Genomic DNA, 72,089 nt, shown 5'->3' with positions numbered 1-72,089 from the left:
CGGGGCGGTGAGTTCTCCTGTTGTGCAGCACAGGCTCTAGGGCACGTGGGCTTGGTTGCCCTGCGGTGTGTGGGATCTTAGTCCTCAGACTAGGGATCAAAGTCCCCTGAGTTGGCAGGTGGATTCTTAACCACTGGCCCAGGAGGGAAGTCCTGAGCAACGACAACTCTTATAACCTGTGGATAAGCATGTGAATTATGTAGTCACCATAGACAGTAGTATAGAGGTTCCTCAAAAAGTTAAAAATTGAACTAGCAAATGATCCATCAGTTTCACTACTGGGAATTTATCTGAAGAAAATGAAAAGAATAATTAGAAAAGATACGTGGACCCTATGTTTACTGTGCCGTTATTTACAATAGTCAAAATACGGAAGCTACCTGAGTGTCCATCAATCGATGAATAAAGGAGATATGATATATATACATCAGATCAGATCAGTCGCTCAGTCGTGTCCGACTCTTTGCGACCCCATGAATCGCAGCACGCCAGGCCTCCCTGTCCATCACCAACTCCCAGAGTTCACAGAGACTCACGTCCATCGAGTCAGTGCAAACACACACACACGGTGGAATTTTACTTTGCCATAAAAAGGAACGAAATCTTTCCATTTGACACAACATGGACAAACCTAGAGGGTATTATGCTAAGTGAAACAAGTCAGAGAAAGACAAATACTGCGTGATTTCACTTATATGTGGATTCCAAAAAACAAAACAAGTCAACAAACTTAACAAAAGAGAACAATAGACATAGAGATAAACAGGTGGTAGCCACAGGGCAGGTGGCGGGGGGAGGAGAGAAATAGGTGAGGAAGATTAAGAGGCTCATACTTTCAGTTGCAAGATAAATGAGTCATGGGTATGAAAATTATAGTGTGGGGAATATAATCAATAATTATATAACATCTGTGTATGGTGACAGATAGTAACTACACATTGTGATGATCATTTTGAAACATGCAGAAATTTTCAATCACTATTTTGTATAACATGAACTAACATAGCATTGTGTTGTAGGGTAACTATACTTCACAAACAATGAACAAACAATCTCATAGAAATAGAGATCAGATTGGTGTTTACCGGAGGTGGGAGGAAATGGCAACCCATTCCAGTGTTCTTGCCTGGAGAATCCCAGGGACGGAGGAGCCTGGTGGGCTGTCGTCTATGGGGTTGCACAGAGTCGGACACGACTGAAGCGACTTAACAGCAGCAGCAGCAGAGGTGGGAGATGGGGTCGGGGAAACTGGACCAATTATAAAATAAAAAAGTACACGGGATGTAATGTACAACGTAGTAAGTATAATTAACACTGGTGTAGGGGGTTCCCTGGTGACTCAGCAGTAAAGAACCCACATGCAGTGCAGGAGATGTGGGTTCGATCCCTTAGTCAGGAAGATCCCCTGGAGAAGGGAATGGCAACCCCCTCCAGTATTCTTGCCCATGAAATCCCATGGACAGAGGAGCCTGGCGGCTACAATCCATGAGGCTGCAAAAGAGTCAGACACAACTTAGCGACTGAACAACGTTTTACACGTCAGTTAAGAAAGTAAATCCTAAGTGTTTTCATCACAAGGCAAATATAGCTGCTTTCTACTTCTTTCATTTTAAACCTATATGAGATGATGAATGTTCACCAAACTCACTGTGGTAATCTTTTCATGGTACAGAGAGATTATTAAAGGCTGCAGACCTTTACCTTAAAACTGGGAGGAAAGATTCCATATGGATCAAGATCGGAAGAGATTATTCTTAATCTCAGTAAACCCATTTTCTCATAAATAAAATAGGGTGGTGTTTTTAGGTGCCCATTTCTCGGGGTTGATGTGAAGAATAAATGAGATGAGGCATGTAAACACTTGCCCCAGCGTTTTGTACATGGCAATGGTTAGTTACTAGCAGTGTGTATGAAGAAATGGAAATCGTTGTAAGATGGAGAGTCAAGAAGGGCAAAATACTTTTTTGTAAAGTGGTTTCGAGATCAACCAGTGATAAGAAAATAATTGTAAGAAAACATTTTTAACTTAAAAAAATACCACGTATCGGTTGATGGACCGAGTCCTACATATCTCCAGTAAGACTTGGCATATCAAGAAACTCATCAAGACTCTAAGGAGATGACAGAAAAAAATGCAACCCAGGCTAGGTTTCAAGTTGGGCCATGCTAAATGTCAAATAGACGTAACACAAATGATGCAATGAACATGCCCCAGGCAAGAGTCCCCCTAAGGTTATCGAGCGATGTGAGAGACGGGTGAAAGGGCTGCTCAGTGAGGGGAAGTCTGACATCACCTAAGTCCCAAATGAAAATGGAAGCCTTAAACTGGAGATGCACTTCTCCATTTCTCAGGTAGGTTCCAGGCTGCTGCGTGATGCTCAAATTTAGTTTGGTTTGTCGAGGGTTTGCCCTGTGCTTTTTGGTACTGGGAAAGCTACAGGATCTGAAGATGAGTGAGATGCATTCTGTTCCCAGAAGAGCTCTACAGTCTGCTGGGGCAAACACGTGAGACAGCAGTGGTGATCCAAGGGAGTCGGTCTCTGAGCAGCAAGAGCCTTAGTCCTCTGGGGACAAGATGGGAGAGGGCTACAGTCAGGGAAGACTTGCCCAGGTGGTTGAAGTAGCCTAAAATAGAAGACAGATTCATTTTAAGACAGAGGACTTCTCTTTTAAATTTAATTTTTCTTAAAAATAGTTGATTTACATTTTATATTAGTGTCAGGTGTATAGTGAAGTGATTCAGTTATACTAACACATATACATATGTCCATTTTTTTATATTCTTTTCCCAAATAGGTTATTACTGGAGTATTGAATAGAGTTCCCTTTGCTGTGTAGTAGATCCTTGTTGATTATCTATTTTATATATAGTACTGTGTGTATCGGAGAAGGCAATGGCACCCCACTCCAGTACTCTTGCCTGGAAAATCCCAGGGATGGAGGAGCCTGGTGGGCTGCAGTCCATGGGGTTGCTAAGAGTCAGACACAACTGAGCGACTTCGCTTCCACTTTTCACTTTCATGCATTGGAGAAGGAAATGGCAACCCACTCCAGTGTTCTTGCCTGGAGAATCCCATGGACGGAGAAGCCTGGTGGGCTGCAGTCCATGGGGTTGCACAGAGTCAGACACGACTGAAGCGACTTAGCAGCAGCAGCAGCAGCAGCAGTGTGTGTATATTGATCTCAAACTCCTAATTGATCCCCCCCGCCACCCCCACCCACAATTTTCCCCTTTGGTAACCATAAGTTTTGTTTTTGAAGTCTATGAGTCTGTTTCTCTATTTTGTAAAGAAATTCATTTTTATAATCCTTTTAGATTCCACATATAAGTGATATCATATGATATTTGTCTTTGCTTATTTCACTTAGTACAATAATCCCTAGGTCCATCATGTTGCTGCAAATGGCATTATTTCATTCTTTTTTATATTCCATTGTATATATGTATCACATATTCTTTATCCATTCCTCTATTGATAATATTGATATCCATGTCTTGTCCATCATAAATAAACACTGGGGTGCATGTTTCCTTTCAAATTATGGTTTTCTCTGGATGTATGCCCAGGAATGGGACTGCTGGATCATCTGATAGTTCTACTTTTAGTTTTTAAAGAAACCTCCATCCTTCTCCAAAGTGGCCATACAAATTTATGTTCCCACCAATAGTGTAGGTGTAGGAGAGTTGCCTTTTCTCCACACTCTCTCCAGCAGTCTTTTTGATAATGGCCCTTCTGACCAGTGCCAGGTGATTCCTCATTCAGAAAGTTTCTCATATTGGACACTCAGCCTACAGTCTGCCTGATTACCTACCCTACAGCATAGGCTCCATAAAGTGCAGCTAACTGTGCAACGGATGGCCCTAAGTCACAATTCCTTGTGAGAAATGCAGTTCTCCTCGCTATCGCTGAAAGTGATGCTCCCAAGACTTCTGCAACAGTGAACTGCTACATCTGCCAAGAAACCTGAAAAGAGAACAGAGCAAAAGGAAAACACCACATTTCTGAAATGAGAAAATGTGGCAGGAAACTCCCTGGCGGTCCAGGTGTTAGGACTTTGCCCTCTCACTGCTGAGGGCCCGGATTTGAGCCTCAGTCGGGAACCAAGATCCCACAGGTCATATGGCATGGCCTAAAGAGAGAGAGAGAACGTGACAAATTTCATGTGCAGACAAGGTCAAAAGTGAGTATCGCTGAGGGTTGAAATTCCAGAGAAATGGACTGTTTCCTGCCATAGCAGTGGACAGAGGATGTCGAATTCATCTCTGATTGCAGTGCGCCAGTGAGCACTGAGGGAACACAGGGATGAAAAGAATTCCTGATGCCTATCAGCCACCAGCCTGCAGTCACTCCCTACGGTGAGCCCTGAGGAAACTCAGGCTGTGAAAACACAGGATACCCGCTCCAGATAGCTGAGCTGCATATCATGGGAGTGCTTCTGTGAGCCCATACTTATGTGTCTCCCTAGAGATGGGATTCCAGACTACCTGACCTGCCTCTTGAGAAATTTGTATGCAGGTCAGGAAGCAACAGTTAGAACTGGACATGGAACAACAGACTGGTTCCAAATAGGAAAAGGAGTACGTCAAGGCTGTATATTGTCACCCTGCTTATTTAACTTCTATGCAGAGTACATCATGAGAAATGCTGGGCTGGATGAAGCACAAGCTGGAATCAAGATTGCCGGGAGAAATATCAATAACCTCAGATATGCAGATGACACCACCCATATGGCAGAAAGTGAAGAGGAACTAAAAAGCCTCTTGATGAAAGTGAAAGTGGAGAGTGAAAAAGTTGGCTTAAAGCTCAACATTCAGAAAACGAAGATCATGGCATCTGGTCCCATCACTTCATGGGAAAGAGAGGGGAAATAGTGGAAACAGTGTCAGACTTTATTTTTGGGGGCTCCAAAATCATTGCAGATGGTGACTGCAGCCATGAAATTAAAAGACGCTTACTCCTTGGAAGAAAAGCTATGACCAACCTAGATAGCATATTCAAAAGCAGAGACAATACTTTGGCAACAAAGGTCCGTCTAGTCAAGGCTATGGTTTTTCCAGTGGTCATGTATGGATGTGAGAGTTGGACTGTGAAGAAGGCTGAGTGCCGAAGAATTGATGCTTTTGAACTGTGGTGTTGGAGAAGACTCTTGAGAGTCCCTTGGACTGCAAGGAGATCCAACCAGTCCATTCTAAAGGAGATCAGCCCTGGGTGTTCTTTGGAAGGAATGATGCTAAAGCTGAAACTCTAGTACTTTGGCCACCTCATGGGAAGAGTTGACTCATTGGAAAAGACTCTGATGCTGGGAGGGATTGGGGGCAAGAGGAGAAGGGGACGACAGAGGATGAGATGGCTGGATGGCATCACCGACTCAATGGACGTGAGTTTGAGTGAACTCCGGGAGTTGGTGACGGACAGGGAGGCCTTGTGTGCTGCAATTCATGGGATCCTAAAGAGTTGGACACGACTGAGCGACTGAACTGAACTGAACTGATACATAGCTTGGGTTTTCTTTAATTAGCAATAATCTTTTGATGTTCAGACTACCCGCCCTTTGTTACAAACCTTCTACATAACCTGGCTTCTGCCCCCATCTCCACCTCACCTCCTTGGAGCGGTTCTCTCTCTCAGGGTTACCTGAGATGCTGCCTCCCATGCTTGAAGTCCTAAAAAATTGCTGCCCAATAAAACACAACTCTCAACTTTTAGGTCATGAATAATACCTTAGTCAACACCAGACAGAACCAGTGACATAGGTAGGCGCCTGCAACAGCAAACTCAGGAGCCGCACAAATCGGAGGAGGTCCACTGGGTTCGTTCCTCATTCCCGCCCGGGGATGGCCAGTCGGCCAGCACACTGGTCCACCTTGAAGACCTGCTCTGTACCGGGGCCACAGGAAGTTATCACCAGGAGCCTGAGGATCACAGAGTGCAGGGAGAGGTCAGGCAAGAGTGAGTAAGGGGGCTTCTAACCCAGCCTGGGGGAATCTGGGAAGGCTTCTGAGAGAAGGTCATGCTTACGCTGAGACCTGAAAGATGAGTAAGAGGGTGGGGAGGGGCAGGAGGCCTTTCAGTAAGAAGGACAGGAGAAGTTCAGTGCTGGGTGCTGAGCAGGGGGAGGCCTCTTCCCTGTTTCTGGCTTTAAGTTTTCTCTGAAGACTTTCTCTTAGGTCTTGCCCTACTTTAATCCTCTGCAAAGAGGAAGGCTGAGTTCCCTGATGGGTATGTTTTGTGTCCGTCTCAGCCTACTACCCTGATGCTATCTGTCTGCGAGGAGTGCCTAGGGGCACTCACCTGGGCCCCTGCTGCTTGTGGTGAGTCTCATCTCCCCATACTGGAGCCAGTTGTTGTGGCTGGACCAGCTCCTATGGTTCTGATCATGATTGCACCTCACAGCAACACTCAGGGATGTTTGAAAAGACAAGGTTTATTACTCACAAGACCTGGAGGGTACAGGCATGCCCGGGGCCACACTCTGAGGCCATGGTTAAAGAGAGCACAAACCTAGGTTCTGCCTTTACTGGGGGTCAAGCTGGGGTGCCTAGCGTTTCATGAGTTCACTCTTTATTGAAAGTGAAAAGTAAAAGTTCAAGTGTTAGTCACTCAGTTGTGCCCGTCTCTTTGTCCCCAAGGACTGTAGCCCGCCAGGCTCCTCTGTCCATGGAATTTTCCAGGCAAGAAGACTGGAGTGGGTTGCCATTTCCTTCTCCAGGGGATCTTCCTGACCCAAGAATCAAACCCAGGTCTCCTGCAAGAATTTTTTTACCACCTGAGCCATCAGGGAAGTCTCACTCTTAATTGGCGAATTTAAAAGATAGGAATGGGAAGGAGACACAGGAGCAGGAAGGGAAAAAGCAGGATCTCTCAAGCAGTCAGTTATCTAGGTCACCCAGAGCTTTCTAAACGGGGAAATCCACAGGTTGGGTGGTCTGGCTCTTTATGTAGTCGTGTAGCTCGCAATGTGCTTTCTCAATCAAACGTTTAATGTCAGGCACCTACGATAAAAAAAATAAGCTAATTGTCAGGCACTTACATTACACTATCATTCAAAGTTTAGTGCAGGAAATAGCACTGTAGATATTTTGGGCAGGGAAGGGTTTATCAGGTTTCACTGCCCACCGCTTGACTGGAAAGACTGGAAGGAGGGAAGAGCTGGCTCAAGGAGAGGGCATCCATGGGTGAGTCTAAGAACATGGAAGAACTGATCCACAAGTGTAGCTCCTACCACTGGAGCCACTGACTTCACAGAGGTCTCCATAGTTGAAGTCAGGGACTAGGAGCCGTCAGATAAGAAGTTGTCCCCCCAGGGGAATTCCCTGGTGGTTCAGTCGTTAAGAATCTGCCTTGCAATGCAGGGGACACGAATTCGATGCCTAGTCAGGGAGCTAGGATCCCACATGCTGAGTGAGGCACAAGTAAAACCACTCACGAGAAGCCCGTGCCCCACAACTACTGAGCCCACATGCTGCAATGAAAGATCCTGAATGATGTAATGAAGATACCACGTACTGCAGTTAAAGACCTGAAGCAGTTGAATAAATAACTTTTAAAAAGAAGAAGAAGAAGCTGCCACCCCAACAGATGCTTCATACACACAGGAAAAATGGATGCTGGAACATTACTGCTGAAAAATCTCATGATTCCATAATCCGGCTTGCCAGATAAATAAATAAATAAGGGCCACCATCTAATTTCCACCTTACTTACAACCAGAACCCTAGGTGCAAAGGCTTCTGTGAGTATAGGCTAGCTTTCTGACCTCTGCACTCAGTAAGGTGCCTATGAGGGTGGGCTGGAAGGTAAAAGCTGATTCACGGTGTTCATCGCAGTGGGGCACAGATGCTGGTCTACATTTCTTGACCAGGTAGAGCCTATTTAGCCTAGATCCTGGCTTAGGGGATTTGGTTTTCTTTTTTCCTCTCTACCAGTGATAGAGCCAGAGTAAGAAGACAAAGTCTAAGTGATTAAAAATCCCCCTACAGGCCCCACCAGGGAACTGTGAGTAGAAAAAGTATGCAAGACCCCTGTTAGTTAATGATCTTTCAAGAAAGCACATTTGCTTGGGCACAAAACCAGGGAGGCTTGCTTAGCAACAAAACCATGCAACAGAAGCAGAAGACGTGCCCCCAAACAATAAAACAGTGGTGGCAGGAGACCCATATCCTGCCCAGCGAGCTCAGCAAGTTCATAATCCCTAGGACATGCTCTCTGCACACATGAAAAACAAGATTTGTGGACCTAGGTTGGCCATGCAGGGACAAGAAAACGCTCAGGTCAACCTGGATGAGGAGCTGATGATGGAAGCATGAAGTCCACTCAAGAAAGAACAAGAAGTTCTTCTCCCGCTCCCCACTCTTCCACTGATTATAAAACCATAGCCCAGGAAGTTCTTGGGGAAGCACCCCTTGCCCACCTGCTTGTAAGCCTCACAAGTCTCCTATTGTAATAAACCACTTCTTATCTATCACTTTGTCTCTCACTGAACTCTTTTCTGCACTGAGACATAAAGGACCATGGTACTGGAGCTCTTCGGAGCCCCCGAAACAACACCAGATGGTTTTTCACTAGAATGAGCAAGAGGCGGGGTCTGCCCTACACACTGCATCGTTCCCTTGGATGGGCTGGTTCAAGGTCAATTAGCAAGTGCATTCTGATTCAAACACTAAGCTGTGTCCCCTAATCTATTTTGGTTTTCTTATCTGCTGACTTTATTGTGTTGTTTTCAGTTGTTTCAGAACTTGGGTGGGAACAGGATAAAATTTATAGGGCCCTCCCAAGGAACACATCTTCTAATACGGCTGCAGTGAAAAGTGATGGGATAAAGAGACACGAGGCTGAAGAGGCCCCTGATTCTATTAGGTCAGAGTCCCTTGGACTGCAAGGAGATCCAACCAGTCCATTCTAAAGGAGATCAGCCCTGGGTGCTCTTTGGAAGGAAGGATGCTAAAGCTGAAACTCCAGTACTTTGGCCACCTCATGCGAAGAGTTGACTCATTGGAAAAGACTCTGATGCTGGGAGGGATTGGGGACAGGAGAAGGGGACGACAGAGGATGAGATGGCGGGATGGCACCACCGACTCGATGGACGTGAGTGTGAGTGAACTCTGGGAGTTGGTGATGGACAGGGAGACCTGGCGTGCTGCAATTCATGGGATTGCAGAGTCGGACACGACTGAGCGACTGAACTGAACTAACTAAGGATTTTGGAGTTGAACTTAAGGCCACGGGGAAGCCCCTTCTACCTCAGGTGTGTGAGACTTGAGGAGATCCTGAAAGTCTGTACATCATCATGTTTTCTCCTCTGCCCCTTCTCTTGACAAGAAGAGTTCCGAGGTGAAAAAAGATAGAGGGAGGCAGTAGGAAAATGAGTGTTAAGCCACCTGGTAGACAGTCTCTCAATGGCTGCCAGGGATGTCTGCTTCCTGTATTCACATCCTTGTGTAATTTCCTTCACCTACACAAGGGCAGGACCTCCTGACTTTCTTCTTAAGAGCCGGTGATAAGATAGCATTCTGGGATCAGGCTATGAAGGAAGGTGACCTCCACCTTGCTCACCTTCTCTCCCTGACTCTTCTCTCTCACTTGCTCTGATGAAGCAAATAAGGAGTCCCTAGGTCTCTCTGGACTTTGCTTTTTGCCAAAGTGATTGGTCCAAAAAAACAAAACAAAACCCCAAACAAAAAGCAAAAAGTGGTTGGTTCATCCTACAGCAGGGGACCACAGCAAAATCTAGGCCCCTCTGCCATTAGTGAATAGGGCCCTAAGGAAGGTTCCCAATACAGATAGCCCATGACTTGCAACAGTTTGCCTTCCAATTTTCCGATGATGATGCAAAGCAAATTACATTCAGTAGAAACCATACATCAGATTTTGCTTTCTTTTTAAAAATTATTTACTTATTTATTGACTTGTTTTCAGTTGCGCTGGGTCTCTGTTGCTGTGCACGGGCTTTCTCTAGTTGGGGTGAGCAGGAGCTACCCTTTCTCGTGGGCTCCGTAATTGTGGCTCTAGGCCCGAGAGTGTGCAGGCTCCAATAGCTGTGGAGTGTAGGTCCAGCAGTTGCAAAATGTGGGCTTTACTTGCTCCGTGGCAGGTAAAATCTTCCTGGACCAGGGATCGAACCCATGTCGCCTGCAGTGGCAGGTGGATTCCTATCCACTGCACCAGGGAAGTTCCATCCTATGCTGAACTGTGCTCTTTCCCTGAGTAGCGATACCTGCTACAATGCTTTCTTGGGATGCTGGACAGTGGCAGCAGCCACAGCTCCCAGTCAGCCACATGATCATGAGACACTGACAACCATTCTGGTTTTCACTTTCAGTACAGTATTCAACAAATCACATGAGACAGTCTGTACTTTATTATACAATAGCTCTATTGTATTGTTAGATGATTTTGCCCAATTGCAGGCTAATGTAAGTGTTCTAGGATAGGCTGGGGCTATGCTAGATAAGATAGGTAAGTTAGGTATATTAAATGCAATTTCAACTTATTATTTTATAACATGTGATGGATTTGTCAGGATGTAACCCCATCAAATGGAGAAGGTGATGGCAGCCCACTCCAGTACTCTTGCCTGGAGAATCCCAGGGACAGGGGAGCGTGGTGGGCTGCCGTCCATGGGGTCGCACAGAGTTGGACACAACTGAAGCGACTTAGCAGCAGCAGCAGCAGCAACCCCATTAAAAGTTGACAAAGATCTGTTCTTATTGCTCAAGATCCCAGCATCTACCTCCCTTAGGCAGATAACAACTAAACAGACCATATGGACCCATGACATCCAATCTTCCAGAATAAAAACTCAGGGAACAATCTGAAAGTTAACCAAACAAACAGGATGGGGAATGAGATTATGCTATAACTACCCTCATTCAAAGGGTACCCTCATTCATATGCATAAACAAGCAAGCATGAAAAATACCCATCACCAATCTCAACTAAAATGGAGGAAATTAACACAAAAGACAAAAGACAGGTGAAATAGATGAGGAACAGTCCTTGGAAGGTTTGCACTAGGCAATTATAAATACTTTGCTCCCACTCAAGGAAATTAAAGCAAACACGGAGTTCATGAAACAAGAAATTAAGAAACAGATGAGAAGACAAGAGTTAATAAGGTGAAACAGCAGCTCACATAAGTAGGGAAAAATCAATTTCCATCCTACAAATGTTATAGAATCTCCAGTCTTGTGGGCCATTCTAATCAGAAACAGAGGAAATTTAATTCTGGAAAACAGTTTGGCTGAAGTAAGTTGGAACATTACAAAGACTACGGTTGACCCCTTTTTAACTTGGTACCCACACATTGCCTGAAACCACATTTACTCTCAAATAGAGACAAGAACAAAACCATGCTTCTGTTTAACATGACACACTATCCCTTTTACAACCAAAACCATTCTCACATCATCCCCAGGAGAGCATCAGGGTCAGGGTCCCTTTTTTGCCTTTGGAAATCAGATTGATTCTATTCTTTGCAGCCAAAGATGGAGAAGCTCTATACAGTCAGCAAAAACAAGACCAGGAGCTGACTGTGGCTCAGATCATGAACTCCTTATTGCCAAATTCAGACTTAAATTGAAGAAAGTAGGGGAAACCACTAGACCATTCAGGTATGACCTAAATCAAATCCCTTATGATTATACAGTGGAAGTGAGAAATAGATTTAAGGGACTAGATCTGATAGATAGAGTGCCTGATGAACTATGGACTGAGGTTCGTGCCATTGTACAGGAGACAGGGATCAAGACCATCCCCATGGAAAAGAAATGCAAAAAAGCAAAATGGCTGTCTGGGGAAGTCTTACAAATAGCTGTGAAAAGAAGAGAAACGAAAAGCAAAGGAGAAAAGAAAAGATACAAGCATCTGAATGCAGGGTTCCAAAGAATAGCAAGAAGAGATAAGAAAGCCTTCCTCAGTGATCAATGCAAAGAAATAGAGGAAAACAACAGAATGGGAATGACTAGAGATCTCTTCAAGAAAATTAGAGATATCAAGGGAACATTTCATGCAAAGATGGGCTCGATAAAGGACAGAAATGGTATGGACCTAACAGAAGCAGAAGATATTAAGAAGAGGTGGCAAGAATACACAGAAGAACTGTACAAAAAAGATCTTCATGACCAAGATAATCATGATGGTGTGATCACTCACCTAGAGCCAGATATCCTGGAATGTGAAGTCAAGTGGGCCTTAGGAAGCATCACTACGAACAAAGCTAGTGGAGGTGATGGAATTCCAGTTGAGCTATTTCAAATCCTGAAAGATGATGCTGTGAAAGTGCTGCACTCAATTCGCCAGCAAATTTGGAAAACTCAGCAGTGTCCACAGGACTGGAAAAGGTCCGTTTTCATTCCAATCTCAAAGAAAGGAAATGCCAAAGAATGCTCAAACTACTGCACAATTGCACTCATCTCACATGCTAGTAAAGTAATGCTCAAAATTCTCCAAGCCAGGCTTCAGCAATATGTGAACCGTGAACTTCCTGATGTTCAAGCTGGTTTTAGAAAAGGCAGAGGAACCAGAGATCAAATTGCCAACATCCGCTGGATCATGGAAAAAGCAAGAGAGTTCCAGAAAAACATCTATTTGTGCTTTACTGACTATGCCAAAGCCTTTGACTGTGTGGATCACAATAAACTGTGGAAAATTCTGAAAGAGATGGGAATACCAGACCACCTGACCTGCCGCTTAAGAAATTTGTATGCAGGTCAGGAAGCAACAGTTAGAACTAGACATGGAACAACAGACTGCTTCCAAATAGGAAAAGGAGTACGTCAAGGCTGTATATTATCACCCTGCTCATTTAACTTCTATGCAGAGTACATCATGAGAAACGCTGGGCTGGAAGAAGCACAAGCTGGAATCAAGATTGCCAGGAGAAATATCAATAACCTCAGATATGCAGATGACACCACCCTTATGGCAGAAAGTGAAGAGGAACTTAAAAGCCTCTTGATGAAAGTGAAAGAGGAGAGTGAAAAAGTTGGCTTAAAGCTCAACATTCAGAAAACTAAGATCATGGCATCTGGTCCCATCACTTCATGGGAAAGAGATGGGGAAACAGTGGAAACAGTGTCAGACTTTATTTTTTGGGGCTCCAAAATCATTGCAGATGGTGACTGCAGCCATGAAATTAAAAGATGCTTACTCCTTGGAAGAAAAGCTATGACCAACCTAGATAGCATATTCAAAAGCAGAGACATTACTTTGCCAACAAAGGTCCATCTAGTCAAGGCTATGGTTTTTCCAGGGGTCATGTATGGATGTGAGAGTTGGACTGTGAAGAAAGCTAAGCGCTGAAGAATTGATGCTTTTGAACTATGGTGTTGGAGAAGACTCTTGAGAGTCCCTTGGACTGCAAGGAGATCCAACCAGTCCATTCTGAAGGAGATCAGCCCTGGGATTTCTTTGGAAGGGATGATGCTAAAGCTGACACTCCAGTACTTTGGCCACCTCATGTGAAGAGTTGACTCATTGGAAAAGACACTGATGCTGGGAGGGATTGGGGGCAGGAGGAGAAGGGGACGCCAGAGGATGAGATGTCTGGATGGCATCACTGACTCGATGGACTTGAGTCTAAGTAAACTCCGGGAGTTGGTGATGGACAGGGAGGCCTGGCGTGCTGGGATTCATGGGGTCACAAAGAGTCGGACACGACTGAGCAACTGAACTGAACTGAATGTTCATTCTTTTCCTAGCTGATTTACACTCCTGTTTTGACTTCTTGTAACTTAAAATACTTACATATAAAGTGATTATGAGTCATGTGAGATTCAATGATAGAGAGAGGAGATAAAACCATTTTGGTTAATATTTATTAAAATATATTCACATCAAAATAAGGAAGAAATATTTATAACTATTAGAGGCCTCATTCCAGAGCTGGTCACAAGGCCACCTGCTAGTATTTACAACCACTATCATCTATATTCATTTCGTATTTCTTTTGCCCTCAGCAAGCACCTCAGTTGTTAGATTCTTGCCTGGTGGGATGACTCCAGCCTTTTGTGAAGTCTGGGACATTGACTGTCTAAACTGGGTTGTTGTAGTTTTCCATTTATCTTTTAGTTTTTTAATTGGTGTTTAGTTGACTTACAATGTTGTATTAATTTCTGCTGTACAGAAAAGTGATTCAGTTATATATATATTCTTAAAATTTTTTTTCCATCATTGTTTATCCATTTTGTTTAGGATACCAAATACAGTTCTCTGTGCTGTACAGTAGGATCTTATTGTTTATCCCTTTTCCATTGGTCTTAATCAGAGGATATGGGAGTACTAAGAGGCACCCCAAAGGGTCTCCTGCAGTATCCCTTCTCACCCCCACTGTGTAGCAGCAACCCATTTTCCCCTTACTAGTCCGGTCAATCACCCCAGCCAGTACTTTGCCTATTGATTCAGTGCCCAAAGATGCCAGATGGCAGCTTCAAGTTCCAATTTAATGCAGTCTTTGCTGTTTCTCAAAGTGACACAATGAAAGCATTTTTCCCTTTGTAATGAAGATCTCTAGACCAGCAGATGCTAAAGCTGCAGAGATGGGAAGCAAAAGTTTGTTGGATTGTTAACCCTGAGAAGACTGACGTTCGTATGTATCCCTTGATTCCTGAACTTCGGAATCCAGGGTATGGGAGAAACTAACGTTGATTTAGAGCATTCAAGCATTCACCACAAACCGGTGGACACTGCCCCAGTCCTGCCCGGTGTCACCACCTACCTGGCAATACAACTGAATCTTCAAAAAGCCAACAGTCAATCATCTGTCAAAGGGGTTGCTTCAAGATGATGGGGAATAAGGATGGACCAGTGAATTCCAAGAGCAAGAACCCACGGCGGTATTTCATTTGCTGTGAATTCCACGATGGCGGATGAGGCGTTCTGGAAGCCCACAGATGGCAGTTTTGGCAGAAGCTTTGTAGGCAGTGAAATCTACATCCAGAATAAGTGGCAGTTCCAGTAGGAGCTGCCTCTTCCATCATGAAAGTGGTTCAGGGTAATCAACCTGATGCCAGGTGGCTGGCTGAGTCCTTGTAACAATGGTGTTACGTTAGGGGCTCGGTGCCGCCTCTGCTGCTGGCAGATTGGGCGCTCAGCAGTAGGTGTAGCCAGGTCAGTCTTGATGGACACACGCTCCTGGTACTGAGCCCATACATAGCCCCCATCATAGCCAGGGCCACTTCGTTCACGAGCTCACAGGAGTTGCTGGGGTGGGGGGTGCTGTCTGATGTCTACCAAATGGGTCATCCCAACCACTCGATTATGAAGCCCTTCCTCTACCCTGTGATGAGCATGCCATGGAACTGAAATATCTTCCTGCTCTGCCATTCAGAGGGCTCTATCCTCAGACCTCTTCTTCAGACCTTTCCATTTTTTCATTGTGCTCCTTCCAGTTCCACTCTCCAACCAAACCATGATTTGGTGCAGACCCTTCCTTCCAGCCACTTCTCCCTGCAGGCAAAATGAACCAAGTTCCCCAAGTTCTGCCCACAAGGAGGACTCCCCTTCACCACCATCTGGGCTGTCCCGGAGAGGAGCTTCAGTGCAAAGCCGCTCACGTTCAGGTGATGCACGGCAATCACGCAGAACCATCTGAAAACCAACCTGAGACTCTTCTTCCTGAGTCCACTCACAGAAAATCCCCATGAAACCATGGGCACAGCTTGAGAGAGGATATAATATAGCAGCAACAGAGGCCTTAGGCAAGTCTGGGAATTGGTTATAGGATATCAGGGCAAGAGACTAACCTCCTCAGGTGGCGATAGAAGGGCTTCCAGGGGCAAAAAAGCTTTGCAGTCCCAGCTTCATTGGACTCTGCCACACATATGACATATTCTAATGCTCAAACTTGCATTCCTTTCCCCAACATACCCTAACTTCTAACAAAAAAGACCCTGTGTGAAAAAAAAAAAAAAGACCCTGTGTGGTTGGGAATTCAACTTGTCCACTTCAGTGTCTCAAGGGCTCATAAGACTCAGTAACTAGTTATACTCATAGTGAAATTTTTTCCCAGCAGAAGCGACAGGAGACTGCCATTCACTGGTGGAGTCTAGAGGGACCCAGTACAAGACTCTCAGTTCTTCCTGGTCCACACAGGAGTAGACACACAGGAGTTGCTCTCTCCCCAACAGCAAACCAACTCATGGGGGAAAGTGTGGAGCACCGCCCAAGAAGTCTGTTTTAGCATCAGGTCAGAAGGGGCTGGTCACCTTAGGCGTAACCCATTGTAACTCTTTCCCCACACTCAGCAGGATAAGACTCTGTGTTGGGTTTTCAAAATCTTAGCCCCACAACTATCAGAGTGGTATTTGTTTCAAGGCTATCATTGAAGCCTTTGTAGATCATAAGCCATGAATTACACTTAAAAGTCCCGAACTCAGCATTTTAAAAATGTTACAATTTTTTGACCTGACCAGTATACTTTTGGGGAATTTTTGTAATAAAATGATAAGGATGTGTGTAAAAATGTAACTATCAGGAAATATCACCAGAGCACCGTTTATAAAAGCAACAAACTAGAAACTGCTTATGGGAAACAACTGAGTATTTAGTAGGTAAATTATGGTACAGCTATAAAATTGGATGCTCAGCACACATTAAAATGTTACAGGAGAACAATTTATTGACACGAAAAGGTGTTCAGGACATACTGATGTGTGAACAAAATGGACCATGACATAACACAGCAATGATTGCGTTTTTGTAAAAAAATATGTATGTATATATAGCAAAAAAAGGGTTGTAGGGAGAACACTTAACTGGTAATAGTGCTTTTCCCTGGGAAAGGAGCATACAGATATTTATTTGGTTCTTTGTTTGCATCTCCAGTTTTCTCTGTAAGTCACACAATTTGCTTTTATAATAAGAAAACATTAAGCTATTTCAATTCTTCATTTTGATTAAAACAAATCCATTTTTTAAAAAAAGTCTTTCCAAGCAGAAATGATTTGCAAGTTGCTACAGAGGCAATGATTCTGTTCTCTGCCAAAGCTGACGGGAACTTGCACAATCAGCCCAAGTCGGCCGCTCCCCGGGAGTCAGACTCGAGGGGAGAAGGGTGGTTCCTACAGCACCAGACTGCTCCCAGGGGCTCCCGTGCCCTGAGGCCAAGCAGTTCACCTGCAGCCAGCCCAGGCCATCCTATTCTTGCTGAGTCACCAGCCTCATCATTTTCAGGGCCATGTCCGGTTGGTCGGAAGGAACCTGGAAGCAAGGAGGATCTGCGTTAGCGTTCCCGGCTCTCTGCCTGGGCCTGGGGTCAGGACTGGCTCCGAGACCCTGCTCCCGGGAAGGGGACCAGTTTTGTGATAACACCCTTGGAGGACAGCCGTGCCTGGGTGCCATCCTCAAGAGAGCACCCCTTCTGTGAAATGACCCCTGTGCTAGACACACGCTTTCCCGAGCTCCCATGATGCTGGGCTGCAGGGGTCCAGAGGACTCAACATTCAGGAAGGAAACGTGCCTCCTTTTCCGTAACTTCCAGAGCCACTGCTGCTAACATGCACTCCCTGCCTTGCATCCTGCACTGCGCTCAGCCTTACAGATGACTGAGCTCTAATATCACTCCCTCAAAACGTCAGGGAGGACTTCCCTGGTAGTCCAGTGGTTAAAAATCCTCCTGCCAAAGCAGGGAACATGGCTTCGATTCCTGGTCTGGGAAGATGCCACATGCTGCAGGGCAACTCAGCCCTTGTAGCCCAGGCTACTGAGCTGGTGCTCTGGAGCCCACGACCTGCAAGGACTGAAGCCTGTGTGCCTAGAGCCCCTGCTCTGCCATGAGAGAATCCACTGTTTTTCTCTTGTGAACCGCAACTAGAGAAAAACCTAGCGCAGTCAAAAAATCAGATAAATAAATAAAACAGTATAGCCGTTAAAAGAAAAATTTAAAAAAAAGCAAAAAATGTTAGGGAAAGACAATTCCTTCCTCTCTCCTATTCAGGACAAACTGTCCAGAGGAAAGCAACATTCAACTCATTTAACCTGAAGAGCAGAGGGTAGAGACCCCAGCATTAAATCTCTCAGCAGACGAACTACTCCAGTGAAGCAAACACACCGATCCCCAGGCACCTATGAGACCAGCGCGTGTGGCTCCCTCCACCCCCAGAGCCGTGAATCTGGGACAGACGCTGACTCTCACCATGTGTCCAGCTCTGAGAATCCAGTAGAAAGCCAGGTTCTTGTAGGACTTGACAAAGGCAGATGTTTCTGAAGATCTGGGGTCACTGTGCAGGGGCTTCCACTTCAGCTGCCTGAATTTGGGCAATTCTTTCCATTTCAGTTTTCGCATCCAGTTCTCCTGACCTGGCAAGAGGGACAAAGCATGGCCCAGCATGAAGAGCTGAGAAGAGCGGAAACCGGAATCTGGGTCCTATAACTTGGCACTGGATTTGAAAGCGGGGAGGCACACAAAATGCACTTGGGATCCTTCTAAAATGCAAATTCCAATGGAGTACATCGGGCGGGACCTGAGACTCTGCATTTGTAGCACTGGGTGCCCCAGCCACAGCCAGGCTGCCCAGGACAAACCTAACAGCTGTGCTTTTTGCCCATGACCCTCCCGTGGCTCCCCTGCTCCGAAGGAAGGAGCCTTGGGACGTCTGGGGGCAGGCAGGGCTGCCAGGAGGACAGAGAAGCCCCAGGTAGGCAGACGGTGGACCACGTGGGGAGTACATGGAAGAAATGCAGAACCGTTTCAAAATGTCCTCAGTGATCTCGGCTCACAAGTCGCAGAAATATTCAGTGCTGCTCACACTCGCCAGATCACATGCCTCAGTCTGAGCCTCTCCCTGGCCCTCCTGAAACCAGGAGGTGGGCACAGGGTGGCAGGCAGCGTGGCAGGGACCCCACAAAGACCACGTCCCCTGGGTCCTCAGCTGGATAGGGTCAGCAGCCTTCCCCTTGCAGTGTTACCTTCTCCTTGACACAAAAAGAGAGGCTTTCCCTTAGCTAACTGGTGTCTTTGTCCAATGGTCAAGGAAACATCTTCTTTCTAAATTCTGAGGTGGGGGTGCGAATTAACCTTTTCTTTAATCATACCTCTAAAGGTCAACTTTCAGAAAAACTCAACATTCAGAAAACTAAGATCATGGATGGTATCTGATCTCATCGCTTCATAGCAAATAAATGGGGCAACAAGGGAAACAGTGACAGACTATTTTCTTGGGCTCCAAAATCACTGCAGATGGTGACTGCAGGCATGAAATTAAAAAAGACACTTGTTCTTTGGGAGAAAAGCTATGACTAACCTAGACAGCATATTAAAAAGCAGAGACATTACTTTGCTGTCAAAGGTCCATCTGGTTGAAGTTATGGTTTTTCCAGTAGTCATGTATGGATGTGAGAGCTGGACGATAAAGAAAGCTGAGCGCCAAAGAATTGACACTTTTGAACTGTGGTGTTGAAGAAGACTCTTGAGAGTCCCTTAGACTGCAAGGAGATCCAACCAGTCCATCCTAAAGGAAATCAGTCCTGAATATTCATTGGAAGGACTGATGCTAAAGCTGAAACTCCTATACTTTGGCCAACTGATGAGAAGAACTGACTCATTGGAAAAGACCCTGATGCTGGGAAAGATTGAAGGCGGGAGAAGGGGACGACAGAGGATGAGATGGTTGGACGGCATCACTGACTCAATGGATATGAGTTTGAGCAAGCTCTGGGAGTTGGTGATGGACAAGGAGGCCTGGCGTGCTGCAGTTCATGGGGTCGTGAAGAGTCAGATACGACTGAGCGACTGAACTGACTGACTGAAGACCTCAAAAGAAGGACAGGCCGGACTTCTCTGAGGGGGTCACCACCTCGGGCAGCCCTGCCCTCTTCAAAGAGCCAAGGTCAGAGGTGGATGCAGGTAATGGAAAATGGCCCTCCTCCTGCCACATCAATGTCACTCCCCTCCCCCGAGCAAGGGGCCAGCTCCATCCACGACACCGCCTCCTCGCTCCCCTCGGACCGGTTCCTACCCATGGTATCCACGATGAGGTCAAGCTGTCCATTATACACAGTCACGTTGACCCCGGCTTCCAGCAGCTCGTCCACAATGCTGATGACCGGCTTCATGAAGTCCCCCTCCATGTTCAGGAAGACGATGGGGGCCTGGCCTGTACAAGCAGAAGGAGAAAGAGAGAGCGGCTTGGAACCTGCCTGAACAAGAGGCACTCTTCAGTCCAGAGCCTCCAGGACCCCAAGAGTGACCGCCACACACCATGTGAGGAAGACTGAACACACCACTGCTTCCCCAACAGAACCCGCCGGCCCAGAACCTGCTGGCCCGGAAATCCGTGCCCCAGGCTGGCCGTGCAGAAGGCGAGCACTAACAGCGCACACGCTCTGTTCACTCAGGTGCTCGTGACGAGAGCAGATGCTGTGTGTCATGAGGGTTGGAAACCGAGAGAAGGCCAGTGTCCAAGGAAACAGGACTGATCTCCTTTAGCATGGACTGGTTGGATCTCCTTACAGTCCAAGGGACTCTCAAGAGTCTTCTCCAACACCACGGCTTTGGGGTCAGCTGAGTTTTCCTCCTTTACTGAGTAACACCAAGGCTAAGGTTTCTGATTTTTGCTTTCCTCCAGGGCCAGGTTAAGTAGGGCTAACTGAAATCATCAACAAACCGGCCCTGAACATAGCTGGAGCTTGTCCCTGGTACAGCCGCATGGATGACCAGCCCCGGGCAACAGGGGAGGCGGTCTGCACAGCATTCTTGTCGGATCCCTGACCACGTTGAAAAACAAGGGCAACAGCCACCACTGAATTTTATCTGCCAGTCACTGTGCTAAGTACGTCCTGTGTCAGCAACATCCCAGGGCCTCCTTCCTTCATCAACTCTGTGCAAGGAACAAGAGGCTCAGAGAGGCTGAGAAACATGCCCTGGGCAACACAGTGAGTGGCGAGCTGGGATAGGAACACACAGCCGGCAGACTACAGACTGGGCTCAGGACACCGAGGGTGCCCAGAAAGGAGTCTCCTTTCCAGACCCTACACAGGCACACCCAGAGCCAGGGGGAGTTTGTCCTTAGCAGTTTTCATCTGCAAAAGTCCCTGTAACGAGAGAAGCTGGGACCAGACGACACAGCCATGAGGGTAAGAGGAGGGGGCTGAGCTGACAAGGTGTGTTCTCGTGAGCCTGGCCTGCACCTGGCCTCCCGGGGATACTCACATCTGCTCTTCCTCAGCGCCACAGCCCCCCACAGCTGTCTGCATCCCTCACGGCTCTGAAACTGCATTCTTTTATTTGAGCGAACCTTCCCTTCATTTCTAAAGAACTCCAGGGGGTGACGGGGACTTGAAGACACCAGGTCTAGGACGAGTGCTCTGCTGACCTCTCTGAGGGTTGGGAGGCTGGTCCAGTCCCAGTCTCTCTGCAGCTGTCAAGGTTCCACCCCATGGAACATAGCTTTGGGGCTCTTGGACATGAAAAAAACCCAACTCAGCTTGGAGGGTTCCCCCTCCAGGAGCATGGGAGTCCCGCTTGCTCATGGCTTCCCCGTAAGATTGAGCAGGAACTTACGCTAGATTATTTCTCCCTCATCCTGGTCCCTGAGGACCCCCATATTTCCCCCTATGACCTTCAGACCAGAAGGCAACAGATGACAAACCTCATCATCCACATCAGGATACCTGCAGAGGCCGACCTGCTCAAACCCTGCCGAAAAATGATTTTTTTTTTTTTCCAATACACTCATAACCAACCGTGGCCTTGGGCATGGCTTTTTAAAATCTCAAGTTTTTATTACGGAAAAGTTCACACTGACATAAAAGTAACGAGGAGATGGTGATGATGATTCTCATGGACCCACTCCTGGCTTCAACAGTGATCAACTTACAACCCACCGCTTCATTTCTTTCCCCGCCCACTTCCCTCACCAATCCTTTATTCTGAGCCAGTTTTGGCATGCCACTCACTGTCTCTGTATGTCTGCCCATCTATCAAATGTGAACGGTAATAATATTCTACCTGCAACTGAACACACTCAGCACCACCACTAACACCCATTCTACAAATTAAGGCTTTGAATCGTCACCTCTTTCACCCCCGGCTCTACAAACAACACTTCATGAAGTCACACAAGTTACCTCCCCAGATGCAGTCTTCAGGAATAATTCTGAGCTTCTTCCTGATGGGACCGTTCATGAGCTGACTTAAGGGATCCTGCTGGAGCTGTCTCACGTGGCGTTGGAAAAGATGAACTAAAACAAACTGGTACACGGTGAGTCAAAGGACTGGAAACAAGACCAAGAGGCCCTCCCTCTTTTCTAAGCTGCCAGGGATGCTGTGAGAGGGAGGCTTGCACCTGGAAGATGAAAAGTGGTCCCCTGATTCCCCCAGATGGGGGGAAAGTCAGGAACGTCTTCCAAGTGGAGAGGCTTTATTGGCTTTGACTGGTGCATTTTATGTCCTTTGGGGCCAGTAAGGTTCTCCAGCACGGCCTAAGGAAATCAGCTGAGTGGAACCTAGAGGCCTCTGGCAGCTTCTGTATAAAGGGAGGCTATCAGGCATTCAGCACCCGCAGTGAAAACAACTCAATCCAGCCTTTAGGAGGCTTAACATTGTAATTCAACGTGTAGAAGCTGGTTTCCAAATTTCAAAAACATCGTGTTAAGTGCAAGACTACCTCATGCATGATCCCATCTATGTGAAATGTCCTGAAAAGGCAAATCTAGAGAGACAGAAAGCAGGTTAGTGGTTGCCTGAGGCTGGAAGTGGGAAAAGAAATTGACTGCAGACAGACATGTGGGATCTCTCTGGGGTGATGGAAATGTTCTAAAACAGGACTGTGGTGATGAAATGTTCTAAATGCACTAAAACCCACTGAATTACACAACATGGGTGAATGTTATGATATGTAAACTATATGTCAATAAAACTTTTCAAAAAATTGGTAGACGCAGGGAAGCTGAGACATGGTCTTCCAATGTCAAGGTCCACTCACCAAGGTGTTTTTGGGTGAATTCTAGATTCGACACCACTCTGGACACAGACGAGCTCTTAGTTAAGATGTTATAAAAGTTCACCCCATCTGTGTTCTGAAATACACAAGAAATGAATTCTGTTATTTCTTTTCTTTGTTTATCCATTACCAGAGCTGCAAAACAGTAAGGTACCTGGCTCCCCATCTTGTCCAAGGACAGCTTTAATTTTGTACATTTGCTCAGACCAGAAAGAAATAAGCTCTGGAGGCCCAGAGACGAGCAGTGCCAACCCGGTCTCCTGGGGGTAGCTCATCCAAGGATGGCTCCAATGCCACAGGAGAAAACCAAGAGCCTGTGTGTTAATTTCCAGGAAGAATCTGCAGAGGGTCCTACACACTCAAGTCCTCAACCTGTGGATTCTTCCTCCTGGCTCACTGCGGCCAGAATACTGGCTGGCAAGGACCCAAACACTCACCTTGGCGGGACATATTCTTTCTTATAGAATCCATATTTTCAGCTGAGGGACAGGCAAGTCTTGCAGGCTGGGTGGCTTTCTGACCTTGTTGCTGCTCAGACTGGTCAGATATATTGTTTAGCTTGACATCATTTCCAGACTTGTGGGCAGTCTCCGGATAGACCCCAGCCCTGACAATACCAACCAAGGTCCCTTCACCCCCAGGGAAAAGCCAAGTAGGCTGGCCCAAACGCATCCCCTCTTACCTGTTCAATGACCATTTCTGCTTTCTCCCAGAGCCTGGTGGCCTCTTGGTAGAGTTCCTTGCTCAGGGCATCCAGGACTTCCTCTGCAACATTAGACACCTCTGCCAAACCCTGGTCATCTAGAAGAGACTGGAATGCAAACAAGAACACTCTGACTTGGCAAGAGACAGAACTCTGTTATCACTCAGAGTAGGGATGGGTAACAGAAAGAGTGGGCGGCAGAAGCAAGGGGGACGTTCATAGAAAAGCACAGCATAACAAGCGCTGTGTTTACTGATGAGGGAAATGCCAGAAAATAGCAACCAAGTCTAGGTGATGGCTATATGGGTGTTCACCATGATCGTTCAACCTTTCTGCCTATCTGGAAATGTCTATAATAAAAATCTGGGGAGATTTTAAAATGTGCATGTCTAGTACCTGGAGCAATGGGATAACTGTGTTGATGTTTCTTTAAATTTGTCCCCAAGGCCAGCTGTTGCTTAGGGTTTTCAACTTGATATGGATTATTAAATAGGTCCCTAAGGGGCAGTGTCAACCGCACAGACAAACCCAACTAGCTTGGTCCCTCCTGCAGACACAGCCAGAGGAAGTCAGCTGGGCTGTCAGGCTGAGAGTTTGGGCTCGTCTACTTACCACACTGTACAGGTACGGTCCCCAGGAGAGCACCGAATCTAAAGGACACCATGTAGGGACAGAGTGAGTTTTCTGTGATTGTCCTTCCCTCAAAACACCTAACCAGCTTTCCTCCCAAAGCAGAGAGAGACAGAAGCAAGAAACACAGTGGCTTTGGGTGTGAAGGCTCCTTAACCCACCAGGGCTCATGTCTTGGTGGCTGGGAGGTGGGGTGAGGGTGTGGAACCTTTCTGTTGAGTCAGGGCTAAAGGGCCACATTAATCTGGCCTGATATCAGCCCAGCCAGTGAGTCAGCGCCAGGGACGGCTCCACGGACAGGCCGTGCGTGTGCAGCGGCAGCGCTTATCTGCACGCTTCTCGACTGTGAGGGTATAAGGTATTTCCCCGCCCTCTGCTCCGCTCTGCTCTGCACCCTGCCCGCTCCTCCAATTTGAGGACATAAGTTTCCACCAAGGAGCTAATTAAGGACGAATATTGATTGCATCAAGTTTCTGGGGCTATACTGCCAATCAATTCATTTCAATTCCAAAAGTACACTGAGAATGTAAAGGCGTGAGAACTGGAGTAAAGCCAATAATGAGTTTTATGAGACAAATGTGAGTAAGACAACACCCAACTTCACAGAGAACAGTTGGGCTTGGTTTGGACAAGTTCACAGTTACCGTAACTAAGGCTAGTCCATTGATAGAAGTGCTAAGAAGGTAGCAAGCACAACTTTTTTTTTTTGCTTATGTGGTTTTCTTTTGTTTTCTGTAATTTTTCTTAAATTGAAGTACAGTTGACTTATATCAATGGAGAAGGAAATGGCAACCCACTCCAGTATTCTTGCCTGGAGAATTCCATGGACAGAGAAGCCCGGCGGTCTACAGTCCATGGGGTCACAAAGAGCTGGACACGACTGAGTGACTCACACACACTTTGACTTCCATCAAGGACCATAACTTATAGAGCACATTTGAATACATGGCACTCATGCTCAGTAACTCAGTCATGTCTGACTCTTTGTGACCCCATGGACTGCAGCCCACCAGGCTCCTTTGTGCATGGGATTTTCCAGGCAAGAATACTGGAGCAGGTTGCCACTTCCTACTCCAATCATTAGGGTAGGGTAACAAAATAGCTTCTCCAAAAGGAGAAAAGAGTAAATGAAAACACAGCCCTTATTTATTCAATGTCTCTCTTTTATATCCCTGATAGCCACCATACTGGAGATGTTGAGCAACAGGAACATTTTTAACTTACAAGAGGGCATTAAGATGACGCAATGGCTAATGCACCATTCCTTTGCTACAAAGCCTTCAACAATTCCCCCAAAGCCCAACCATCTCAAAGTCTGTTTCAAATAACCTCACTTCTGCAGGATGCTACCCTAGGTATTAACACAGAAATATGATTTGTTGGCTAAATACCTTTGGGGTTATGCAAAAGACAACACTTTTTTTTTTTAACTGCAGGACTTAACAGAGCCTTTAATGTGCCTGTGAACCTTGAGGAGGTGCGGCCAGTATTTGGCACTTGCAAAACTTATTTGGCCATGGAGCCCTTTGCATAGCATTTCACTGGGCTGGTATTCTTCAGGACACACCGAGAAATGCAGACACACCAGGTCCTTCAGAAACTAGCTGTCATTCTTCTCTCCAGCTAAACCATCAAGCCTGGGCCTCGGTTTCTTATAAAGAATCAACTGCAGTCCTCCAAGGCATCCCATTTCCTGCTTTATCTAGACCAGGGATTGGTAAACCTTTTCTGTAAAGGGACAAACAGTAAATGTGTTTGGCTTTGCAGGTCAGCTGGTCTCTGTTGCAACTACTCAACTCTGTTATTGCAGGCTCCAAACAGATGACCTGTATTCTACAAATGAATGGGCACGCTACTGTCCCAGCAAAAAGCTTATTTACTAAAGCAGGGTGGCGGGACAGACTTGACTTAGAAGCCATAGTTTGAGCCTGGATGTGTACCTCTGAGGTCCAACAGAACTTTCTGCAGTGACGGAAACGTTCTGTATCTGTGTGGTCCACAACACGTCCACAGCCACCTGTGGCTACCGGATACTTTGACATGATAGTAGTGCAGACAAAAGATTTGATTTTTATTGTATTTTATAATATAAATTTAAATAGTCATATGTGGCTCAGTTCAGTGCAGTTGCTCAGTCGTGTCTGACTCTGCGATTCCCTGGCCTGCAGCACGCCAGGCCTCCCTGTCCATCACCAACTCCCAGAGCTTGCTCAAACTCATGTCCATCGAGTCAATGATGTCATCCAACCATCTCATCCTCGGTTGTCCCGTTCTCCTCCCGCCTTGAATCATTCCCTGCATCAGGGTCTTTTCAAATGAGTCAGTTCTTCTCATCAGGTGGCCAAAGTATTGGAGGTTCAGCTTCAGCATCAGTCCTTCCAATGAATATTCAGGACTGATTTCCTTTAGGATGGACTGGTTGGATCTCCTTGCAGTCGAAGGGATTCTCAAGAGTCTTCTCCAACACCACAGTTCAAAACATCAGTTCTTCAGTGCTCAGCTTTCTTTATAGTCCAACTCTCACATCCATACATGACTACTGGATAAACCACAGCTTTGACTAGATGGACCTTTGATAGCAAAGTAATGTCTCTGCTTTTTAATATGCTGTCTAGGTTGGTCATAGCTTTTCTTCCAAGGAGCAAGCGTCTTTTAATTTCATGGCTGCAGTCACCATCTGCAGTGATTTTGGAGGCCAAAAAAAATAGTTTCTCACTGTTTCCATTGTTTCCCTATCTATTTGCCATGAAGTGATGGGACCAGATGCCATGATCTTAACTTTCTGAATGTTGAGTTTTAAGCCAACTTTTTCACTTTCCTCTTTCACTTTCATCAAGAGGCTCTTCTTCAGTTTCTGCCATAAGGGTGGTGTCATCTGCCTATCTGAGGTTATGGATATTTCTCCCGGCAATCTTGATTCCAGCTTGTGCTTCATCCAGCCCGGCATTTCGCATGATGTACTCTGCATGTAAGTTAAATAATAAGCAGGGTGACAATATACAGGCTTGACATACTCCTTTCCCAATTTGGAACCAGTCTGTTGTTCCATATCAAGTTCTAACTGTTGCTTCTTGACCTGCATATGGATTTCTCAGGAGGCAGGTAAGGTGGACTGGTATTCCCATCTCTTTAAGAATTTTCCACAGTTTGCTGTGATCCACACAGTCAAAGGCTTCGGCATAGTCAATAAAGCAGAAGTAGATGTTATTCTGGAACTCTCTTGCTTTTTTGATGATCCAACGGATGCTTGCAATTGCAATTTGATCTCTGGTTCCTCTGCCCTTTCTAAATTCAGCCTGAAGATCTGGAATTTTATGGTTCATGTGCTGTTGAAGCCTGGATTGGAGAATTTTGAACATTACTTTACTAGCGTGTGAGATGAGTGCAATTGTGCGGTAGTTTGAACATTTTTTGGCATTGCCTTTCTTTGGGATTGGAATGAAAACGGACCTTTTCCAGTCCTGTGGCCACTGCTGAGTATTCCAAATATGTTGGCATATTGAGTGCAGCACTTTAACAGCATCATCTTTTAGGATTTGAAATAGTTCAACTGGAATTCCATTCCCTCCACTGTTTGTAGTGATGCTTCCTAAGGCCCATTTGACTTCACATTCCAGGATGTCTGGCTCTAGGTGAGCGATCACACAATCGTCATTATCTGGGGCATGAATATCTTTTTTGTATAGTTCTGTGTATTCTTGCCACCTCTTAATATCTTCTGCTTCTGTTAGGTCCATACTGTTTCTGTCTTTTATTGTGCCCATCTTTGCATGAAAAGTTCTCTTGGTATCTCTAGTTTTCTTGAAGAGCTCTCTAGTCTTTCCCATTCTATTGTTTTCCTCTATTTCTTTGCACTGATCACTGAGGAAGGCTTTCTTATCTCTCCTTGCTTTCTTTGGAACTCTGCATTCAGATGGGTATATCTGTCCTCTTCTCCTTTGCCTTTAGCTTCTCTTCTTTTCTCAGCTATTTATAAGGCCTCCTCGGACATTTTGCCTTTTCGCATTTCTTTTTCTTGGAGGTGGTCTTGATCCCTGTCGCCTGTACGATGTCACAAACCTCTGTCCATAGTTCTTCAGGCACTCTGTCCATCAGATCTAATCCCTTGAATCTATTTGTCACTTCTACTGTATCATCATAAGGGATTTGGTTTAGGTCATACCTGAATGGTCTAGTGGTTTTGCCTATTTTCAATTTAAGTCTGAATTTTGCAACAAGGAGTTCATGATCTGAGCCCCAATCAGCTCCCGGGGCTTATTTTTGCTGACTGTATAGAGCTTCGCCATCTTTGGCTGCAAAGAATATAATCAATCTGATTTCAGTACTGTGGCTGTGGTTACCACATTGAACTGCGCAGATCTTCTAGAAGGCATGAAGCAGGTCTATGTATCTTTCCTAGCACTGGGCACAACACGTGCTCCCTAGCAAGCAATTAATAATCGCACATGGAAGTGAACAGTAATCCTCCTCCAAAAAGGGAGTACTTCTGGGGTGGAAGAGCGATCCGTACGGTGCACCTGGACACAGGGGTTCAGGGCTGGGCAGACAGACTCTTAAGGGCGGGTGGGTCATGCGAGCTGAATTCGGGAGGTTTTGGACCAAAGAGCACGTGCAAAGGAGGAGGCTGACCTACTGGTCTCAAGGAGGAACGCACGGTGACGGCTAAGTGCTTGCTGCCTTCATGTGCATCCTGGGTTTAGCTGTGTGACTTTAGGAAAACTGCTTAACCTGAGTCTCAGTTTCATCACCTCCAAACCTGGGATAATAACATCAACCATCCCATGGAGATGTCGTTAAGCTTCAGCAAAGTTAACACATATAAAGTGTTTAGTATTGTTAATGCAGTTGTGATGAGACCCTTGAAGGGCGTGGGAGGCCAGTTCTGTCACTCTGAGCGAGACAGTTGGCAGGATGCCCGCTGACCCCTTAGGTCTCGGGTCAAGGCTAGTGCAACGTCACAGTGTCCTAGGAGGTTCATCCAGAAAGGACACACAAAGGGCAGTGCTTTTCACCATGGGGACTGAGGATGTCCCTGCCAGCCCAGTTGCTCCCAGTGCAGGAGGCCCAGGTTTGATGCCTGGTCAGGGAACTAAGACCCTGCACATCGTGCAGCTCAGCCCCGCCAACACACCCTTCCCCAACCCCCACCCCTGCCCCCTGCCAAAAAAAGAAATCCGAAAATGTCCTACTTACCGATGGGAGAGATCCAAGCGTCACCCAGAGCAACCCCGGCAAAGTTGCACTGGATGGTCTTTTGCTGAACAGCCTGAAAGAGAAGCCAAGAAACATCCTTGTCAAGAAGACCGAGGGGCCTCCCTCCCTTCCTCAACAGGAGGGAGTCAGGCCTTAACACACGGCCTTTGCTGAGCACAGAACACTTCTGCCCACCCGGGATGCTCTGGGTACCCAAAGACCTCAGACATCCACTAGAGGACAAGGGTAACTGTCCTGCCACCCACCATCTGCAAAATGAATGCGAACTGTGAAGTTCTCCCAAGGGTGTTGGCAGGATTTGTGTGGGCTCTGGTGTAGCCCCTGTCTTCTTTAGAAGGGACACATGGAATATACAGAGTATAACCTTTACAAATTGTAAATCATTATATTGTACATGAGAGTCTTCCCTATGGCTCAAATGGTAAAGAATCTACATGCAATGCAGGAGACCTGGCTTCGATCCCTGGGTCGGGAAGATCCTTTGCAGAATGGAATGGCAATCCACTTCAGTATTCCTGCCTGGAGAATCCCATGGACAGAGGAGCCTGGGGGGCTACAGTCTGTGGGATCACAAAGAGTCAGACACGACTGAGCGACTAACACTACCACTACTAAATTGTACGTAGGGAACATATAATATTGAACATCAATTATACTTCAATGAAAAAAAAGGTCATACAAGTTCACTGTAAAATATTTACTCACTGAAGGAGACAGGAGAAAAATGTGAAAAAAACTTTACCTCTGCCCCACCTACATCCTCACACCCATGAGTTAACCACAGTTAACATGGTATATATTATTCTAACTTCTTCCTTTGGTTTATAAGCATATATATATTCGTATGTGTATATATACACAGATCTACCCATTCTTTCTGATGGCTGCAAACTGTCCATCATGGAAAGATCCACGTATTTCACTTAAGTAATCCTCTATAGATAATAATGCTCAAAATTCTCCAACCCAGGCTTCAACAGTAGGTGAACCAAGAACTTCCAGATGCTCAAGTTGGATTTAGAAAAGGCAAAGGAACCAGAGATCAAATTGCCAACATCCATTGGATTACTGAAAAAGCAAGAGAGTTGCAGAAAAACATCTACTTCTGCTTTATTGACTATGCCAAAGCCTTTGACTGTGTGGATCACAATAAACTGCGGAAAATTCTTCAAGAGATGGGAATACCAGACCACTTTACCTGCCTCCTGAGAAATCTGTATGCAGGTCAAGAAGCAACAGTTAGAACTGGACATGGAACAACAGACTGGCTCCAAATTGGGAAAGGAGTATGTCAAGGCTGTATACTGTCACCCTGCTTATTTAACTTATATGCAGAGTACATCATGAGAAATGTAGGACTGGATGAAGCCCAAGCTTATCAATAATCTCAGATATGACACCACCCTTATGGCAGAAAGGGAAGAAGAAGTAAAGAGCCTCTTGAAGGTGAAAGAGGAGAGTGAAAAAGCTGGCTTAAAACTCAACATTCAGAAAACTAAGATCATGGCACCTGGTCTCATCACTTCATGGCAAATAGATAGAGAAACAATGGAAACAGTGAGAGACTTTATTTTTTTGGCCTCCAAAATCACTGCAGATGGTGACTGCAGCCATGAAATTAAAAGACGCTTGCTCCTTAGAAGAAAAGTTATGACCAACCTAGACAGCATATTAAAAAGCAGAGACATTATTTTGCTGTCAAAGGTACATCTAGTCCAAGTTTTGGTTTTTCCTGTGGTCATGTATGGATGTGAGCATTGGACTATAAAGAGCTGAGAGCTGAAGAACTGATGTTTTGAACTGTGGTGTTGGAGAAGACTCTTGAGAGTCCCTTGGACTGCAAGGAGATCCAACCAGTCCATCCTAAAGGAAATCAGTCCTGAATATTCATTGGAAGGACTGATGCTGAAGCTGAAACTTCAATACTTTGGCCAACTGATGAGAAGAACTGACTCATTTGAAAAGACCCTGATGCTGGGAATGATTGAAGGCAGGAGGAGAAGGGGACGACAGAGGATGAGATGGTTGGATGGCATCACCAACTCAATGGACGTGAGTTTGAGCAAGGTCCGAGAGTTGGGGATGGACAGGGAAGCCTGGCATGCTGCAGTCCATGGGGTCGCAAAGAGTCAGACAGGACTGAGTGACTGAACTGAACTGAACTGAACTGAACAGATAGTCACTGAGCTTGTTTTCCTTTTATGGACACTGTAAGTGATGATGAACTAAACATCCTCTCACACACATGCATGTATAAGTATTCCCACAGGACAGACTCTTAGATGTGAAATTATTGGTTCAAAAGGCACATACATTTTATAAGCAGACAGATATAGCCAAACTGCGTTTAAAAAATGATTTACCAATTTTCCTTCCTAACAAAGGTGCCTGAGCACACTTACTTCCCTGTTATTCAGTCGCCTAGTCACGTCCAACTCTTTGCGACCCCATGAACTGAGGCACGCCAGGACTCCCTGTCCTTCCCTATCTTCAGAAGTTTGCCCAAGGTCCTGTCCATTGTTTTGGTGATGCCATCCAACCATCTCATCCTCTGTCATCCCCTTCTCCTTCTGCCCTCAATCCTTCCCAGCATCACAGATTTCCGAGTCAGCTGTTTGCATCAGATACTGGAGTTCCAGCTTCAGCACCAGTCCTTCCAGCAAGTATTCAGGGTTGATTTCCCTTAAGATTGACTGCTTCGATCTCCTTGCTGTCCAAGGGACTCTCAGGAGTCTTCTCACAGTTTGAAAGCATCAGTTTTTCGGCCCTCCGCCTTCTTTTCAGTCCAGCTCTCACATCCACACATGACTACTGGGAAGACCATCGCCTGGACTATTTGGACCTTTGGTGGCAGAGTAACGTCTCTGCTTTTCAACACACTGCCTAGGTTTGTCATAGCTTTCCTGCCAAGAAACAAACTTCTTACTAAAACTGGGGGTTACCAATTTTCTAAAATATTTGCAAATCCCACAGCTTTGATTTACTAATAAAAGTTGAACACCATTCACATGTCCACAGGCTGTTTGCATTTCTTCAATAAATTATTTCCCCATATCTTTTGGCAAATTTATATTATGATATTATCCTTTTTTAAGTGGATTTATTGATACGAAGACTTTTTCTATTATATATTTGTGAGTCTGTATACGTATCTTTTAAAATTATTTATAGAACTCTAAGAAGTTTTAAATTTCTAGATATAAATTATGTCAAAATTATTCTTTTTGGCTTTTCATCTTATGAAAGAAAGCTTTCCTACCCAAGATTATACATCTTTTCTTCTATATTTTCAAGTACTCTTATAGTTCTGATTTTTACATTAAAATTTTGAATCTATCAAGAACTGCTGTTCTGGACTTCTCTCGTGGTCCAGTGGTTAAGACTCCCCTGCCTATGCAGGGGACACGGGTTCCATCCCTGGCCTGGGAAGATTCCGCATGCCTCGGGGCAACTAAGCCCATGAACCACAACTACTGAGCCCTGCAGCTCAGGAGCCACAACTCCTGAAGCCCACACACCCTCGACCCATGCTCCACAACAGGAGAAGCCAGCACAATGAGAAGCCTGTGCACTGCAACGAAGAGCAGCGTCTGCTCACCGCAACTAGAGAAAGCCCATGTGCGGCCACAGAGACTCAGCGCAGTCAAAGCAAAACACCGATGTTTCACGAAAGCAAGGCAGGAATCTAACTTTACTAACTTCCAAAGTAATAGCCATTTGTCTCCAAACCATTTGCTGAACCTTCTGTCTTTCCCTGTGGTATGAAATACCACCCTATCATTTATATATGATCTTATGTAAGTATGATATATATGTATCATATACATACAGTCACATGCACATACACACATATATACAAGTACAGACAAAATATGCTTCCAGACTCTCTAACCTGCTACATTTATCTGCATTTGTTGCTATGCCAGCACCACACTGCTTCACTCAGCGGAATAGCTTGTTTAATATTGGAACTATGCCAACTTCACTATTCTTTTTGAAACTTTTTATGGTCATTCAGATCAGATCAGTCGCTCAGTCATGTCCGACTCTTTGCGACCCCATGAATCGCAGCACGCCAGGCCTCCCTGTCCATCACCAACTCCCGGAGTTCACTGAGACTCATGTCCATGGAGTCAGTGATGCCATCCAGCCATCTCATCCTCTACAGACTTTCTCTTACTTTCCATGTACAAGGTCCTATTCAAAGTATATTTAATTATCAGGTGAGTACAACAAGTAACATAATCAGTTTCGGTCTGGAACCAAACAACAAAGTCATCTTCCCTGTTACCTTATAAAGTTCTAGAGCGATGCCAGCAGCCATCTTTCCTCCATAAGACTCTGAGAAAATGTAGAATGGAATCCTCTAGGAAGAAAAAGAATTTATAAAGAATTAAATATCCTGAATGCCTTTTAATTCACATGAATCCATTTCAAATTTCTACTGCATGTAATGGCCAGGCAAAACAAATCTGCTTCTGTTGATGTTTCCTCCATATCTGATTTTTATGTGTCAGGAGAATACTGGGTGCAGAGTCATTCTTTCAAGCTAAAACCATCTTTAGAGACGACAGAAACCCACAACCTGATCCCTGGGTACAAAAAGGTTTTCTCTGGAATGAGCTGGGCGTGTAACTCTTTGCGGGTGTTTGCACCTGATGGATTCAGTGCTATGACTGCAAGCCCCTCGCTGAGCTGTTTCTGAGGCCCCACTTACCTCGAATTCTTTGTGGAAATCAAAGAAGCTCTTCAGGAGAAATATCATGTCTGATACCACGGTGGCCAGGTCTCTGGCGTATGCATCAGTCTTGTTCACATAACTGAATCCGGCGCCCACGGGGTTATCCACAAACAGGAGGCTGGCCGACTGGAGCTACACGCCACCCCAGGAAAGTCAGATGTTGCAATCAGCCAGCCAGTCCCCAACCATCTTTTGATCATCTTTTGTGAGCTCAACAAAAGCCACACATGTGAGGATATCAGTGTGGTTATGGTCTGTTATTAAAATGGGTTTTAAAAAAAATCTGGACTAGGGACACGGACTAGTACAGCAAAGAAAAGGAGACCCAAGAAGGAAAAAGTCACGTATGCGTGGGGACTGAGGCATCCAGGCTGTCACTCTGACGCAATACAAACATCCTGGACGTAACATGCTAGCACAGGGAGAATCCTGCGGTGTCGGTCTGAGCAACAGCTCGAGGCAGGAGGAGGTCTGGACCACACATGTGTTTTCTTTAAGATGGATCCAGTTTCCACATTGGCTGGCTTTGCTAAACACTACAAAAACAGAATTTATTCTACTACCTTTCCCACAAAAGTTTAGACTTTTATATCCTGAAGGATCCCTAGTAATAACACAGTCCAGCCATGTCCTTTACTGTTTAGGAAATCAAAGCCCAGAAAAGGCCCAGGACCTGTCCAGGGTCACAAAGTTGGATAGGTAATGGCAGCATCAGGACCAAGGCCAGCATCTCCTCACTTCCTGTTCCAGCTCTCTGCCCCAGTCACGTGACTCTCTTTGTCATGGGAGGCTTGGGGACAAGCCAGAGGGGGCACTCTGCTACTGCAAATGGAAGTGATATTTCACCTGGAAGCATGTGTAAGAATGTTTCAGGCTGAGGGAAGAGCCTGTGCAAAGACCCTGAGTCTAAAGTAAATCCACTTGAAGACCAGTGTGGAGACAGAGGTGTTCCTGCAGTGCGTCTCAGGTAAACATGGTGAGCTGGGTGTGACTGGGTGGCCCCAGGAATGAAGTCGAGGCCCAGGAATCGCCCTTGCAAAGGCCTGAAGGAAGAGGGCACTGGAGAGGAGCTGGGAGGTGTGACTGGGGGCAGCAGGAGCCAATTTCTGTGTCGGAAACTGGATCTGATCTTCTGGGAACCTGAAAGATGGTAAACTAAGGAGGGACTGGCATTGGAGAGTTTCATTTGTGTGGCATGTAGATTACAGGGTGGGAATGGGGGAGACCTTTGAACGCACCCCTGAAAGGCAGTGAAAGAGGGGTGGATGAAAAATATTAACAACCTTGGGTATTAAACACAGAGCTACAAATGGACCCAGAAATTCCCCGCTAAACTGAAACTGCAACCAGTATCTGTACGCTAATGTTGCCTGCATTACTCATGACAGCCAAAAGGTGGAAATAACCTAAGGGTCCATAAGCAGATGGGGGAGGGGCAGAGGCACAGAGCAGAGGGTGGCCACGAGCCCAGAGCAAAGCCCCCACCCGCCGAGCCCCTCAGCATCCGGCAGCCTGGGGGCAGAGGTCGAGCGTGGGGACAGCGGGACGGACCCCAGACTGGAGGGAGAAGAACAAGGGAGCCGGGGGGGCAGGGTCTGGTCAGAGAGGGGCGGGTGAGGAGGTGAAGCTGAGAATGAAGGCGCAGCGCAGAGTCAGAGAACCAGAGAGGCATCACAAGGGCAGAAGACAAGGGGTCGGAGGTCTGGAGGAAGACAAGCACTGAGATAGGAGAGGAGGAGAAGAAAGAAAGGACTGGAGGTCGTGGCCAGGGGGTGGGACTCTGGTGTCTGAGACTGTAGCAAGGTCTAGCGCCTGGGTAATGCCAAGGTCCAGGTGTCTGCGAGAGCAGACGGAGCTTTCTGCAGGGGAGTGGAGAGAAAGGTCACGGAGTTGGGAAGGTGACCGGTGTAGGACAAGCTGCCTTCAGAAATGGAAGCAGCTGGTGGAGAGGAGGCCTGTGGACAAGCACCCAAGGCCCCCCCTGCATACAGAGGAAGAGGGAGGGGGCGGGGTGGGGCCCCTCAACCTGGGGATGGGATGGGATCAGGTGGGGCTCAGTCTGCGAGAGGCCACGTGACACTGAGAGTTTGGGGCCTTCCTCACTGTACCCAAGTGGTCTTTCGTGGCTGGAGATTCCTATCAAGCGGCCCGATTTCCTCAAAGTTTCCAAAGCCAGTGCTGGAACCACCTGGACCACCCTGTGGAAGAAAGAAAGAACCAAAAATAAACTCGGAGAAAATGTCTGTTAAACCTTCATCATTACAGCAATGACCACACTCACTGTAAATGATTTATGACCCAGCGACGGCTGCGTCAACCTTACACACAGGACATAGCTGGTCCACTGAGCAAGGGATGCTGAAAGCTCAGCTTCTCTGTGCACGGGTGCTGAATCACATCTCAGAGACAGAGTTGTGGGTGAAGTAGAACAGGGCAGCTTTATCACTTCACCAGGTAATGGGGGACACAGCAGGCTAATGCCCTCAAAACCAAGCATCCCAACTTGGGGAAGACAGTGACAAGTTTTATATTAACCGAAATTGTTCAAAGAGGGTGGGTGTGATCAGCTCATGGACACTCTTCTCATGGGTTGGTGGTAAGGTAAGGAGTTAACCTCATCAACCTTCAGGTCCAACTGGTCTGGAGTCTACATGCTGGAGGGCGGCATACTATCATTAATCATCACCTTCTCCTACCTGGAGGGTGTTTCAGTATAAGCAAAATAGCTTAATCTCTGATGACGCCTTCATGGATCACAGCCTTGTCGTGGCAAAGGGGCCTGTGTAACTCAATGAAGCTATGAGCCATGCCAGGCAGGGCCAAGTCAGGTGGTTCACAGTGAAGAGTTCTGATGAAATGCGGTTCATGGGAGGAGGAAATGGCAAACCATTTCAGTATTCTTGCTGAGAAACTTATGGATAGTATGAAAAGGCAAAAATATATGACACTGGAAGATGATCCTGCCAGGTCAGAAGGTGTCCAATATGCTACCGGGGAAAAGTGGAAAGCAATTACTAATAGCTCCAGAAAGAATGAAGAGACTGGGCCAAAGTGGAAATGACACTCAGCTGTGGATGTGCCTGCTGGTGAAAATAAAGTCTGATGCTGTAAAGAATATTGCATATGAACCTGGAGTGTTAGGTCCATGAATCAAGGCAAATTAGAAGTGGTCAAATAGGAGATGGCAAGAGTGAACATGGACATCTTAGGAATCAGTAAACCAAAATGAATGGGAATGGGTGAATTTGATTCAGAAGACCATTATATCTACGATGGTGGGCAAGAATCCCTTAGAAAGAATGGAGCAGCTCTCATAGTCAACAGAAGAGTCCAAAATGGGGTAATTAGATGCAATCTCAAAAAAGGAAGGAGCCTATTATACAGAGTGAAGTAAGCCAGAAAGAAAAACACCAATACAGTATACTAATGCATATATATGGAATTTAGAAAGATGGTAACAATAACCCTGTATACGAGACAGCAAAAGAGACACTGATGTATAGAACAGTCTTATGGACTCTGTGGGAGAGGGAGAGGGTGGGAAGATTTGGGAGAATGGCATTGAAACATGTATAATATCATGTATGAAACAAGTCGCCAGCCCAGGTTCGATGCACGATACTGGATGCTTGGGGCTGGTGCACTGGAACGACCCAGAGAGATGGTATGGGGAGGGAGGAGGGAGAAGGGTTCAGGATGGGGAACACATGTATACCTGTGGTGGATTCATTTCGATATTTGGCAAAACCAATACAATAAAGTTTAAAAATAAAAAAAATTAAAAAAAAAAAAAAAGGAATCCTGGAGAGGAGGAGCCAAGATGGCGGAGGAGTAGGACAGGGAGAACACTTTCTCCCCCACAAATTCATCAAAAGAGCATTTAAACGTCGAGTAAATTCCACAAAACAACTTCTGAATGCCGGCAGAGGACATCAGGCACCCAGAAAAGCAATCCAACTCTTCGAAAGGAGGTAGGAAAAAATATAAAAGACAAAAAAAGAGACAAAAGAGGGAGGGACGGAGTTCCGTCCCGGGAAGGGAGTCTTAAAAGAGAGAAGTTTCCAAACACCAGGAAACCTTCTCACTGCCGAATCTGTGCCGAGCTTTGGAAGCACAGAGGGCAACATAACAGGAAGAAAAAATAAATAAACAATTAAAACTCGAAGATTGCGAGTCCTACGGTAACTCCCCCAGCGGAGAAGCATGGTAGACGCCTGCACGCGCCATTAGCAAGTGGGGGCTGGGCAGGGAGGCGCAGCGCGGGCTGCATCGCTTAGAGTAAGAATCTGGCCTGAATACCCTGAGCACTATCTGAGCGAAATAATCTGGGCTAGCAAACCAGACTGTGGGATATCTACCACGCGAAAAGCCAGCCCCAACTTAAGACACTGCCAGTCCCGCGCACGGAACAAAGAATTGAACAGAGATAGCCGGCTGCAGACCTTCCCCCTCCGGTGACAGGCAGCCAGAGCCGGAAGGGGGCAATCGCAGCCCCAGAGAGACATTATCTATAAAACTGTAAGCAGGCTTCTTTGCTAACTAAAACTTCTTGGGGGTCTGGACGATTAACATCTGCATGAGAAGGTGCGCCAGTTTTACGCCCAGATAACCGAGTGGCGGGGCGGCGATAAGTCGCAGCATTGGCGCTCGCCAAACACCTCATCACTTGAGCTGCTCGGACCTGGGAAGAGCACAAAACTCAGGCCCAACTGAGTCTGCGCCTCTGAGGACTCCCGAGTGCCTGAACCTGAGCGGCTTGGACCAGGGAGGTACATGCAACCCAGGGCCAGCCTCGGATTGTTCCCGGAGGAACAACCTAGAGCCCGAGCAGTGTGGGCAGGGAGGCTACACGCGCCGTGAGCGGGGGCAGACCCAGTGTGGCTGAGGCACTGCGAGCGCACGCCAGTGTTATTTGTTTGCAGCATCCCTCCCTCCCTCCCCACAGCGCAACTGAACAAAGAGAAGAAACACAGCTCCACCCATCAGAACACCGACACAAGCTTCCCTAACCAGGAAACCTTGACAAGCCACCTGTACAAACCCACACACAGCGAGGAAAAGCCACAATAAAGAGAACTCCACAAACTGCCAGAATACAGAAAGGACACCCCAAACTCAGCAATTTAAACAAGATGAAGAGACAGAGGAATAGCCAGCAGATAAAGGAACAGGATAAATGCCCACCAAACCAAACAAAAGAGGAAGAGATAGGGAATCTACCTGATAAAGAATTTCGAATAATGATAGTGAAATTGATCCAAAATCTTGAAATTAAAGTGGAATCACAGATAAATAGCTTGGAGACAAGGATTGAGAAGATGCAAGAAAGGTTTAACAAGGACCTAGAAGAAATAAAAAAGAGTCAATATATAATGAATAATGCAATAAATGAAATTAAAAACACTCTGGAGGCAACAAATAGTAGAATAACAGAGGCAGAAGATAGGATTAGTGAATTAGAAGATAGAATGGTAGAAATAAATGAATCAGAGAGAATAAAAGAAAAACGAATTAAAAGAAATGAGGACAATCTCAGAGACCTCCAGGACAATATTAAACGCTACAACATTCGAATCATAGGGGTTCCAGAAGAAGAAGACAAAAAGAAAGACCATGAGAAAATACTTGAGGAGATAATAGTTGAAAACTTCCCTAAACTGGGGAAGGAAATAATCACCCAAGTCCAAGAAACCCAGAGAATCCCAAACAGGATAAACCCAAGGCGAAACACCCCAAGACACATATTAATCAAATTAACAAAGATCAAACACAAAGAACAAATATTAAAAGCAGCAAGGGAAAAACAACAAATAACACACAAGGGAAATCCCATAAGGATAACAGCTGATCTTTCAATAGAAACTCTTCAAGCCAGGAGGGAATGGCAAGACATACTTAAAATGATGAAAGAAAATAACCTACAGCCCAGATTATTGTACCCAGCAAGGATTTCATTCAAGTATGAAGGAGAAATCAAAAGCTTCTCAGACAAGCAAAAGCTGAGAGAATTCTGCACCACCAAACCAGCTCTCCAACAAATACTAAAGGATATTCTCTAGACAGGAAACACAAAAATGGTGTATAAATTCGAACCCCAAACAATAAAGTAAATGGCAACGGGATCATACTTATCAGTAATTACCTTAAACGTAAATGGGTTGAATGCCCCAACCAAAAGACAAAGACTGGCTGAATGGATACAAAAACAAGACCCCTACATATGTTGTCTACAGGAGACCCACCTCAAAACAGGGGACACATACAGACTGAAAGTGAAGGGCTGGAAAAAGATTTTCCATGCAAATAGGGACCAAAAGAAAGCAGGAGTAGCAATACTCATATCAGATAAAATAGACTTTAAAACAAAGGCTGTGAAAAGAGACAAAGAAGGTCACTACATAATGATCAAAGGATCAATCCAAGAAGAAGATATAACAATTATAAATATATATGCACCCAACACGGGAGCACCGCAGTATGTAAGACAAATGCTAACAAGTATGAAAGGAGAAATTAACAATAACACAATAATAGTGGGAGACTTTAATACCCCACTCACACCTATGGATAGATCAACTAAACAGAAAATTAACAAGGAAACACAAACTTTAAACGATACAATAGACCAGTTAGACCTAATTGATATCTATAGGATATTTCATCCCAAAACAATGAATTTCACCTTTTTCTCAAGCGCACATGGAACCTTCTCCAGGATAGATCACATCCTGGGCCATAAAGCTAGCCTTGGTAAATTCAGAAAAATAGAAATCATTCCAAGCATCTTTTCTGACCACAATGCAGTAAGATTAGATCTCAATTACAGGAGAAAAACTATTAAAAATTCCAACATATGGAGGCTGAACAACACGCTGCTGAATAACCAACAAATCACAGAAGAAATCAAAAAAGAAATCAAAATTTGCATAGAAACGAATGAAAATGAAAACACAACAACCCAAAACCTGTGGGACACAGTAAAAGCAGTCCTAAGGGGAAAGTTCATAGCAATACAGGCACACCTCAAGAAACAAGAAAAAAGTCAAATAAATAACCTAACTCTACACCTAAAGCAACTAGAAAAGGAAGAAATGAAGAACCCCAGGGTTAGTAGAAGGAAAGAAATCTTAAAAATTAGAGCAGAAATAAATGCAAAAGAAACAAAAGAGACCATAGCAAAAATCAACAAAGCCAAAAGCTGGTTCTTTGAAAGGATAAATAAAATTGACAAACCATTAGCCAGACTCATCAAGAAACAAAGGGAGAAAAATCAAATCAATAAAATTAGAAACGAAAATGGAGAGATCACAACAGACAACACAGAAATACAAAGGATCATAAGAGACTATTATCAACAATTATATGCCAATAAAATGGACAACGAGGAAGAAATGGACAAATTCTTAGAAAAGTACAACTTTCCAAAACTCGACCAGGAAGAAATAGAAAACCTTAACAGACCCATCACAAGCACGGAAATTGAAACTGTAATCAAAAACCTTCCAGCAAACAAAAGCCCAGGTCCAGACGGCTTCACAGCTGAATTCTACCAAAAATTTAGAGAAGAGCTAACACCTATCCTGCTCAAACTCTTCCAGAAAATTGCAGAGGAAGGTAAACTTCCAAACTCATTCTATGAGGCCACCATCACCCTAATACCAAAACCTGACAAAGATGCCACAAAAAAAGAAAACTACAGGCCAATATCACTGATGAACATAGATGCAAAAATCCTAAACAAAATTCTAGCAATCAGAATCCAACAACACATTAAAAAGATCATACACCATGACCAAGTGGGCTTTATCCCAGGGATGCAAGGATTCTTCAATATCCGCAAATCAATCAATGTAATACACCACATTAACAAATTGAAAAACAAAAACCATATGATTATCTCAATAGATGCAGAGAAAGCCTTTGACAAAATTCAACACCCATTTATGATAAAAACTCTCCAGAAAGCAGGAATAGAAGGAACATACCTCAACATAATAAAAGCTATATATGACAAACCCACAGCAAACATTATCCTCAATGGTGAAAAATTGAAAGCATTTCCTCTAAAGTCAGGAACAAGACAAGGGTGCCCACTTTCACCATTACTATTCAACACAGTTTTGGAAGTTTTGGCCACAGCAATCAGAGCAGAAAAAGAAATAAAAGGAATCCAAATTGGAAAAGAAGAAGTAAAACTCTCACTATTTGCAGATGACATGATCCTCTACATAGAAAACCCTAAAGACTCCACCAGAAAATTACTAGAACTAATCAATGATTATAGTAAAGTTGCAGGATATAAAATCAACACACAGAAATCCCTTGCATTCCTATACATTAATAATGAGAAAACAGAAAGAGAAATTAAGGAAACAATTCCATTCACCATTGCAACGAAAAGAATAAAATACTTAGGAATATATCTACCTAAAGAAACTAAAGACCTATATATAGAAAACTATAAAACACTGGTGAAAGAAATCAAAGAGGACACTAATAGATGGAGAAATATACCATGTTCATGGATTGGAAGAATCAATATAGTGAAAATGAGTATACTACCCAAAGCAATTTATAGATTCAATGCAATCCCTATCAAGCTACCAACAGTATTCTTCACAGAGCTAGAACAAATAATTTCACAATTTGTATGGAAATACAAAAAACCTCGAATAGCCAAAGCGATCTTGAGAAAGAAAAATGGAACTGGAGGAATCAACCTACCTGACTTCAGGCTCTACTACAAAGCCACAGTTATCAAGACAGTATGGTACTGGCACAAAGACAGAAATATAGATCAATGGAACAAAATAGAAAGCCCAGAGATAAATCCACGCACATATGGACAGCTTATCTTTGACAAAGGAGGCAAGAATATACAGTGGATTAAAGACAATCTCTTTAACAAGTGGTGCTGGGAAATCTGGTCAACCACTTGTAAAAGAATGAAACTAGAACACTTTCTAACACCATATACAAAAATAAACTCAAAATGGATTAAAGATCTCAACGTAAGACCAGAAACTATAAAACTCCTAGAGGAGAACATAGGCAAAACACTCGCTGACATACATCACAGCAGGATCCTCTATGACCCACCTCCCAGAATACTGGAAATAAAAGCAAAAATAAACAAATGGGACCTAATTAAACTTAAAAGCTTCTGCACATCAAAGGAAACTATTAGCAAGGTGAAAAGACAGCCTTCAGAATGGGAGAAAATAATAGCAAATGAAGCAACCGACAAACAACTAATCTCAAAAATATACAAGCAACTCCTACAGCTCAACTCCAGAAAAATAAATGACCCAATCAAAAAATGGGCCAAAGATCTAAATAGACATTTCTCCAAAGAAGACATACAGATGGCCAACAAACACATGAAAAGATGCTCAACATCACTCCTTATCAGAGGAATGCAAATCAAAACCACTATGAGGTACCATTTCACTCCAGTCAGAATGGCTGCGATCCAAAAGTCTACAAATAATAAATGCTGGAGAGGGTGTGGAGAAAAGGGAACCCTCTTACACTGTTGGTGGGAATGCAAACTAGTACAGCCACTATGGAGAACAGTGTGGAGATTCCTTAAAAAACTGGAAATAGAACTGCCTTATGAGCCAGCAATCCCACTGCTTGGCATACACACTGAGGAAACCAGAAGGGAAAGAGACACGTGTACCCCAATGTTCATCGCAGCACTGTTTATAATAGCCAGGACATGGAAGCAACCTAGATGTCCATCAGCAGATGAATGGATAAGAAAGCTGTGGTACATATACACAATGGAGTATTACTCAGCCATTAAAAAGAATACATTTGAATCAGTTCTAATGAGGTGGATGAAACTGGAGCCTATTATACAGAGTGAAGTAAGCCAGAAGGAAAAACATAAATACAGTATACTAACGCATATATATGGAATTTAGAAAGATGGTAACGATAACCCTGTATACGAGACAGCAAAAGAGACACTGATGTATAGAACAGTCTTATGGACTCTGTGGGAGAGGGAGAGGGTGGGAAGATTTGGGAGAATGGCATTGAAACATGTGAAATGTCATGTATGAAACGAGATGCCAGTCCAGGTTCAGTGCACGATGCTGGATGCTTGGGGCTGGTGCGCTGGGACGGCCCAGGGGGATGGTATGGGGAGGGGGAGGGAGGAGGGTTCAGGATGGGGAGCACGTGTATACCTGAAATTTTTCTAATTTTAAAAATAAAAAAATAAAAAAATAAAAAAAATAAAAAATAAAAAAAGGCAGAATGACTTCAGTTCATTTCCAAGGCAAACCATTCAAAGTCATGGTAATTCAAGTCTATGCCCCAACCACTGATGCCAAAGAAGCTGAAGTTGACTGGTTCTACAAAGATCTACAAGACCTTCTAGAACTAACACCAAACAAGGATGTCCTTTGCATCTTAGGGGACAGGAATGCAAAAGCAGGAAGTCAAGAGATACCTGGAGTAATGGGCAAGTTTGGCCTTGGAGTACAAAATGAAGCAGGGCAAAGGCTAGCAGAGTTTTGCCAAGAGCAAACATTTTTATCTAACAACATGAGAGTTAACTACACATGGACATCACCAAAAGGTTAAAACCTAATCAGACTGATTATATTCTTTGCAGCCAAAGATGGAGAAGCTCCATATAGTCAGCAAAAACAAGACTGGGAGCTGACTGTGGCTCACATCATGAGCTCCTTATTGTAAAATTCAGACTTAAATTGAAGAAAGCAGGCAAAACCACTAGGCCATTCAGGAATGATGTAGATCAAATCCATTATGATTATACAGTGAAGGCAATGAATAGATTCAAGGGATTGTATCTGGTAAACAGAGTGCCTGAAGAACTATAGATGGAGGTTCATAACATTGTACAGGAAGCAGTGATCAAAATCATCCCCAAGAAGAAGAAATGCAACAAGGCAAAGTGGTTGTCTGAGGAGGCCTTACAAACAGCTGAGAAAAGAAGAGAAGCTAAAGGCAAAGGAGAAAAGGAAAGATATATCCATTTGAATGCAGAGTTCCAAAGAGCAGCAAGGAGAGAGAAGAAAGCCTTCCTAGGCAATCAATGCAAAGAGAGAGGAAAACAGCAGAATGGGAAAGACTGGAGATCTCTTTCAGAAAACTGGAGATATCCAGGGAACATTTCGTGCAAGGTTTGGGCACAATAAAGGACAGAAACAGTAAGGACCTAACAGAAGCAAAAGAGATTAAGAAGAGAGGTCAAGAATACATAGAAGAACAATGCAAAAAAGGTCTTAATGACCCAGACAACCATGATGGTATGGTCACTAACCTAGAGCCAGACATCCTGGAGTGTGAAGTCAAGTGGGCCTCAGGAAGCATTACTACAAACAAAGCTAGTGGAGGACATGGAATTTCAGCTGAGCTATTTGAAATCCTAAAAGATGATGCAATATATCAACAAATTTGGAAAACTCAGCAGTCGCCAGAAGATTGGAAAAGGTCAATTTTCATTCCAATCCCAAAGAAGGGCAATGCCAAAGAATGTTCAAACTACTGCACAATTGCACTCATTTCACATGCTACCAAGGTTATACTCAAAATCCTTCAAGCTAGGCTTCAGCAGTACATCAATCAAGAACTTCCACATGCACAAGTTGGATTTAGAAAAGGCAGAGGAACCAGAGATTAACTGCCAACATTCACTGGATCACAGAGAAAGCAAGGGAGTTCCAGAAAAACATCTACTTCTACCTCATTGACTATGCTAAAGCCTTTGACTATGGGGATCACAACCAACTGTTGAAAATTCTTAAAGAGATGGGAATACCAGACCATACTATCTGTCTCCTGAGAAATCTGTACGCAGGTCAAGAAGCAACAGTTAGAATTGGACACGGAACAACTGACTTGTTCAAAATTAGGAAAGGAGTATGACAAGGCTGTATACTGTCACCCTGTTCATTTAACTTCTATGCAGAGTACATTACACAAAATGCCAGGGTGAATGAATCACAAACTGGAATTAACACTGCTGGGAAAAATATCAACACCCTCAGAAATGCAGATGATACCACTCCAATGGCAGAAAGTAAAGAGGAACTAAAGAACCTCTTAATGAGGGTGAAAGAAGAGAGTGAAAAACCAGGCTTAAAACTCAGTATTGAAAAAAATCTAAAAAAAAAAAAAAAATCTAAGACCATGGCATCTCATCCCATCACTTCATGGCAAATAGAAGGGGAAAAGATGGAAGCAGTGACAGATTTTATTTTCCTGTACTCCAAAATCACTGCAGATGGTGACTGCAGCCATGAAATTAAAAGATGCTTACTCCTTGAAAGAAAAGCTATGACAAACCCAGACAGCGTATTAAAGAGCAGAGACATCACTTCGCCAACAAAGGTCTGTAGGTTCAAAGCCATGGTTTTTCTTGTAGTCATGTACAGTGTAAGAGCAGGACCATAAAGAAGGCTGAGCACTGAAGAATCGATGCTTTCAAACTGTGGTCTGGAGAAGACTCTTGAGAGTCCCTTGGACAGCAAGGAGTCAAACCAGTCAATCCTAAAAGAAATCACTCCTGAATATTCACTGGAAGGACTGATGCTGAGCTGAAGCTCCAATACTTTGGCACTTGAAGTGAAGATGCATTTCATTGGAAAAGACCCTGATGCTGGGAAAGACTGAAGGCAAAAGGAGAAGGGGGTAGCAGAGGATGAGATGGTTTGATAGCGTGAGTGACTCGATGGACATGAATTGGAGTACACTCCGGGAGATAGTGAAGGACAGAGGAGCCTAGTGTGCTGCAGCCCGTGGGGTCACAAAGAGTGGGACAGGACTTAGTGACTGAAATATAACAACATCCTTTGATGATGAAACCGGATGTTACCCCAAGGCTGCTCTTGATGGTTTGTTTCTCCTTGGTCTCGCACCCTCTCCCTTCCCTAACTATCAACTGCTTGAATCTGCCCACTGGAACTCAGAGTATGGAGGCTGAATGAAAGCAGTTTCCTATAATCAAAGAAACGAGGAACACAGGAAGGCCTTGTGCCCAGGAGCCCGACAGGGCCCTCACAGGGTCACCAGGGACATCTGGACTCACTGAGCCCCCTGGTAACTGCTGAAGTTTTGCTGATAGGAAGTGCCCAGGTCAAGCGTTCCCAGAGGGTGCTTTCCTATCTTTGATTCTCTGAGCTTGAGCCACGGCCTGATGTGGGGTTCGCTGAGTTCAAGACATCTCATCCAAACACTCTCCCGTTGAAGATGAGCAGTAGGGCCCGTGGAGGGGACATGTAATTAGGGCTGCCACTGGGACTGGCCTTGTGACCCTGAGGATTTACAAGGGACCCAGACCAAGGGGCAGTTTGATCAGGATGATCCCCAGGATACAATGCAGCAAACACAGAAGTCCCAGGGCAGGAAGCACTCAGTCCCCTGGGTGGCCGGGGCGAGGCAGGATTCCGGGCAGAAGCTCAGGGCTGGAGCCTCAGAATATAAGAGGCAGAGGTTCTCAGGTCTAAGAGAAGGGAGGAGGTCCTTCAGGAGACAGTGAGGGGAAAAGGATGGTTGGTGCTTTTCTGGATAAAACCTCAGAGGCTGGGAGGCCCAACAACCAGCCTCAAGTAAAAGGATACTGTCTCCCTGTGCAAGATGGATAGGAAAGGGAGATACGCAAAGATGGAAGGAAACAGCTCAGCAAAACAGAAGCCAGGCCAGTCTACAGAGGGAAATCGAAAGGAGAAAAAGGAACAACACAGAGTCAGGGCTCAGGGGTATGTAAAGGACCCCGACAGGGAAAGATGTTATGAAACTACCTAATGTGCTGAAACTATGCCAAGCTAACGATTACAAAACTGAGAGGCTATAAATCTCTCTAATTATACGCACTCTATATCTTAAGATTTCCTAATGCAGCAGTAAAAAGCTCGCAAGTCAGAGGGAGCTGTTCATTAAAGTCATATCTAGAACAGCAAAAGGGTGGAACTCCAGTGTCCCCCAGCAGGGCAATGGGTTAGTAAAACACGATCACCTAAACGATGGAATGTGACACTAGGGTCATAAACCATGAGAAACTATGTGACAGCATTGAAAAATGCATGCAACACACAGTGAAATGAGCGAGGGTCCTCACCACTGACAGAATGAAAACACTACTGCACGGGAGAAAATACGTGTGAATGATATAACCAAAAAGGGGTTAATACCCAACATATATAAACAGCTCACACAGCTCAATATCAAAAACAACACTGATTTAAAAACGGGCAAAAGAACGTTACAGACATTTTTCCAAAGAGGAAATGCAGATGGCCAGTAGGCACATGAAAAGATGCTCAGCATTGCTAACAATCATGGCAACGCAAATCAAAACCCTCATGAGAAATTACTTCATACCTGCCACAATGGCAATCATCAAAAAGAGCAAAAAGAACAAATATGGAGAAAAGGGGTCCTTGTAGTCTGTTGGTGGCAATATAAATGGGTTCAGCCACTGTGGAAAAGAGTATGGAGGTTTCTCGAGAAAACTAAAGCTACAGCTACCACATGATCCAGCAATTCCACTCCTAGGTATACATCTAAAAACAACAAAGACACGAATCCGAAAAAATACATGCAACCCAATGTTCATGGCAGCCTTATTTATAAATAGCCAAGATATGGAAGCAGCCTAAGTGTCCATCAGCAGATGAACGGATAAAGAAGATGTGGAACATATATACAACGGAATACTACTCAGCCATAAAAAGAACAAACGTTTGCCATCTGCTGCAACATGAATGGGCTTGGAGGGTATTACGCTAAGTGAAGTAAGTTAGAAAGAGAAAGACAAATACTGCATGATGTCACTTTTATGGGGAATCTAAATAATACAACAAACTACTGAATATAACAAAAAGAACCAGACTCACAGCTATGGATGACAAACCAGTGGTTATCAGTAGGGAAAGAGGAGAGGGGAGGGGCAATGCAGGGGAAGGGGATTAAGAGGTACAAACGACACCTGTGAAATAAGTAAGTTACAAGGATACACTGTGGAACATAGGGAACGTAGCCGATATTTTCTAGAACCATAAATCGAGCCTAATCTTTAAAAGTTGTGAATTACGATATTGTATAAGAGAGTGAGTGAAAAAGTTGGCTTAAAGCTCAACATTCAGAAAACAAAGATCATGGCATCCGGTCCCACCACTTCATGGGAAATAGATGGGGAAACAGTGGAAACAGTGTCAGACTTTATTTTTCTGGGCTCCAAAATCACTGCAGATGGTGACTGCAGCCATGAAATTAAAAGACGTTTACTCCTTGGAAGGAAAGTTATGACCAACCCAGACAGCATATTCAAAAGCAGAGACATTACTTTGCCAACAAAGGTCCGTCTTAGTCAAGGCTATGGTTTTTCCAGTGGTCATGTATGGATGTGAGAGTTGGACTGTGAAGAAAGCTGAGCGCCAAAGAATTGATGTTTTGAACTGTGGTGTTGGAGAAGACTCTTGAGAGTCCCTTGGACTGCAAGGAGATCCAACCAGTCCATTCTAAAGGAGATCAGCCCTGGGTGTTCTTTGGAAGGAATGATGCTAAAGCTGAAACTCCAGTATTTTGGCTACCTCATGTGAAGAGTTGACTCATTGGAAAAGACTCTGATGCTGGGAGGGATTGGGGGCAGGAGGAGAAGGGGACGACAGAGGATGAGATGGCTGGATGGCATCACTGACTCGATGGACGTGAGTCTGAGTGAACTCCGGGAGTTGGTGACGGACAGGGAGGCCTGGCATGCTGCAATTCATGGGGTCGCAAAGAGTCGGACAGGACTGAGTGACTGAACTGAACTGAACTGATACCTGTAACTTATATAATATTGTACACCAACTATACTTCAATTTACACACACACAGGAAAAAAAGAGTAAGGGTCCTTTGAGTGAAAGCTGGGCCCCTTTTCCCTAGTGGACTTGCTACTGCTGCTGCTTCTGCTAAGTCGCTTCAGTTGTGTCCAACTCTGTGCGACCCCATAGACGGCAGCCCACCAGGCTCCCCCGTCCCTGGGATTCTCCAGGCAAGAACACTGGAGTGGTTTGCCATTTTCTGTTCCAATGCATGAAAGTGAAAAGTGAAAGTGAAGTTGCTCAGTCGTGTCCAACTTTTCGCAACCCCATGGACTGCAGCCTTCCAGGCTCCTCCATCCATGGGACTTTCCAGGCAAGAGTACTGGAGTGGGGTGCCATCGCCTTCTCCGGTGGACTTGCTAGGCTGGGATAGAACCAAAGTGAAAGGGAGGGAGGCTGGAACCTTAGGGGTGTGGTCTTTGTGGGAGAAATCCCATTTTCCTATGTTGTTTTACTCAAGACCGTACTACTGCAAAATCGTTTCTGCCTAGAACTTTGCGATGGGGCACTGTCACGGCCCAGGGCTGTGCAGTGACTCTGTGGCGAATGTGTCAGGGGACAAACTGAAACACTTTAAATGACTTGAAAGTCTGCTTAAAGCAGCACACGACATCACTCAGAGCTACTCCACTCAGAAGACACGACCTCAGTTCTCAAAGGCCCGCCCACAGAAGCCAGTGTCCACATTCTCAGCAGGCTGCTGAAACAGAGCCTCTTTGAACCTGCATTAATTATCTTTCTTACCCCTACTCTTTTCCGCTTCCCTTGGGTTTCTGGGGGATGGAGAGCCAGTTCATTAGCCAGCTGAAAACCATCAAATAGCATCGCAGCTCACAGTAATCAAAGGTCACAAACCGGATGGTTTCCAGGGGCCAGAAGCGCACCTCAGGGAGCCGAGAGGTCAGGTGTGGCCGCTCGTCAGGAGCTCCTGCTGGTCGGCAAGGGGGGTCCCCACCACTCAGCTTTGGGAAGGCAAGTTCAGCCCCTGGGTCACTATATTTTTGGAAAAAAGGAGGAAATGTCCTGATTTTTAAATGTTGGCAACTCATTCAAATAAAACAATCGCCCTACTCTGCGCTCAACCAAAAGGAAAAGGTCTGCAGTTTCTGAAATTCAGTGGTTTTCACGCTGCTCCCGGAAGCCCAGAAAGTGCCTGAGGGGCTGCAGGACCAGGGGAGGCTGAGTGGGTGGGCTTGGCGCTCCGCCCCCCACCTCCACCCAGCACTGCTTCCTTCTGCTTTGGCTGGTCTGTAAGCTTTCACTTGGAGTGGAAACAGTTCTGCTGATTAATAAAACGTTTGAAAACCACTGAAATCTCCCGGATTAGAAAACCAAAGCCCAGAAAAAGGGAAGTGTTTTGCCTTGGCTATGAGGGGCAGTAAGGCAGACCTGGATGTGCCCACTGCATGGACTTCGCTGACAGCCCTGCCGTGTCTCCATCTCCAGCCTCCCCGGGAGGCGCAGAAGTCCCCCGGGCCACACAGATGCCTTCTTCTTTGGAGGCATTTTTCTACCTGCACCCTCAGCTGAGCTCCCAGAGAGAATACCTGCCATAATCCTAAGAGAGAAAGGCCCCTCCCTGCAAACTGTTCATCTTCAGTATCTCATCAATAACTGTGTATCCCAGAGGGCTAATAAACACATGAAGAGATGCTCAGCATCGCTCATTGTCAGAGAAATGCAAAGCAAAATTACCATGAGATATCACCTCACTCCAGACAGAATGGCCATCAACAAAAAATTCACAAACCTCCAGTGCTGGAGAGGGTGTGGAGAAAAGGGAACCTTCCGGCACTCCTGGTGGGAATGTAAACTGATAAAACCACTATGGAAGACAGTAGGGAGAGTCCTTAAAAAACTAGGAATAAAACCACCATATGACCCAGCAATACCATTCCTGGGCATATACCCTGAGGAAACCAAAACTGAAAAAGACGCATGTACCCCAGTGTCCACTGCAGCACTGTTTACAATAGCCAAGACATGGAAGCGACCTGGTCGACAGATGGATAAAGATGGATAAAGAAGCCGTGCTACATATACACAACGGAATACTGCTACTGCTGCTGCTAAGTCGCTTCAGTCATGTCCGACTCTGTGCGACCCCGTAGACGGCAGCCCACTAGGCTCCTCCGTCCCTGGGATTCTCCAGGCAAGAACACTGGAGTGGGTTGCCATTTCCTTCTCCAATGCATGAAAGTGAAAAGTGAAAGGGAAGTCGCTCAGTCGTGTCCGACTCTAGCGACCCCATGGACTGCAGCCCACCAGGCTCCTCCGTCCATGGGATTTTCCAGGCAAGAGTACTGGAGTGGGGTGCCATTGCCTTCTCCGCAACGGAATACTACTCTGCCAGAAAAAGGAACACATTTGAGTCAGTTCTAATGAGGTGGATGAACCTAGAGCCTATTATACAGAGTGAAGTGAGTCAGAAAGAGAAAGACAAATATCATATATTAATGCATATACATGGAATCTAGAAGGATGGCACTGATGAATCTGTCTGCAGAGCAGGAATGGAGATGCAGACATAGAGAACAGACTTATGGACAAGGGTGGGGAGAAGAGGGAGAGGGTGAGATGAATGGACAGAGTAGCATGGATGCATACACGTTAACATATGTAAATAGGCAGCCAATGGGAATTTGCTATAAGACTCAGAGAACTCAAACGGGGGCTCTGTAGCAACCTAGAGAGGTGGGAATGGGTAGGAGGTGGGAGGGAGATTCATGACAGAGGGGACATATGTACACTGATGGTTAATTCATATTGGGTATGACAGAAATCAAACCTTTACAATACTGTAAAGGAATCATCAATCAATTGAAAAAAAAAAGTCTGTATCCATTGGCAAAGCTGGGAGAACTGGGAAGCTGCTTAGGAATAACAACATTTTGGGACGAATTGACATTTACATCTCATGGTGATGAGGACCAGGGCACCCCCACATACTGGTAAGCAACCCGTTATCCCAGCCAGGACGAGCCTGTAGTTTCCAGAAGGTGAAGCAAGACTTCGTTCCTCAACCCCTCCCTAGATTGTGGATTCCAGGTGGGTGTAGGCCAACTTCTGAGAGATATTTTAGAAATGGAAGGAAGGATCCTTTGCCTGCCCCTCAAAGAACTTTCAACCAGTTTCTAGTCTTCAATCCTACCACCAGAGCTCAAGATTAAAATGCAAATGCACTTTACGGAGAAGGAGAGGGCCCAACACTCAACACTGATACAAAAGGCTGAGTTCTTTCAAAATATCAATTTTTCTAGGGCAAGGAATTCAGGTCGAGGAAAGGACTAGGTAGGTAGGGAGATGAAAGGCTGGTCAGGGTAGCTCAGTTTTTGCTTTGGAACCTTCCAGAAACACTTTGTATCAACATATTGTCAAATGTGACTTTAAGAGCATCCAGTAAGGGTTCCTGTACCTGTCTGGTTTGGGCTTAGTACAAAAGGACCCCAGCAAAAGGCCAGAACCTCTCACTCTCTGATTTGGCTTCCTTGGCAATAACACTGCCTTTGTCTGCCTCAGAAGGATGCTGAATCCTCAAGTCTAGGAGACCCCTACCTCGCTGCTAAACCACATCAGTGCTTCACTGCTGAGCTGTGAGCCTTTAAAGGTGAGCAAGATGGTAAGTTGGGGAAACCTGGCCTCAACCTCAGGTCAGGCAGTAAAACTACTTTTACCTGAAGCCACATGATCAAGGGCAGTTCTGAGAAGTTCTTGTGGGAGCTGGTGGCATAATAGAGCCACCAGAACATGTGGGCATCCTTCCGGACAGTCACATAACCCCAGACTTCCTTGCTGTCTTCTGGGGGCTGGCTGATGACAGCTCCTAAAACACAAACACGGTTTTCCTGAAGAATGTCCATGTCCAGGTAAATGCCAAGCCTAGGAGGGATGGCTGGGCTAGGCTGCAGGTCATTTGGTTTATGTTTATGTATTTATTTCAATACATTGTGGAGATAAAGAAAAACAATTCAACTTAGATTGAATAAATTTTCAGCTTATGAAAAAACAAACCCAACTTAACAGAGGCCCAGGGGGCTGAAAGCTTTCACATTTTCCTCTACACCCTCTGTAATGTTTGGATTTTTAACAGGAAGGCATGAAACATGCTCATAATTGTTTAAAAGAGAGAGAGAGATTTACATTTAGGGGAAAAAAGAAAAAAAATTTCAAAATGCATCACACTGATTTTGGTTTCTCATTTAGCATACAATTAAAGAGGCATCGACAAGTTAGTGGGGCAAAATTACTCAGTATATTATGCCAGGGCAACTGTTAGGTTTCTTGAAGCAAAAAAAAAAAAAAAAAAAGAAATATAGATCCTCTCTTAACACTATTAACCAAAATGAATTCCCAGTGGATCAAATACTTCATTTTTAAAATTTAGATGTGAAAAAAATATGAAAATAGAGTTGAATGTTTTTTTGACCTCTGGATGGGGAAACGATTTAAGCAGACTCTCAGGGACTATAGAGCAAATTAGCGAGCGTTGAGGACAGAAACTTGTTACATTTCCATACAATGAAAATAAAAGGCAAAACAACAAATAAAGATCAGAAATAAATATGAAGAAGGGTACGTCCTTAATCATTAGATCAATTAAAAAATATAAGATTTTTGCAACAATCAAGATAGTTGACAATTCCTAGCACTTAGTAGGCATTCAATAAATAACAGTAGTCATAACAACAACAAAAGATCCTAATAATTAAATGGATAAATGCCACAAGAAAATAATTCATGAAAACAGAAATACAAATGTCATAAATATGTGAAAAAAAATCACTAATATTCAAAGATATGAAAATTAAAGCAATAATGAGGTCACTAAAAAACCTTTGCTTATTTGACAAATGGCAGCGGCTCTATTTGCACAAGTCAGGAGACTGGCCTCACCACTGTGGGCAAGAGTGCATACTGGCACATGATTTTCTGAGGAGGCAACTTGGCAGAAAATTTATAGAAGCCATACATATATTATTTAATCCCACAACTCCAATTTTCCTCCAATTTAGAGTTAACCAAAGTTAATTTTTTTAGCATTTGCAAAATATGTATCAGAAAAGAGTAGGTTAAATACATTAACTATGTCACCTTTGCTAACGTAACAACTTCCAAGCTGTGACACCTTTTCTTTTCTCAAATACCACTCTGTGGGTAAAAAAGGCTAATGTTAAACCGTGACGAAAGCATGATCCTGGGTTACCAGAGTTTTCAGCCTCTACTTCCTCTTTTTTGAATTTCATGCCTCTGTGGCAAGTAAAAGGACAAAAACTGGTCCCCAAGATAAGAAGAGTAGGTAAGGAGACGATGTTGTTTTGAAACTTAATAAGGATGGAGATTAAGGCAACCAGAAAGTGGTCTGATGAGCAAAACAGAAAGGCTGGAATGTTTATTATAGATACGGCTGTGAGATAGTACACACCAAGTAACACAAAATTCCAGTCTCCTTGAAAATGGCAGATAAGGCTTGGTCTGTTTTAACTTACACTCTGGCACTCCTCCCTTTCCTGATAGTGTTGGTGGTTGCTGTTTAGACCCTAAGTTGGGTCCAACTCTTTTGGGACCCCATGGACTATAGCCCACCAGGCTCCTCTGTCCACGGAATTTCCCAGGCAAGAATACTGGCTGCTGCTGCTAGGTCACTTCAGTCGTGTCCGACTCTGTGCCACCCCATAGACAGCAGCCCACAGGCTCCCCCGTCCCTGGGATTCTCCAGGCAAGAACACTGGAGTGGGTTGCCATTTTCTTCTCCAATACATGAAAGTGAAAAGTGAAAGTGAAGTTGCTCAGTTGTGTCGGACCCTCAGCGACCCCATGGACTGCAGCCTTCCAGGCTCCTCTGTCTGTGGGATTTTCTAGGCAAGAGTACTGGAGTGGGGTGCCATCGCCAGAATACTGGAGTGGGTTCCCATTTCCTTTTCCAGGGGATTTTCTCAACCCAGGGATCGAACCCGCATCTCCTGCATTGCAGGCAGATCCTTTACTGCTGAGCCACCAGGGAAGCCTCCCTGCCAGTGACCACTTAAAATCTGGTGGGCAACCTATTGGACAGTTCCCAGGCACAAGCAGAAGGGTCATATGATCCCCATTTTACAGAAGGGCAAACAAGTTAAGCAACTCAGATCACAAGACAAGTCTGTGGCCAGTTGTAATTCTCAGTTCTTGATTCAGATCAGGAGTCATTTTGCTTGAAGAAAAGACTGAAAATCAACTTGCAAGTCATCATATTAAACACGAACTGGTTTTTGTCAAAAAGGACTGCAATAAGGGAAGATATTATCTTGCCTGTTCTGATTAGGTACAGGGAGAAAAGTCTTACTCTCAATAAAGTGTCCCATTTGTGGTATTATTTTTTAGAGTCTTCTGGACAGTGTTTCAGCTTAAAACAACAACAACAACAATTTATAATCTCATTTTGCAGCCAATCACGGCAGGAAGAGGGAGGTGGCCCTTAGATAGTGGAAACTTCATTATCATCAGCTTCTCCAAACCTTACACGTTGCAAAACTGCTTCTAACTATGCGCAGGGGAGAAAGGAAGCATCAGAATACCCAGAGTCAGAAAAAAAGTAGAAAAATAACTCTGAATTTAAAAAACTGAGTGAGTTTCAAAAGCAAAATAATTCCACAAGGTAGAAACAGGGGGAAAGGAATACGGTTTAAAAAGCACAAACCCACTAACTGATTCTCATCCCTGGAGGAGAGATGGAGGCACCGGGCGCTGAAGCATCTTTTGCCCGAACCTACCCGTGCTCAGGCCCAAAAGCAGCAGCAGCAGCGGCACAGGACAGTTTCGCGGGGCCAGCTCCATGATGAATACCCTGCGACTGCATCAGCTACCGGCTGGTCTCGGCGCCTCACCACGTGACTGGGGCGGGCGGAGCAAAGCCGGGCGGGGGAGGGGGCGGGGGTCTGAGCGGGGGCGGAGCGGGGATTCGGGTGGGCGGGGCTTGTGAGAAGCTTGGGCGGGGCTTGAGGAGAAGCTTGGGCGGGCTGAGCGGCTGGCAGCATTCCGGGCGCCCTCTGCAGATCGGTCCCAGCGGCATCCCTCGAGCCGCGTCCGGGGTGTTCCGTTTCGCCCCGCTACGCCTGTCTTTCCGTTTTGGGGACAAGCAGAAAGGAAGAGGCGCTTAATGCATTGATTTGACTTGGATTGTACGACAGGACTGAGACGCTACAGAGAAATAACCAGAGGACTGCTCTTCCTGCCCCGCCCATCTCTTCCTTCCCCAACAAAAGACCTTGCCTTTCAGACTGCTGCATCTGCCCCAAATCAGATTAAGAATGGTCAGATGATCATTGGAAGCTGTGGGCTTCCATTTTCACAGATTTGTTCTTAAAATTATTTTTCCTTTAAAATTACGTATATTATAGACATAATTGGAAATTTGGAAAAAATTTAGACACTACGTAAATATTGTTAGCATTTGAGATTTTTCCCCCCTCTAGCGCTTTACGTCATCCTTTAAAATACAATAGTAAATGTTTTTTATTTTGTTTTTTTTTTTTTCTTGGTAATTTGTCATCATCTTAATTCTGTGTTATTAACATGACAACAGTCGTTTCAAACAGGCAATTAGAGGTTTGGGAAGGGGAAGGGAAAAACGGATGAAGTGTGTGTGTGTAGGTCATTTTTATCTTAGGGTGTACCGAATAACTCCGCTTACAGCTAGGAAACAAAACTGCAGGGCTGTGTGAGGGTCAGGTTACTCCTAAATCAGTTCAGTTCAGTTGCTCAGTCCTGTCCGACTCTTTGTGACCCCATGGACTGCAGCACGCCTGGCTTCCCTGTCCATCGCCAATTCCTGGAGCTTGCTCAAACTCATGTGCATAGAGTCAGTGATGCCATCCAACCATCTCATCCTTTGTCATCCCTTTCTTCTGCCTTCAATCTTTCCCAGCATCAGGGTCTTTTCCAGTGAGTCAGTACTTCGCATCAAGTGGCCAAAGTATTGGAGTTTCAGCTTCAGCATCAGTCCTTCCAATGGATATTCAGGACTGATTTCCTTTAGGATGGACTAGTTGAATCTCCTTGCAGACCAAGGGACTCTTCTCCAACACCACAGTTCAAAAGCATCAACTCTTTGGTGCTCACCTTTCTTTATGGTCCAACTCTCACATCCATACATGACCACTGGAAAGATCATAGCTTTGACTAGACGGACCTTTGTTGGCAAAGTAATGTCTCTGCTTTTTAATATGCTGTCCCATCGGTTTACTTTTCTTTTTCTAGGTTGGTCATAACTTTTCTTCCAGGGAGTAAGCGTTTTTTAATTTCATGGCTGCAGTCACCATCTACAGTGATTTTGGAGCCCAGGAAAATAAAGTCTGTCACTGTTTCCATTGTTTCCCCATCTATTTACCATGAAGTTATGGAACTGGATGCCATGATCTTCGTTTTCTGAATGTTGTTTTAAACCAAATTTTTCACTCTCCTCTTTCACTTTCATCAAGAGGCTCTTTAGTGCTTCTTTGCTTTCTGCCATTAAGGGTGGTGTCATCTGCATATCTGAAGTTATTGATATTTGCCCCTGCAATTAAATAATGGAAACAGTGACAGACTTTATTTTGGGGGGCTCCAAAATTACTGCAGATGGTGACTGCAGCCATGAAATTAAAAGACGCTTGCTACTTGGAAGGAAAGCTATGACCAACCTAGAGAGCATATTAAAAAGCAGAGACATTACTTTGCCAACAAAGGTCTGTCTAGTCAAGGCTATGGTTTTTCCAGTAGTCATGTATGGATGTGAGATTTGGACCATAAAGAAAGGTGAGCGCCGAAGAGTTGATGCTTTTGAAATGTGGTGTTGGAGAAGACTCTTGAGAGTCCCTTGGATTGCAAGGAGATCAAATGAGTCAGTCCTAAAGGAAATCAGCCCTGAGTATTCATCGGAAGGACTGATGCTGAAGCTGAAGCTCCAATACTTTGGCCACCTGATTCAAAGAACGGACTCATTGGAAAAGACCCTGATGCTGGGAAAGATTGAAGGTGGGAGGAGAAGGGGATGACAGAGGGTGAGATGGTTGGATGGCATCACCGACTCAATGGAAGTGAGTTTGAGTACGCTCTGGGAGTTGGTAATGGACATGGAGGCCTGGTGTACTGCAGTCCACGGGGTCACAAAGAGTCAGACACAACTGAGTGACTGGACTGACTGACTACCTTCTGATACTCATAGTAATTGTTTTAAAATAATCATTTGTGCAGTTATTTATTTTAATTTTCTTTTCCTCGCTAATCTGTGGACTCCATGAGACTGGGGATCAGGCCGTACTGGGTGGTTGGCCAAATAGGAGCACAAAGTCAGATTTGAGAGTACCCTGTGAGAGCCACGTGGGCCTATTGAAACTACTCTGCCATGATGTCAGGGAGGCAAACAGCATTTTTCCTTTTTCCAAGTTTAGGATAAATTATACTTTTACTGTATGTAGGGCCTCAGAGGCCACAGCATATTCAGGGAGCTACAGTCTGGGCCTCCCTGGTGGCTCAGATGGTAAAGAATCTGCCTGCAATGCGGGAGACCTGGGTTTGATCCCTGGGTCAGAAAGATACCCTGGAGGAGGGCATGCAACCCACTCCAGTATTCTCACCTGGAGAATCTCCACGGACAGAGGAGCCTGGCATGCTACAGTCTATGGGGTCGAAAACAGTTGGACACAACTGAGCGACTAAGCATACAACAACACACACAGTCATGGGGGGGAATGTTGGAGAATAAAGTATAAGGGGATTTGGGTAAGTCTGGATCAGAAAGTGGGATCCTGACTACTGCTGCTGTTATTTAGCCCTCCTGGCTCCTCTGTCCCTGGGACTTTGCAGGCAATAATACTGGAGTGGGTTGCTATTTCCTTCTCCAGAGGATCTTTCCAACCCAGGGATCAAACCTGCATCTCCTGCATTGGCAGGTGTTGGCAGGTGAATTCTTTACCACTGAGCCACCATGGAAGCCCCTGACAAGCTACCAATTCACTGCCGGTGGTGTGAATCTGGAAAGAGGTGTAGGCAGGCAGTCTCATTACTGGATCTGTGTGGTAGGCAATTTGGTTGCATAATTGCAACAAAAGTGTATTTTCTCTTCTTCAGGGCTAATTTCCTGAAGGGATAGGGCTGAAGGGCACAGCAACTGATTTCCAAAACTCGAACAGGATCATAGCAGGCAGGGAACCAGAACAAAGCCCACAAGTCAAGGAGGAGCGAATATATAAAGGGCATGACAAAGCTGAATGAGGACAGGAAAATATAGGAAAAGAAATGGATTGGAAATAATTCTTAGCAGTGAGGAAAACCCAGAGAAGCCAAAGCTATTTTTCATGCTCCCTATTTTCAGCTTCAGTTTCTAAGTTTAAGTCCGGTAGGTGCTAACCTCTATACGTGGGATGTATCAGAATGCAGCTTGTTTTTCAAATTTCCAAACTCATATAAAAATAAATTAGGAGCCAGAGACAAATGAGCTTGCTTAAATCCATTTATACTTGTCAGCCAGGACAGGGCCTTATATAAGGAAGTCCCACCACTGGCAGCAGCAATGAAGCCCCCCTGCCACTCCCACCTGTGTTAACAGAGCCCAAGTAAGGAACTTGGACTTCAGTCCCCACCTGGCAGTATCTCCCCTCCCCACCAGAGCGGAATCAGAGAGAGCCAGCAGGATAAGATCTGGAATGTCTGACCGTAATGTGAAAATGTTCAGATTCCAACTTCTTCAATTTTATACCCAGAACCAGTAAGACATCAGACTGAAAAAAAAATTAATAAATGCTGACAGTAAGATAAGGGAGATGTTAGAATTATCTGACAAGCATTTTAAAGCAGACAGGATTATCACATTTGAGATGAATGAAAGGATAGAAAGACTCAGCAAGGAAATAGAAAGTCCCAGCAAAGGAATAGAAGACGCAAAGAAAAACCAAAAGGAAATTTTCTCGTGTTTATTTTTGTTTCTTTAAAAAAATTTTTTTGTTGAAGTATAATTGATTTACAATATTGTGCCAATCTCTGCTGTACAGCAAAGTGACTCAGTTATACATCAATGCAGTTCAGTCGCTCAGTCGTGTCCGACTCTTTGTGACTCCATGAATCGCAGCACGCCAGGCCTCCCTGTCCATCACCAACTCCCGGAGTTCACCCAGACTCACGTCCATTGAGTCAGTGATGCCATCCAACCATCTCATCCTCTGTCATCCCCTTTTCCTCCTGCCCCCAATCCCTCCCAGCATCAGAGTCTTTTCCAACGAGTCAACTCTTCTCATGAGGTGGCCAAAGTACTGGAGTTTCAGCTTTAGCATCATTCCTTCCAAAGAAATCCCAGGGCTGATCTCCTTTAGAATGGACTGGTTGGATCTCCTTGCAGTCCAAGGGACTCTCAAGAGTCTTCTCCAATACCACAGTTCAAAAGCATCAATTCTTCGGCGCTCAGCCTTCTTCACAGTCCAACTCTCACATCCATACATGACCACAGGAAAAACCATAGCCTTGACTAGACGGACCTTTGTTGGCAAAGTAATGTCTCTGCTTTTGAATATCCTATCTAGGTTGGTCATAACTTTCCTTCCAAGGAGTAAGTGTCTTTTAATTTCATGGCTTCAGTCACCATCTGCAATGATTTTGGAGCCCAGAAAAATAAAGTCTGACACTGTTTCCACTGTTTACCCAGCTATTTCCCATGAAGTGATGGGACCGGATGCCATGATCTTCGTTTTCTGAATGTTGAGCTTTAAGCCAACTTTTTCACTCTCCACTTTCACTTTCATCAAGAGGCTTTTAAGTTCCTCTTCACTTTCTGCCATAAGGGTGGTGTCATCTGCATATCTGAGGTTGTTGATATTTCTCCCGGCAATCTTGATTCCAGCTTGTGTTTCTTCCAGTCCAGCGTTTCTCATGATGTACTCTGCATAGAAGTTAAATAAGCAGGGTGACAATATACAGCCTTGACGTACTCCTTTTCCTATTTGGAACCAGTCTGTTGTTCCATGTCCAGTTCTAACTGTTGCTTCCTGACCTGCATACAGATTTCTCAAGAGGCAGGTCAGGTGGTCTGGTATTCCCATCTCTTGAAGAATTTTCCACAGTGTATTGTGATTCACACACTCAAAGGCTTTGGCACAGTCAATAAAAGAAATAGATGTTTTTCTGGAACTCTCTTGCTTTTTCCATGATCCAGCGGATGTTGGCAATTTGATCTCTGGTTCTTCTGCCTTTTCTAAAACCAGCTTGAACATCAGGAAGTTCATGGTTCATGTATTGCTGAAGCCTGGCTTGGAGAATTTTGAGCATTACTTTACTAGCATGTGAGATGAGTGCAATTGTGCAGTAGTTTGAGCATTCTTTGGCATTTCCTTTCTTTGGGATTAGAATGAAAACTGACCTTTTCCAGTCCTGTGGCCACAGCTGAGTTTTCCAAATTTGCTGGCATATGGAGTGCATCACTTTAACAGCATTATCTTTCAGGATTTGAAATAGCTCAACTGGAATTCCATCACCTCCACTAGCTTTGCTCGTAGTGATGCTTTCTAAGGCCCACTTGACTTCACATTCCAGGATATCTGGCTCTAGGTGAGTGATCACACCATCGTGATTATCTGGGTCATGAAGATCTTTTTTGTACAGTTTTCTGTTTATTCTTACCACCTCTTCTTAATATCTTCTGCTTCTGTTAGGTCCATACCATTTCTGTCCTTTATTGAGCCCATCTTTGCATGAAATGTTCCCTTGGTATCTCTAATTTTCTTGAAGAGATCTCTAGTCTTTCCCATTCTATTGTTTTCCTCTATTTCTTTGCATTGACCGCTGAGGAATGCTTTCTTATCTCTTCTTGCTATTCTTTGGAACTCTGCATTCAGATGCTTATATCTTTCCTTTTCTCCTTTGCTTTTCGTTTCTCTTCTTTTCACAGCTATTTGTAAGGCCTCCCCAGACAGCCATTTTGCTTTTTTGCATTTCTTTTCCATGGGAATGGTCTTGATCCCTGCCTTCTGTACAATGTCACGAACCTCATTCCGTAGTTCATCAGGCACTCTATCTATCAGACCTAGTCACTTAAATCTATTTCTCACTTCCACTGTATAATCATAAGGGATTTGATTTAGGTCATACCTGAATGGTCTAGTGGTTTTCCCTACTTTCTTCAATTTAAGTCTGAATTTGGATTACCTTAGCTTTGCAGTATTTTCTGATGTCTGGGAGAGTTATGCCTCCTGCTTTGTTTTCCCCCCCGGCTACCCCAGGATTGCTTTGGTAATTCTGGGTCTTTTATGGTTTCATATAAATATTTGGATTATTTGTTCTAGTTCTGTGAAAATTATCATAGATGTTTTGTTAGGGATCACATTCACTCTGTAGATTGCTTTGGGCAGTAGTGCCATTTTAACAGTGTTAGTTCTTCCAATCCAAGAGCATGGGATATCTTTCAGTTTCTTTGAATCCTCTTTAATTTTCTTTACTGTTTTATAGGTCTCAGCACATAAATCTCTCACCTCCTTGGTCAGGTTTACTCCTAGGATTTTGTTTCTTGGTGTTATTTTTAAAAAGTATTAATTTTTAACATTCCCTTTCTGATATTTCACTGTTACTATAAAGAAATGCAACCAATTTTTTGAATGTTAATCTTGTATCCTCCTACTTTGCTGGATTCGTTTATTAGATATAGTAGGTTTTGTGTGGAGTTCTTGGGGTTTTCTATATATAGTATCATGTCAACTGCATATAGTGACAATTTTACTTCTCTTCCAATTTGGATACATTTCTTGCTTTTTCTTCTCTGATTGCTATGACTAGGACTTCCAATACCATGTTGAATAGAAGTGGTGAGAGTGGACATTCTAGTCTTGTTCCAGATTTTAGCAGGAAGGTTTTTAGCTTTTCATAGTTGAATAATATACCAGTTGTGGGTTTATCATAAATAGTTTTTATTATGTTGAGATATGTTCCCTCTAGTCCCACTTTGGTAAGAGATGTTTTTTTTGTTTTTGTTTTTTTGTTTGTTTTGTTTTTATTGTGAATGGATGTTGAATTTAGTCAAATGCTTTTTCTGCATCTATTGAGATGATCATGTGGTTTTTGACTTTTGTTAATGTGGTGTGTGACATTGATTGATTTGCAAATGTTGAACCACCCTTGTGAATTTGGGATGAATTCCACTTGTTCATAGTATATGATCTTTTTTGTGACTTGTTGGATTTGATTTGCTAGTATTTTGTTGAGAATTTTTACATCTATATTCATCAAAGATATTAACCTATAATTTTCTTTTTTTGGTGGTATCTTTGTTCTAGTTTTGGTATCAGTTTGATGGTGGCTTCACAGACTGTCTTTGAGAGTATTCCCTCCTCTTCAGTCTTTTGGAAAAGTTTGAGAAGAATTGGTGTAAGTTCTTTTTTGTTTGTTTGGTAGAATTGGCCTGTGAAACCACCTGGTCTGGACTTTTGTTAGGAGTTTAAAAAAAAATTATTATTATTACAGATTCACTTTCACTTCTAGGGACTGGTCTGTTCAAATCATCTGTTTCTTCTTGATTCAGTTTTGGTGGGCTGTATGTTTCTAGAAAGTTGTCCATTTGCTCTAGGTTGTCACTAAAAGGAAATTTTAGAACTGAAAAACACAATTAGCAAAATAAGAAGCTCAGTGGAAGGATTCCACAGCAGAATGAAGGTCACAGAAGAAATAATCAGTGGATTAAAAGAACAATATAAAGTATCCAATCTGAACTGAGGGCGGGGGGGAAAGAGCCACAAAGATCTGTTGGACTATAATAAAGAGTTCTAACATTTAGGCCATTAGAGTCCTAGAAAGAGAGACTGGAAAAGTACCCAAAGAAATCATGGCTGAAAAATGCCTCAAGTTTTTAGACTGGAGTCCTGAGGAGTGTCCTAAGGGGTATAACACACTAAGAAGAGGTAGGTATGTTGCAGGAAAGGGGACCCCTTCCAGGGCCCGAAAGTGGGCTTTAACACTCGGAAATGAATTATCCAAGGAGACACTTGGGCTGACAAAGCGAGAGATTTTATTAGGAAGGAGTGCCTGGGTGGAGAGCAGCAGGGTAAGGGAACCCAGGAGAACAGCTCTGCCACGTGGTTCGCAGTCTCGGATTTTATGGTGGTGGGATTAGTTTCCAGGTTGTCTCTGACCAATCATTCTGACTCAGAGCCCTTCCTGGTGGTGCACGCATTGCTCAGCCAAGATGGATGCCAGCGAGGAGGATTTTTTGACCTTTCCTGATCTCTTGGTGGTGGTGGCTTGTTAGCTCCATGTTCTTTACCAGGATCTTTTGTCCTAAAACAACTCATGCAAATGGTTACTATGGTGCCTGACCAGGGTGGGCGGTTTCAGTCAGTGTTCTTCCCCTAAAAGGATGCGTGCTTTTAAGAAAATTCAGTTCATCTCCCTTTTTCACTGGGACACCTTCCTAAAGACAATTCCCTGACAATGAGCCTGTGCACTGTTTTCTTTCTCCCCACAGAAAAGTATCTTTCTCCCTCCTGACCCCATCTACATAGCCTTATGGCACATACTATACTTGTTTTCTTTTTTCACCATCTAATATTAAACATAGATTAACTTTAGGAAAACATGTAGTGGATTCTGCTGTAAATCAAGCACATAATAGCATTGATACGTGAAAGATAGTAATGCCTGAATTTGAGAAAACAGCTTCACTGTGTTGGGAGTAACTCTTCTTTCTGAGATGTTGATATACTATTCCAATTCTATCAAATGAATGTTTCAGTTCAGTTCAGTTCAGTTCAGTTCATTCACTCAGTCCTGTCCGACTCTTTGCGACCCCATGAATCGCAGCACGCCAGGCTTCCCTGTCCATCACCAACTCCTGGAGTTCACTCAAACTCACGTCCATCGAGTCGGTGATGCCATCCAGCCATCTCATGCTCTGTCGTCCCCTTCTCCTTATGCCCCCAATCCCTCCCAGCATCAAAGTCTTTTCCAATGAATCAACTCTTCGCAGGAGGTGGCCAAAGTATTGGAGTTTCAGCTTTAGCATCAGTCCTTCCAAAGAACACCCAGGACTGATCTCCTTTAGAATGGACTGGTTGGATCTCTTTGCAGTCCAAGGGACTCTTAAGAGTCTTCTCCAACACCACAGGTCAAAAGCATCAGTTCTTCGGCACTCAGCTTTCTTCACAGTACAAGTCTCACATCCATACATGACCACTGTAAAAACCATAGCCTTGACTAGACAGACCTTTTTTGGCAAAGTAATGTCTCTGCTTTTGAATATCCTATCTAGGTTGGTCATAACTTTCCTTCCAAGGAGTAAGCGTCTTTTAGTTTCATGGCTGCAGTCACCATCTGCAGTGATTTTGGAGCCCAAAAAGATTAAGTTTGACACTGTTTCCACTGTTTCCCCATCTATTTCCCATGAAGTGATGGGAAAGGTCACTTTTCATTCCAATCCCAAAGAAAGGAAATGCCAAAGAATGCTCAAACTACCACACAATTGCACTCATCTCACATGCTAGTAAAGTAATGCTCAAAATTCTCCAAGCCAGGCTTCAGCAATATGTGAACCATGAACTTCCTGATGTTCAAGCTGGTTTTAGAAAAGGCAGAAGAACCAGAGATCAAATTGCCAACATCCGCTGGATCATTGAAAAAGCAAGAGAGTTCCAGAAAAACATCTATTTCTGCTTTATTGACTATGCCAAAGCCTTTGACTGTGTGGATCACAATAAACTGTGGAAAATTCTGAAAAAGATGGGAATACCAGACCCCCTGACATGCCTCTTGAGAAATCTGTATGCAGGTCAGGAAGCAACAGTTAGAACTGGACATGAAACAATAGACTGGTTCCAAATAGGAAAAGGAGTACGTCAAGGCTGTATATTGTCACCCTGCTTATTTAACTTCTATGCAGAGTACCTCATGAGAAACGCTGGACTGGAAGAAGCACAAGCTGGAATCAAGATTGCCAGGAGAAATATCAATAACCTCAGATATGCAGATGACACCACCCTTATGGCAGAAAGTGAAGAGGAACTCAAAAGCCTCTTGATGAAAGTGAAAGAGGAGAGTGAAAAAGTTGGCTTAAAACTCAACATTCAGAAAATGAAGATCATGGCATCCGGTCCCATCACTTCATGGGAAATAGATGGGGAAACAGTGGAATGTTTATAAACATAATTGGAATGCAGTGTTTCTATACAACTTGAAATTATAAGTGCTTAGTTGCTCAGTCATGTCCAGCTCTTTGCGATCCTATGAACTGTAGCCCATCAGGCTCCTCTGTCCATGGGATTTTTCAGGCAAGAATAATGGAGTGGGTAGTCATCCCCTTCTCCAGGGGATCCTTCTGACCCAGGGATGGAACCTAGGTCATCTCCTGCATTGCAGGTAGATTCTTTACCATCTGAGCCACCAGGGAAGCCCCAGAGAGATGATAAATTTTGTTTGGCTACTCAAGTCTTCTTTTGCTTAATATATTGAAATACATTTCGTTGAAAAAAGTGGAAAAAATATCTAGAGCATATATTTTTTACACAATTTATAGCAAAAAATATTCAGAAGTAAAATGCATATCCATATATAAGATTAAATTGCTAACAAACCTATATATAATATTTCAGAATCATTTATCTCTCTGTTCACCTGTCATCAATACACGGGTCTTTGATCATATCTTTATTTTTATGGAATTGTCATTTTTACCCTTCATCTTAACTCCATAGACCAGGTACTCTCTAAATGCAAGAGCAAGTGGTATAATAATCACTCAAGCTTCAGTAGTGCCTTCCCAGATGTTGAGAAAGCGAGCAATTCTAATGACTGGGTAAACACTTTCTTTGCAAGTCAGGTAATTCCCAATTCTGTGTTCTTAACGTTATTTAACCTAACTGAATTGTTGACTGATGGAGTCCAGTTCAGTCGCTCAGTCGTGTCCGACTCTAAGTAACCCTATGGACGGCAGCACACCAGGCTTCCCTGTCCATCACTAACTCCTGGAGCTTGCTCAAACTCATGTCCATTGAGTCACTGATGCCATCCAACCATCTCATCCTCTGTTGTCCTCTTCTTCTCCTGCCTTCAATCTTTCCCAGCATCAGGGTCCTTTCCAGTGAGTCAGTACTTCACATCAGGTGGCCAAAGTATTGGAGTTTCAGTTTCAGCATCAGTCCTTCCAAAGAAATCCCAGGGCTGATCTCCTTCAGAATGGACTGATTGGATCTCCTTGCAGTCCAAGGGACAATCAAGAGTCTTCTCCAACACCACAGTTCAAAAGCATCAATTCTTTTGCGCTCAGCTTTCTTTATGATCCAACTCTCACATCCATATGTGACTACTGGAAAAACCATAGCTTTGACTAGACAGACCTTTGTTGCCAAAGTAATGTCTCTGCGTTTTATTTAATATGCTATCTAGGTTGGTCATAGCTTTTCTTCCAAGGAACAAGTGTCTTTTAATTTCATGGCTGCAGTCATCATCTGCAGTGATTTTGGAGCTCAAGAAAATAATGTCTGTCACTGTTTCCACTGTTTCCCCATCTGTTTGCCATGAAGTGATGGGACCAGATGCCATGATCTTAGTTTTCTGAATGTTGAGTTTTAAGCCAGCTTTTTCACTCTCCTCTTTCACCTTCATCAAGAGGTTCTTCAGTTCCTCTTCACTGTCTGCCATTAGGGTGATGTCATCTACATATCTGAGTTTATTGATATTTCTCCTGGCAATCTTGATTCCAGCTTCAGCTTCATCCAGCCTGGTATTTCACATGATATATTCTGCATATGAGTTAAATAAGGAGGGTGACAATATACAGCCTTGGCGAACTCCTTTCCCAATTTGGAAACAGTTTGTTGCTCCATGTCCAGTTCTAACTGTTGCTTTTTGATCTGCACACAGATTTCTCAGGAGGCAGGTAAGGTGGTCTGATATTCCCATCTCTTTAAGAATTTTCCACAGTTTGTTGTGATCTACACAGTCACAGGCTTTGGTGGAATCAATAAAGCACAAGTAGATGTTTTTCTGGAATTTTCTTGCTTTTTCAATGATCCAGTGGATGTCAGCAATTTGATCTCTGATTCCTCTGCCTTTTCTAAATCCAGCTTGAACATCTGAAAGTTCATGGTTCACCTACTGTTGAAGCCTGGCTTGGAAAATTTTGAGTATTACTTTGCTAGTGTGTGAGATAAGTACAATTGTGCGGTAGTTTGAACATGCTTTGGTATTTGCTTTCTTTGGGACTAGAATGGAAAGGGACTTTTTCCAGTCTTGTGGCCACTGCTGAGTTTTCCAAATTTGCTGGCATACTGAGTGCAGCATTTTAACAACATCACCATTTAGGATTTGAAATAGCTCAACTGGAATTCCATTACCTCCTCTAGCCTTGTTCATAGTGATGCTTCCTAAGGCCCACTTGACTTTGCCTTCCAGAATGTCTGGCTCTAGGTGAGTGATCACACCATCGTGGTTATCTGGGTCATGAAAATCTTTTTTGTATAGTTCTGTGTATTCTTGCCACTTCTTTTTTTAATATCTTCTGGTTCTGTTAGGTCCTTACTGTTTCTGTCCTTTATCGAGCCCATCTTTGCATGAAATGTTCACTTGGTATCTCTAGTTTTCTTGAAGAGATCTCTAGTGTTTCCCATTCTATTGTTTTCCTCTATTTCTTTACGTTGATCACTGAGGAATGCTTTCTTACCTCTCCTTGCTGTTCTTTGGATCTCTGAATTCAAATGAGTATATCTTTCCTTTTCTCCTTTGCCTTTCACTTCTCTTTTTTTCTCAGCTATTTGTAAGGCCTTCTCAGTCAACCATTTTGCCTTTTTGCATGTCTTTTTCTTGGGGACAGTCTTGATCACTGCCTCCTGTACAAGGTCATGAACCTCTGTCTGTAATTCTTCAGGAACTGTATCAGATCTAATTCCTTGAATCTGTCACTTCCAGTGTATAACTGTCAGGCGAGTGTATGCTCCTCGGTTCTGTCTCGTCACAACAAAGATTTGGAGTGACGGACGTTAAAGCCCTCGGCGCGTCACAGCTCTTGGGTCTTGGACAAATGGTTTACAGCTCTCAGACAAATCAGTGTTACAGCTCCATGTTACAGCTCTATTTTATTTAGAAAATAACAGGAGAATCCTTTCTCGAGGCGTGAGGACATGCGGACCCAAAGACGTGAAGAGAAGAGTGTGGGAGAGCGCACCAGCACGCGGGAGAGAGAGCCCTGACCCTTTGGTCCTTCCTTTCATATATTTTTTTCTCCTCCTGGCTAGCAAGGAATGCTGTTTGTTCTACCTGAGGTCCTCACTCTGGTCCTCGGACCTTCCTTTGACCTTTCTTTGTTCTATTTTTGTGGGCTTTTCCCTTCCTTGTCTTTTAGCCACTGCCATTCTGGACTCCTGTTTCCTATTCTAACTACCTAGCATTCCCCCCTCAAGAGATGGGAGGCACAATTCTTTGGGAATAGGGGTGTTGAGGTCTTTCTGCCTACTTCCTGCTGAACTGGGACGGCAAGTGGTATTGGGCCTCCCTTTCTTGCTAGTCTCAGACCTCAGAGTCCTTATAGCGGTGTCCATTTAAGGGTGAGTGATATTTTCCATGGTCAGCTGTAGTTTTATATCTTTGTTGAACTGGCACTGCATGTTGTAGCTTGTCGACCTGGGCAGAGACAAAACAGGTTAGACAATTGATAATACATGGAACAATCATAAGCAGCATCAATATGGTATAACAAGGACTAGTAGGGGCATTGAAAGTGAAAGTGAAGAGAACTCGCTCAGTCGTGTCCGGCTCTTAGCGACTGCATGGACTACAGCCCTCCATTCATGGGATTTTCCAGACAAGAGTACTGGAGTGGGGTGCCATTGCCTTCTCTGTTAACAGCGGCTAGGCATATTATATTTACTTGGAGCTGGTATACTTGGTGACAGCCTTAGTGCCCTGGGATACGGCGTGCTTGGCCAGCTCCCCAGGTAGCAGCAAGCGCACAGCGGTCTGGATCTCCCAGGATGTGATAGTTGAGCACTTGTTGTAATGCGCCAGGCGCGATGCCTCGCCAGCGTTGCGCTCGAAAATGTCGTTGACGAAGGAGTTCATGATTGCCATGGCCTTGGATGAGATGCCGGTGTCCGGATGGACTCGCTTCAGCACCTTGTACACGAACACGGAGCAGCTCTCCTTCGGGCTGTGCTTGCGCTTCTTGCCGTCCTTCTTCTGGGCCTTGGTCACAGCTTTTTCAGAGCCCTTTTTAGGGGCAGGAGCAGACTTGGCCGGATCAGGCATGTCTATAATGACGACACCCAACAACACAGTAGGGGCATTAGCCAATTCCAAATTCCCATCTCCAGGATGGCTCAAGTCCCTCCTTGTTCAGGGATCAGAAGATTTATTTCCTGCCTGTTTTGGAGTACGGTCCCTACCAAGCTGTGTTGGCTCTTCAGAGCTGTCCTGAGAAATCTTATCCCCAGAAACTAGGTTTTGGGGGTGTTCATTAGGCTGGCACTCATCTGTAGTCCTGAATAGGTATCTGAGATCTCCCAGGGGCTCACAGGTGTATTGATTTTGGGGGTGTTCATTAGAATGGCACTCATCTGTAGTCCTCAATAGGTATCTGAGATCTCCCAGGGGCTCACAGGTGTATTGAGTGTCCTCTTCTGTTTTCTTCCACGGCTTGACTCGTGAGTAGTGAATCCAGGAGTCACATTCTGGTACCTTAACTGCTGTGGGGGTAGAAAGTATTACAGGGTAGGGGCCCTTCCATGAGGGCTGGAGTTGAGCCTTTGGGGACCCATTTTTCCAGACTTTAATTAGGACTTGAGTCCCTGGAGCATATAGTGGTGACTCCTTAGAATCTTTTGGGTCCTGGTTCATACCCCACAAGCGTATATCCTGTTGGAATTGCCCGATGGCCATGGTATAAGACTGGAGCGTCTGAGCCTCTGGATCTAGGAAGAGGTCATTGACATAAACCAAAGGTTTCCCATATAGCATCTCATAAGGACCAAGACCAACCTGTTCCTTAGGGGCAATATGGGTGTGGAGGAGAGCTATTGGTAAAGCCTCCTTCCACCCCATGGAG

The 72,089-nt window shown here is 44.5% G+C and overlaps 2 protein-coding genes across 2 annotated transcripts; both read right to left on the bottom strand.

Moving 5' to 3' along the window:
• Positions 1-16,591: 16,591 nt before the first annotated feature.
• Positions 16,592-56,939, bottom strand: SCPEP1 (serine carboxypeptidase 1). The gene is made up of 13 exons (XM_061390038.1): positions 56,821-56,939; positions 53,749-53,897; positions 36,336-36,425; positions 34,204-34,359; positions 33,778-33,852; positions 29,466-29,538; positions 24,255-24,292; positions 23,622-23,750; positions 22,922-23,015; positions 22,065-22,178; positions 19,955-20,092; positions 18,133-18,296; positions 16,592-17,198 (listed from the first exon to the last, which is right to left on the bottom strand). The coding sequence occupies exons 1-13, from the start codon at positions 56,882-56,884 to the stop codon at positions 17,136-17,138; spliced, it is 1,347 nt and encodes a 448-aa protein (XP_061246022.1). The 5' UTR covers positions 56,885-56,939; the 3' UTR covers positions 16,592-17,135.
• LOC133233068 (histone H2B type 1-K-like) lies at positions 56,931-71,293 on the bottom strand. Its single transcript, XM_061393099.1, has 2 exons — positions 70,932-71,293; positions 56,931-57,162 (listed from the first exon to the last, which is right to left on the bottom strand). The coding sequence occupies exons 1-2, from the start codon at positions 71,291-71,293 to the stop codon at positions 56,931-56,933; spliced, it is 594 nt and encodes a 197-aa protein (XP_061249083.1).
• Between the last annotated feature and the right edge of the window lie 796 nt (positions 71,294-72,089).

The sequence above is a fragment of the Bos javanicus genome, chromosome 19, assembly GCF_032452875.1.
Source record: "Bos javanicus breed banteng chromosome 19, ARS-OSU_banteng_1.0, whole genome shotgun sequence".
Classification (NCBI taxonomy): domain Eukaryota; kingdom Metazoa; phylum Chordata; class Mammalia; order Artiodactyla; family Bovidae; genus Bos; species Bos javanicus.
The sequence above is the reverse complement of the archived record's forward strand: the minus strand, read 5'-3'. Positions and strand labels throughout refer to the sequence as shown.

Coding starts and splice junctions, on each gene's coding strand:
- SCPEP1 (XM_061390038.1), bottom strand. CDS start 56,884: ATGGAGCTGGCCCCGCGAAACTGTCCTGTGCCGCTGCTGCTGCTGCTT. Junction 29,539..33,777: donor TCGCTCTAGAACTTTATAAG/GTAACAGGGAAG, acceptor CTTCTCTTTCAG/GCTGTTCAGCAAAAGACCAT. Junction 23,016..23,621: donor CAGAAATGGTCATTGAACAG/GTAAGAGGGGAT, acceptor TGTGTATTTCAG/AACACAGATGGGGTGAACTT.
- LOC133233068 (XM_061393099.1), bottom strand. CDS start 71,293: ATGCCTGATCCGGCCAAGTCTGCTCCTGCCCCTAAAAAGGGCTCTGAA. Junction 57,163..70,931: donor GGCACTAAGGCTGTCACCAA/GTATACCAGCTC, acceptor ACGGAAAGACAG/GCGTAGCGGGGCGAAACGGA.